The sequence below is a fragment of the Cupressus sempervirens genome, chromosome 1 (assembly GCF_028749045.1).
Source record: "Cupressus sempervirens isolate cs-2001-9-10 chromosome 1, ASM2874904v1, whole genome shotgun sequence".
Taxonomy (NCBI): Eukaryota; Viridiplantae; Streptophyta; class Pinopsida; order Cupressales; family Cupressaceae; genus Cupressus; species Cupressus sempervirens.
The window spans coordinates 700,741,970-700,814,058 of NC_143118.1; the positions used below are offsets into that span (position 1 = coordinate 700,741,970).

General features: G+C 32.4%; 3 protein-coding genes across 3 annotated transcripts; all 3 read right to left on the reverse strand.

Annotated features, from left to right (window-relative positions):
* Nucleotides 1-4,551: 4,551 nt before the first annotated feature.
* On the reverse strand, nt 4,552-5,220 carry LOC149579873 (alpha-amylase type B isozyme-like). Its single transcript, XM_089802662.1, has 3 exons — nt 5,094-5,220; nt 4,893-4,969; nt 4,552-4,794 (listed from the first exon to the last, which is right to left on the reverse strand). Exons 1-3 carry the CDS (start codon nt 5,218-5,220, stop codon nt 4,552-4,554), a joined length of 447 nt encoding a protein of 148 aa, XP_089658788.1.
* Nucleotides 5,221-7,742: 2,522 nt separating this feature from the next.
* LOC149579874 (alpha-amylase-like) lies at nt 7,743-9,569 on the reverse strand. The gene is made up of 4 exons (XM_089787532.1): nt 9,393-9,569; nt 9,175-9,304; nt 8,258-9,054; nt 7,743-8,150 (listed from the first exon to the last, which is right to left on the reverse strand). The coding sequence occupies exons 1-4, from the start codon at nt 9,504-9,506 to the stop codon at nt 7,893-7,895; spliced, it is 1,299 nt and encodes a 432-aa protein (XP_089643658.1). The 5' UTR covers nt 9,507-9,569; the 3' UTR covers nt 7,743-7,892.
* A 23,878-nt stretch (nt 9,570-33,447) lies between these two features.
* Nucleotides 33,448-35,519, reverse strand: LOC149579875 (alpha-amylase-like). The gene is made up of 4 exons (XM_089787545.1): nt 35,361-35,519; nt 35,133-35,271; nt 34,132-34,943; nt 33,448-33,958 (listed from the first exon to the last, which is right to left on the reverse strand). The coding sequence occupies exons 1-4, from the start codon at nt 35,469-35,471 to the stop codon at nt 33,713-33,715; spliced, it is 1,308 nt and encodes a 435-aa protein (XP_089643671.1). The 5' UTR covers nt 35,472-35,519; the 3' UTR covers nt 33,448-33,712.
* Nucleotides 35,520-72,089: the final 36,570 nt, after the last annotated feature.

Below are 72,089 nucleotides of genomic sequence, written 5' to 3' on the forward strand. Positions count from 1 at the left end.
AGCCTTGAGGCTTTCCCAATTAATTAACATAAGATAATTATTAATTCACAATTGTAACTTCACATGTGAGATATCATGTCTTGCGCGCACACTAGCGTCACCACACAAATGTCCTCTATTACTATGTGACTACACATCTCTTCATCATATCTCAGATCAAAGATAGTGATAGATCATTAGAACACTATTTTCCAGTACTTTGTTTCTGCACCGCTTCTAATAAACAAGTATAACTTTTGTACATCATCGACTCAGACTGAGTCCTCTTAACCATGTCATCATGAAAACCTCAGGAACACATCCTTAACTACGCATCATCTAAACCTTCCTTAGCTTCTACACATCATAAGATCTCTGACTGCTATTCTTCCAGTCTTTACAAAATTACCATAATGTTGACATCAATGACAAATATAGTCATGAATGCAACATATCAATACCCTCCAATGCTTAGGATACTCCCCCAATGTAGTATCATAAGCATTTATGCTAACAAACCCTGTAGCATTTGAAGACTAAAGTGCTCAACCCACTCAAATCATGTTGCTCCACTAATCGTTGAGCAGGAGAAACGCCAAGCATATCACTTGGTGCCTACAATTTCTTCATCAAACTGATTTCAATGGAGGAGCTTTGTAAAATTTGGTAGCATGCTGTTCTAAGGAGGCAATGACAATAGTACAAACAATAATGTAAGTTAAATACTTGTGAGTTGGATGACAATATTTTATTAGAGAGAAGAAAGGAATATGCTACTGTTGCTCAAATAACAAAAGATAAAAATAACATCAATGAAGACATCATCGATCTCAAGAAGGCTTGTGTGCATTGGAATGTTCAACTTCATCAACATCTCATCAGCGTCATGAACCATTTGCAAATTGACAAGGTGGTTCCTAAGAAGATATTATAAATCATGAAAGTTAGAAGTAAGAATGTAAGTTGAAAAAAGATCTTAACTATGATCTAATTTGTTGATGCATATTAATTTTTGTACATTGAGGAACAAAAGAGATTTAGCGGTGTCTACAAAAATCACATCAAACTTTGGATCTAATTACTATTTTTTAGAGCTCCTGAGAGTAGATTAGTCCCTAATCATAAATTCTATAATTTTGAAATATATATAAATTGTATACATCACAATTTAGTTTCATCCTTATTCTCCTTGTTATTATATTTGCAATCCATTTTTCATTTTACTTTCATTGCATGTGAAATTATTGATGTTTTTAGATAACAACAATAAATATTTTCTTTGTTTCTCCATCAAAATATATGTCATGACGATAATTGAAATAGATATTTTTAATGGCTTTATGGTAGGCTCACCCAAGAAACTGTAGAATCACAAATTAAATAGAACAAATCTCTTTAAATATAAGACTCCTATTTACTTTAAGGACTCTTATGGACTTTAGGTCACTAATTTCATTTTCTTTACCATTGAGAAGGCCTTATGAATAGCAACATACACTTTTAATGTTTTCTCTTTCACATTTAGGTATTTAATAATGAGATCATTTTTTACACCTTTCCTTTCATTTGACAAAAATCAATTGTTGTAACAACTATTTATTAAGTCTATTCTTGTAATAAACAAACGGAATCCTAATCTTTCAAATTTGATGTATTTATTTATTTTCCTATCATTGCTGCAAATAAATATAGGTGAAACATAACATTTTATTATTAAAAAAATTATATCAATTTTTAAAAATAGTTTTAAGCATTTAATTGTATTCATTTGCATTTAAATTATGAATCTTGCAAATGAGGAAATTAATTTGTTATTGTGTTAGTGATCAAGCATAGGAAATTAATTTGTTATTGTGTTAGTGATGATGTATTTTTCATGAATTACAATAAAAAATTAGTTAAGTTGTTTATTGATCTTATGATTTATGATTACTATGAATTAAGTCATAGCATGGAAAGGAAGTTCTTTTGAGACTTGTTTAGATCTATTTCTTTAAACCTATAATTTGAAGAGAACTTATTTTGAGTAAAAAGTGCCATGCATCTTCCTCTATCTTATATAAGAAGCTCAAATATAAGCTCTCAAAGGACGGTTTTCTTGTGTGAGCAATGTAAATTATTATTTAGTTACTTTTTTTTTTTTTTTTAATCTACTTAAAATGATAGATGTCATAACATAGAAACAAATTTAGCAATAATTATTGTAAAGATTATAAATTATTTTTTAATGAAATAAGAAAGTGTGAGCAAAATGTTATTTTGAAAAGAATTTGATATTATATTTCTATTTCTTTTATAGAATTATTAGTTTTAACATGCAATTGAATAGAAGTTTATAGTGTTTTATTTTATTTCTTTAATTAACAAATATGTGATATTAGAATGTAGCTTAATAGTGATAATAAAATCTTCTATGTTTTATGTATGATTTTTTAAAGGTAAGATATAATGAAAGTTTAGTTTAAATTTGAGTCTATAAATAGTTAGCATGAAACATTCATTCCTCCTTTCCCATCATACCTCCTATAAAAGTGAAGTTTGAAGTTTATTCTTTCTTTCTTGTTTTTCTTTTAAACAAGTGGAGTTGACAATTATATATTGACAGAAGATATAGAAGTGAAAATATGTTTCTATTAATCTCTCGTTTATTAGAATGTATAAGTAAATTTTTAGTTCTACATTTTTTTGAAATTATTAAAGGAAAAATTAGTTCTACCATATGTAGGTGTTGATCTAATAACATTGAGGCCCACCAAGAGTCTACATTTTTCATAATTAATTAGATATAATATATTATATTTTCTTTAAATTTTTGTGGAATTTATCTTGAATATAAGATCTTTTGATCCATGTTTAATGAGAAGTGGTTTACATAACCCATCTCTCATGAGAATGAATTGAACAATCACAATCATTGGATCTAGGTAATGTTCACATAGGTGAAGCACCAAGACTTTTTGGGAGGTTACCCATCTCATTACTACCCCACCTCTAACTACAGAGTTTTCCCCATGGTTAAACTCACTTCATACTTGAAACCTAATTTGTAAAACCTTCATGAAGTGCTGTTCCTTGTGAATTGCCATTCATTATTTAGTCCCTTAGGCTCATCAAATGATAGGTATGAGATATTCTTCAAAAGTCAAATTGTGATACATGATTTCATACATTACTATTGTCTACATGAATCACTTATACAATTTAACATAGTCATATATTATCAAATTTATATGCTTCCCTCAATTATTATATCTGTATTTATTCTTTCCAATAAAAAACCTATTCGTGTACTCCTTGGTGCTAGTTATAATACATATAGATTGTATTCATAACTGTAGAGTTTGAACTGTAAATGTCTAGTATGGATGATAAGGTTATCATGAAAATCTAATAAATGATTAAAGATTATTACTTGTCCAGGCACTTGATCACATGTTTTAAATCCTTTAGTCATATTCATTTTGCACATGCCACATTCAATTCCATGCAATCATAATTTGCTGTTTCTTTTGGATCAAATGACATTTCACATTGGAGAAACTTTACTTTGTGTGACATTTCCCGACATAGAAGAGGTTCAACAGAGTATAAATTACAAAGGGTTTTCCATTCAATCTTTATATATAATAAAAGTACAAATCTAAACTTCCAAATTTTGTTATTTCTCCTTTTCCTTGCTTAAATTAGGTAGATGTTTCCTATTTTAAATTTTTGAATCACATTGTCTACTTTCAAAAAGCACATTAAAAAATGAAATCAACTTCATATCGACAAGATAGATCCCCTGATCATCAGAACCCCTTTAACTTAGCTTCTTACCTATAATTAATTTCTTTCATAATAAGCAAAAGAGTTTTCAACTTGTCAAGTATGAAAGGAGAACATGTTTCCTCTATTACAGGTTCAACACAATGCCAAATTATATAATTTTTGACAATTGTATGCATCAAAAAACATTGATTGATGCGATAAAAATAGTAAATTATTAAAATTTAAAGTGGAGGGCAATAGGAATATAGATAAGATAGAATTGATGAGAGAATTACAATAATCAACTTTTTCAATTGTTTACCCGATCTGTTAAAGATGTAGAACACATGATTTAGAACCTTGGAGCAATGAGACGTGTGATTCCATTTGAATTTCTTCTTCTACTATTAAAAAAATGTTCTAACTAAAATTCAGCAAGAACAATAGAGAATATAACAGATTATCGATGGAATACAAAGTAAAATTGGCCAACGATTAAAACTTCCAAGATTAAAAAAAATCAAGATATAAATAAATTATCTTCATGGGAAAACTTTAAAACATTCACATAGTAGTTCAAGAGAAATACGATCATGACAACTTCTGTCATGTTCAGCCAATGTAGTGAAGGGATGGTCATATAGGTCTATGGACATGTAGTGGTACTGTGCAAATATTCAACTATTTAGTTAGTACCACATGTACGTGGCACTCGCTATAACAGTGTAAATATTCGGCCATTAGCCAGTGCCATGAAGCAAATAGATTCATTCATTTGTTTAACTAATTAGAGAAAGTAGGTAGAAGTTAAGCCTTCTTTTCCTAGACAACATAGTTGTTTCCTGATGTGGCAAATTGGAAATACGAAGATGGGAGGAAGTTTCCCAATTCAAACCTAGCTCCAATTTTCACAACCGCCCTTTCGTCAATGTTGGCCATGTACAGGTCTGACTTTGCCACTATGATGTTGCAAGCATTGTTGGTCTTTATCTTGTTCCTCTTTCGTATCTCAATCATCTTCTTTATGCCCTCCTTCAAATTGGCATCCTCGAAGTGGTCATAACACTGCACATAGATAGTCACTGAATAGACTTATAAATTTTATTACAACATAGACCAGTTAAGTAACAATGGAAGTAGAAAAAATACAAAGAAGTAATTACAACGGTGGGGACTTCGGGGTGAGTGAGAATGTAGGCATATCCTTGCATGAGTTTATCGTCGTGATCGTACAGTTTCCCTAGCAGATAACCCACAATATGCTCAATCAAATGTTTCTTTACTTATGTTATACCTACACTTTTTATCTTCTAACATAGATGAGTATGGATATTGTAAGTGACTGGTCTCTTTCTTATTCTTACCTTGTGGAGATATGAACTGCGGAGGTGGGGGAAACCAAACATCTGTTATATCGGCCTTTGTAATATCCTTTGTGGCTCCTTTCTGTATGTTATACCATGAACTACTCTTCGATCTTTCTCTATGCATATTCTTGATTAAGAACTGTGTGTCCATAAGGTGGGTACTTAATGTTATGTGGGAAGTACCTTTCATATGTTCATAAGTTTGGAGACTAAGTTTGTTGAACGCAGCTCTAATGTTTTTGATTAAGGGTTAAAATATAGTTTTTGCAAGGGATCCTAAACTCCAACATTCTTTACAAAATAATACTTAAACTATATTAGCTTAAATAGTGTTGGAAAAGAGAAACAACACACCTAGACAACCAACATCCCACCAAGGACTACTGGAAAATAGAAACAAGGACCAACACAAAAACCACATGGCAGGACTAAGCTAAAAGCACAATTGTTTCTACCATCTCTATTGTTTCTCCAACAACTCAATTCTTGCATCATGCAATGGGACACTTTTTTCTAAGGATTGCACAAAATAATCCAAATTCCATGAGTAAGGTTCACAGGCATGGACTTACAATTTGACATGAATTGAAGAGTTCCAGAATGAGGAAAATATTTGAAAAAATCAAAGAACCTGACTAAGTACATTGAAAAGGGACAACAAGGTAAAACATAGTTAGAAATATCAACCCACTATATAATTTTATTTTACCAGATAAACAAGGATTGGTAAAGATAATACAATATTGTTAGCATTGAAAAAAATACTCATTTGTGTTCTACACAAAAGTGTTGTCTGTATTAAGCATGATAACACATTAATGAATATAGTCTTCTCATTCTTTACCGCAATATTTGTCCATATATTGTCTCTACACACTATCTTTTCATGCAAGGGCTTTCACAACTATCAACTTCATCTTCAAGTTGAATTAATCATTATCAACATTGCGGGTTTTGAGAGCAAAAGAAAAAGGTATGGGTGGACAATAGAGATTGGTGTAGCAAGAGTAGCAAGAGTAGTGGTACAGACTATCGTTAGAATGCATAGGTTGAAAGCCCCAAGAACTTAGTGTGGTTTTCCTCTACAATAGCCCTCAATGGTACCGCAAAATATGCACCAACTATTTTGTCAGATAACTGTCATGGATCATCACACCTTCTCTTGCATTGTAATATTTAAATTAAACCTTTGACTATTTGTGAGCAGAGAGATATCCAATCAAAATGTATAAACAACTATTTAATTAATATAATAAATATACTACTTAAAATGCATGGAACTTGACAAACTATATTTTGAAGGAGAAAGCGATTTTTAATTTTTAAAAAATTATTATTGGTTGTTGAGGTTGCGTTCCGAAACCACAGTTCTCTACATGAAAGAACTAAAAATACAATAGGACACTAATGTAACTTTATTTCTTTCAAAATAAATGATTTATTTACAAGAATGACTTTTATTCTAATAGAGGTTTGGAGAACAACACTTTTATATTCTCAAATTTACTTTATCTAAAACTTCATATATGCTTTCAAATCAAACATCTATGGATGTACCCATTGCACTTCATTTGGGTAAAGTACTAATTATAATATATACCATTGCATTCATAACTGTAGAGACCGACCTTACATGTTCAATCTTGATGAAAAGGTTATCATGAAAACCTTCAATAGATCAATGAATATTATTACTTGCCCAGGGGCTTGATCACATGTTCTAAACCTTTTAGGCATATTTATTTTTCTCATGTTCCATTCAATTCCATCCAATCATAAATCTAAAGTGCCCGTTTGGTTGAAGGCATAGGAATGGAGAATAGGATTGCATATTGGGAATATGAATGGCTATTCCAATAACAAATATTTTTTGGAATGCATATAAGCACATTTTAGAGGCAAAAAGGGAATATGTATTCCTATTCCCTATTCCAATTGACAAACCAAATGGAAAATAGAAAACATATTCCAAATTTTCTATTCCTATTTCAACAACCAAACAGGCCCTAAATGTCATAATTTTTCTATTTCTCTTGGATCAAACAATATTTCATGGCGGAGATACTTTACTCTGTACTGCATTTCCCGACTTAGAAGAGGTTTCGTAGAGTATGCTCATACTAACTCACAAAGGGTTGGATTTTCCATTCAATCTTGGATATAGTAGGAGTACAAATCTTAACTTTTAAAGTAAGTTATTTCCTTTTTTCTTCTTGCTTAAATTGAGTAGATGCTTCCTCTTTCAAATCTTTGAATCGCATTGTCTACTTTCCAAAAGCATGCCGAGAAAGGAAAAATTTGAAAATTAAAATCTAATTTGTTTAATCTTTCGTTCTTATCCACGGGCCGTATCCACAAGATAGATTAGCTCGTCAAGTATGAAAGGAATAAACGTTTCCTCCATCACAGATTCACACAACGCCAAAAATGTCATTTTCGACAGCTGTGTGTTTGCATTGCAAAATGTTAATTGATGCGATAAATATAGTAAACAATTAAAAACTTTTCTGATTTTTTAACTGATCTATTAAAGTAGAACTCGTGATTCTCTAATTCGGATCGAATTTCTTCTTGTACTTTTAAAAAAACGCTTTAACTGAATTTCAGCAAGAACAGTAGAGAATATAACAGATTATCAATGGAATATAACAAAGTAATAATTAGCTTCATTGGTATATATAATTAATAACTAGAGCAATAAGCAAGAAAAATGGAGAAAATAGCATATTATCGATGGGATATAGAGTAGCTAGATTCAATGAATTATTTAACTAATTAGAGAAAGTGGGTAGAAGTTTAAGCCTTCTTTTCCCAGACGGCATAATCGTTTCCGGATGTGGCGAGTTGGAAAGCTGATGACGGGAGGAAGTTTCCCAAATCAAACCTGGCCCCGATTTTGACAACGACCCTTTCCTCTATCTTGGCCATGTACAAGTCGAACTCTGCCGCTACGATGCTGCACGCGCTGTTGGCCTTTATCTTGTTCCTCTTTCGTATCTCAATCAGCTTCTTTATGCCCTCCTTCAAATTGGCATCCTCGAAGTGGTCATAGAACTGCACGCACGCAGAGACAATCAAGCAATAGAATCATTATCAGAGCGTACAGCACATACCATTTAAGTAACAATACAAGGTTAAGAAAAACAAAAGGAAGCAATTACAATGGTGGGGATTCCGGGGTGAGTGAGAATGTAGGCATATCCTTGCATGAGTTTATCAGAAGGAAACGGCCACAATTTCTGCGTAGACCCCGTGTCGTGGTTGTCAATGAACGTAACGGCCTTTTCCGGCAAGAGGCCGATCATGCCGGAGGGTTTTCCGTCGGAGTCCTTCAAACGCCAGAGTTCGTTGTTCTGCACAGCAAGCTGCAGAATTCCCTTCGTAGTGAAGTCGAAAGCAGCAGAGCGATCACCGGTGGAGTGAACCCAATCGACGAGTCTCTGCCGGTGAGCATTCTCACCTCCGTTTCCAAAACTGAGAGTGTCCCACACCTCTCCGACGGCAAAAGCGGGGTTAGTGTTTTGAACGTACATACCCAGCGAACTCCCGGCGTATCCTCTGGCGAAGTCGAACCTCCAGCCGTCGAAGCCGAGGTCGGAGATGAGCCAGTTCATCCAGTCCGTCAACTCTTGCTGCACGCGTGGGTTTGTGTGGTCGAGGTCGGGGGCAGCCTCGTAGTCGTTTCCAGTGTCCGCCTTGCCGGAGCCGCAGGAGGAGTACGGCTTGTCGTTCACCGGAATCGCCCACGCGCCCCAGTCCAGCTTTTCGTCAGCCGTTCCTCCTTCGAAAATGCACCAGTCTCCTTTCTCGTCCTGCTTTGAGCCCGTCCGGTGATTAATGACTATGTCGCACACAGTCCGCACTCCGTTCTGGTGAAACGCCTGCACCGCCTGACGCAGCTCAGAGGAGGTTCCGTACTTTGATTCGTCCAGATCGTACAGTTTCCCCGGCAGATAACCTGCAATATGCTCAATCAAATGTTTCTTTACTTTAGTTATACCTACAGGTTTCATCTTCTAACACAGACGACTAGTTATACCTACAGGTTTCATAAGTAAGGATTGTTTCTTAGTCTTACCTTGTGGAGATACGGACTGCGAAGGTGGGGGAAACCAGACATCTGTTATACCGGCCTCTGCAATCTCCTTTGCGGCTCCTTTCAGTACGTTGTACCATGAACTGCTCTTCGATGACTCCCAATTGAAGCCCTGCCAATTCACCTCATACATTAGTATTATAATTATTAAATCCATTACATTTCTCAGCTTTAGCTTTTGTGCTAGTATTCATGTTTACCTGAAAAAAGACTATATCGAGAGGATCGGATTTGTTGCTGCTCTGGGTGGAGACGTGAATGATCAAACCTAATATTACGACCGCGACTACCAACGTACCTCCAAGCTTGTTCATGGCTTAACGGAAATAAACAACAGCAAACAAATTACACAGGTCGTTACACTCGAATGTTTCGTTGGGAAGAACAATACACTGGACTAGACCTTTTATTCTGTCGAGGATAACAACAACCCGCTCAAGCTTTCTTAATCTGAAGTTAATTAACAACGGATAAGGTGCCAAAGAAAACTGCTGTGTGCAAAAGGTTATCGTGAGTCACGGCTGAATCAAATGTGGGTACTGACTCGACAAATACAACCAAAATGAGCAGATGTATTCACAAGTACCTATGTTGAAGGATTTAGTAGTGTGGAAACATGTTTTTGGATTTAGTAGTCGTGCACGGCATGGAATGTTCACACTCTACACGAGAAAACTCAATCTCCTCAGCATTATCAGATGATATTTAAATTTAAATTTATGGTCCTACTGACTGGTTGTCAACATAATCTGATTGTTCGGAAGACTTTTTTCCTCCACTCGTTGCCTATAGGTTGTTTTAATTAATCATAACCTTAATTTGGCAGTATGAAAAGTATGATGTAGTTCCTCCATCACGTCAATTGAAAGGGACAATACTCATGGTGGAATTTCTTTTTTAATAAAACTAGTACTTGTATCAGTGAGAGGTTCAACGGATAAGTCGATAGTGTAATTTAAGAAAATTATCATTGTATGAAATTGCATACAATAGGAAAGGGTTAAACATAATTTTTTGATGATATATAGTATTATTTGTCAAGAAAGTATGATGTTTTGGGTGGTCCAATAGTACATTAAAAATGAAAAGTTTAATTACGCACCATGCAAAGCAGAGGAGTAAAAAAAATGTCTCTTATGCTGCGAAACACAAGGTGGAAATTGTATAGTTTTCATAAATATCAATGCAATTGAGCATAATTGTAAATGACTAAAATGTGCACTTTGCTAAAAATACGGCGGTTTTCAGAGGTATAAACTTATTTTTGAAAGGATAGTTACCCGGGTTGGAAAAGATAAAGTAAATCTAGGAAGATTGAGCAGATGAGTAGAGGCCGGAGTAAGACCAGCTGTAAACTGCATGTAAACTATTTCCCACAAATTTAATGACACTTCGTTGAATTCCATATCATGGAACTCAAACAACTATTTTATCATCTTGTCCGGCCTTAGCTAGCATTTGGGAGCCTTTGTGAGAATCTCGTCAAACACTCTCTAAAAATCAATGTTCGACGTTTATAACCAAATACAATCTCGTCAAACACACTCTAAAAATCAACGTTCAACATTTATAACCAAATACATCACAAATGTTTAGAAATAGTCAGCTGCAATGGTGGGCTAATCAATTAACGTGATGAAATGGGTATCCCCCCTAGAAAGGGTAAAGAGGAGAGCCGCTTGTTTCAAAGACCTACTATCCTCTGTCTCTGCTTTACGCCATCATATCCTAATTAGAATAGAGATCTGGTTGAAGATTTCTCCATTTAGACAAATAGGAAAAAAAATTGAAACTGAAAAAACAAATAAAAATTAAGTATTTTATGATTTTTGAAAATAAATTCCATCATTAACAATCAACATCACATTCATTGTTTGAACTAGAGTGGCTATAATTATGAGCGAGAGACGTTCAAACACCCAGTGCATGTGAAGGAGTCCGCATATGACTGAGTGTTACAGGCAGGGGTTAAATTCAACAGTCAACTAGGTCCTTAGTATCAAAATAAATCTAGAACAAGCCTTCACACTTCAACAAATGGATTAATTGGATTTGGAATAGGTATAAATACCACTGGGCGAGGTGCTTTTGTTTTCATCGCTGAAACTGTGCTACCATTAGTGGCGAGGAGGTGCTTTTGAAAAGTGATGGTTCAACTAGTGTGAGATCCGGATCTATAATTCATAAGTGCCATAGAATTTTAGGCCAGCAATAGTGCGTGTTCCTAGAGATGGGGGAGCTTACCCTGGGTTCCATTGGGGGGGCTTGGGCTCTATATTTAAGGAGCTGGAGGTCCCATGATAATATTTTGGGGGGGGGGGTAAAGCTTAATTTGGAATCTTTTCCTATTAACTAGGAGCCCCTACTTTTTAGTTGAGTAGATGCAAAAGGGGTGGGAGGGGGCTGGAAATTGCCCCTACTATTTAGGGAAGAATTCTGCCACTTGGCAAGAACTTACCCTTCATTTTCCCTCCAAATTGAAATCATTCTACCAAAAATTCTAAAAACAACAATTTATATTTTTAATATTTCCTTCAATTTAGGAGCTAATTTTTCAAAGCAGATTTATATGTAATGCCCATGAGACCACTTCCCTTTAAATGTTCCTAAAAAAGCTCAGTGGTACCCACTCTATTTTTAAGCAAGCGAGTGCCCATGGGACCCTAGCCTTAGACAACTTACCGAGCCCTAATATTCTAAGGGCATTTGACCGAGCGAGTCTTACCATTAATGGTTAAAGCACAGGCGGCCGCTTCAAGTGATAAAGGTAGGATAACAAGGAGGATGAGGCAACTTACTGTGCATGAGACACTGAGTGCATTTATTTTGAGCCTTTGCTCCATAGGAGAAGCCTATCGGCTTAATTATTAGTCATGGCTTTCTAAGGGAAGGACAAAAATATTTCCCACGAATTTAATGACACTTCGTTGAATTCCATATCATGGAACTCAAACAACGGTTTTATCATCTTGTCCAGCCTCAGCTAGCATTTGGGAGCCTTTGTGAGAATCTTGTCAAACACTCTCTAAAAATCAATGTTCGATGTTTATAACCAAATACAATCTCGTCAAACACACTCTAAAAATCAACGTTCAACATTTATAACCAAATACATCACAAATGTTTAGAAATAGTTAGCTGCAATGGTGGGCTGATTAATTAACATGATGAAATGGGTATCCCCCCTAGAAAGGGTAAAGAGGAGAGCCGCTTGTTTCAAAGACCTACTATCCTCTGTCTCTGCTTTACGCCATCATATCCTGATTAGAATAGAGATCTGGTTGAAGATTTCTCCATTTAGAAAAATAGGAAAAAAAATTGAAACTGAAAAAACAAATAAAAATTAAGTATTTTATGATTTTTGAAAATAAATTCCATCATTAACAATCAACATCACATTCATTGTTCGAACTAGAGTGGCTATAATTATGAACGAGAGACGTTCAAACACCCAGTGCATGTGAAGGAGTCCGCATATGACTGAGTGTTACAGGCAGGGGTTAAATTCAACAGTCAATTGGGTCCTTAGTATCAAAATCAATCTAGAACAAGCCTTTGCACTTCAACAAATGGATTAATTGGATTTGGAATAGGTATAAATACCACTGGGCGAGGTGCTTTTGTTTTCATTGCTGAAACTGTGCTACCATTAGTGGTGGGGAGGTGCTTTGGAAAAGTGATGGTTCAACTAGCGTGAGATCTGGATCTATAATTCATAAGTGCCATAGAATTTTAGGCCAGCAATAGGGCGTGTTCCTAGAGATTGGGGAGCTTACCCTGGGTTCCATTGGGGGGGCTTGGGCTCTATATTTAAGGAGTTGGAGGTCCCATGATAATATTTTGGGGGGGCTAAAGCTTAATTTGGAATCTTTTCCTATTAACTAGGAGCCCCTACTTTTTAGTTGAGCAGATGCAAAAGGGGTTGGGGGGGGGGGCTGGAAATAGCCCCTACTATTTAGGGAAGAATTCTGCCACTTGGCAAGAACTTACCCTTCATTTTCCCTCCAAATTGAAATCATTCTGCCAAAAATTCTAAAAACAACAATTTATATTTTTAATATTTCCTTCAATTTAGGAGCTAATTTTTCAAAGTAGATTTATATGTAATGCCCATGAGACCGCTTCCCTTTAAATGTTCCTAAAAAAGCTCAGCGGTACCCACTCTATTTTTAAGCAAGCGAGTGCCCATGGGACCCCAGCCTTAGACAACTTACCGAGCCCTAATATTCTAAGGGCATTTGACCGAGCGAGTCTTACCATTAATGGTTAAAGCATAGGCGGCCGCTTCAAGTGATAAAGGTAGGATAACAAGGAGGCATGAGGCAACTTACTGTGCATGAGACACTGAGTGCATTTATTTTGGAGCCTTCGCTCCATAGGAGAAGCCTATCGGCTTAATTATTAGTCATGGCTTTCTAAGGGAAGGACAAAACTATTTTTGTGTGTATTTAAAAATTGTGGAAAATAAAAATTATTCTTGATTCATTATTGTCTATCTAAATAAATTTCTATATTTAAAATTTGTGTTTTTTTTTATTGATGTAGGACTATCTTTTTATTTACTATTAAAAAATATTGGGAGAAAATTCATAATATCCTAGACAGGGTGTGGTCTTTGCTTGTTACTTCTTTGAGAACATTATCTTGTATTTCTTTATTATTATTTTCCCTTAACAAAGGTGCCATTGCAACAAATGGAACACGATCTTTGCTTTCACTTTCTATATTTCATGTTTCATTTGCTAAAAATAGTAGAGGGTAGGAGGTTGCCAAATCACTTGAGTTTTGCAGTTGGGATAATGGATATTGAATTTCTATGATGTTCACTCGAACCACTTGCACTCTAGTATTGTACCATTGCCATTATCTTCTCAACTCTAGATACCCACCCCTCTTTCTACCACAACATTATGACAGGTACAGATTTTTGTCCCATTTTTCTGGTTTTTATTATGTTTAGTTTTCCTCTAAATCCTGACCCTTGTCATATATGTTTTGGAGGGCATATTTTTCTTGATAGAGTTGTCCAATGAGTCTTTCCTATAATTGTTATCTCAGAGAAGCAGATGTCACAGGTTCAAACCACGCCTAATAAAATATCATTGCCTTACATTAAATGCACAAATTTTCCTATAGTAGAGTCTTCTCCTAATTTTGTTGCTAGAAAATTCCTTCCTCACCGCCCCCCGCCCAACCCCAACCCCAAAAAAAAAAGAAAAAAAAAAAGAAAAAAGGAAAAAAGAGAGTTCTTGGTTAATTAATGAACATTCAGATAATTGAATAGTGATACTTAATTAGAAATTTGAGATCACAAATCAAGATCAAATAGTTAATAGATATTCATAGATAGATAAATAGAGGAAGATGTGGAGAGAGGGGAGATATGTAAGATATTAATGTATACATAAAGAAGAGAGAATGAAAGAGGGAGATATAGATAGAAAGAGAGAGAAAATATATAGATGGCAAGATAGATTGATAGAGAGAAAATGATGTAGATAGAGGATGAGAAGGGGATAAGGTGACATTTCATATCTATCTAGCATACCCATTGCACACTAAGATGTGATTGTTAGTTATGTTAAAATCTGGTTAATAGAATTGAATGGTCACTCACACTTCATGCTAACTGATGGTGGTTGTGATGGTGTTTGTTGTTGCTGGCATCTAAAAAATAGATCCAAATGGGTAGTTGATGCAGAGCTATGACACAACAAAAAAATGTTGTACTGATCTGTTACTTTGGTGGTTTTTCTTTATATTTTTTTAAAACCTTCTATTGTTACTTAAATGGTATGTATTTTAGCTCGATAATGATTCTATTGGTTGATTGTCTCTGCATGCAGTTCTATGATCATTTCCAGGACTCAAATTTGAAGAAGGGAGTAACAAAGTTGATTGAAATATGAAAGGGGAATGTAAAATCAACACTAATGCTTTGATATTAATTAATAGAAAGTGTGTCGATAATGCTACCTCCTATAAGAATAGATAAGATACCAAAGAAAACTAGGTGTACTGCGATGTGGAAGGGGGTTATCATGAGTCGCGATTGAATCAATGCACCTCTTAAGAGTATAAATATAGAACTGCAGGAGTAAATAAGTTGCCCAATCAAATGTGGGGATTGAATAGACTCAGAAAATAAAACTAAAATGATCAGATGTACTCAACAAATATGTTGAAGAATTTAATAGTTAAGTGGAAAAAATAAGAACATCAGTATGAGGGGATGTTTTTGGATATACATGGGAAGAATTAGTACGTTTAGAGGAAAAATAGTCATGCACAACATCAAATGTTCATACTCTATAGGAGAAACTCAATCTCCTCCGCATTATTAGATGATATTTTATTAGTCCTTGTCTTTTAGATAGGAGACTATAGTTTTCATGTTGCTCTCAAACAATGAGTTTGTTTTTTGGAAATTGTGCAAACAATTTTAACCTAAGATCTTATGTAAATTTTTCATCAAAGTTAATTTTGATTTTTTATTACTATTTTTCTATTGGCACCATTTATTTTTCCTAGTAGTCTTTTTATTTTCTCATTAGAAAATAACAATAAATGAAGAACTTAGGCCACATGTCATTTTTCATGCTTCTTTACATGCCTTGCTACATGTCAATTTGCATGCTTGTTTATGGAAGTTAGCACTCACAAAATTCTAATTTTTATTGATTAAATTGATTGCATTGTAGAACCATGATGAAAGCATTCTTGTCTAGAGTGATTGTTTTTTGACTCTGAACAGGGAAGGAAAACGAACATAGGAATTGAATTAAAGGAGAAGTAAAGCTCATCTCATCCACTGTAAGAATTATGAAAAAGTGGCATTGTTTGGAAGGAGTCTTCTTGAAACTTAGCGCTACCATCACTAGAGATTGGCAAAAATTCCAAATTCCCAATTACTCTTTATTACTTACCACTTGGAATTTAAACAATATGTTTTATCAGTAGCAAATAATTTGATAGATTGAATTTAATTTGGTTGTTATTATCAAAATGTTCTTGTTGAGTAGAATATTTAAATTGTCATATGTTAGAGCTCTAGAAAGTTTGATTGTTTAAGAAATGTTGACTGCATTTTGCTCCAACATAGTGCTCTTAAACATTTCATAGGATCATTTCCACCAGCTACTACCATTCAAGAATTTAAAACTCCACTTTTATCAAAATCTAAAATTGATATGGCACTTAATTATTGTTTAGGTTTTTCCTCTTTCTAAAAATTCTTCAAACATATTCATAGCCTTAGATAACAATATACCCAATTTGAGTTTCCTTGAGTTATGCCGAGGGTACTTTTATAATTAATTTTTCACTCATTAAATTATATATCCTTATTTTAAACATAATATATATTCCCCCAGATTGGCATGTGCATGATTCCTCATGTTAAGCTTGGCCCAATAAATGGATAAAGCTAAGGAAAATTTGATGAATATATTGTTGAATTATTAATATAGGGAGCATATGAATTTCTATCATTACTCTAAAGCTAGACTTCATATTAACCATTCATAGTTGTACTAAAATTTGGAAAGAAGTTTTTCTGTAGGTTTTATTTGCCACTAACTTTTTGTCGCTTACTCTAGAGTTCACACTTTTGCTTAAACTCTATAAAGGAGCCTTAAACCTTCTTAAACTTTTCCTATTCCATTTTCTTGATGATTTAAGAGAGCCATGCCGTATAGGAAACTGGGACGACCCACCAACCATTAGCTCTCTATGCTGATATGTTGTTTCTGTTGTTCCCCATTTTTAATAATTCTAAAAGAAAAATATTATACTGAAGTATTAATTCTTATTTCAAGACAATGGTTTATGAGCTGGTTAGACATGAGAGGATTGAAACTATTGTAGCCAAGGTTAGCATTAATATGATTGCATTTTCCTTTCATTGCTACATCATTAATAAAGAATGAATGGAAGAACACCATTGTGGAGTCCCCCATGGTATGACTACATAAATACAAGTAATGACATTATGTGGTTGTAGTGCATGCCCTACACCAAGTGTTACAAGCAAAAATATCCAATCTTGAACCTACAAGACTGTAGCGGGTGTACCAACAATAAACGGTAATGTGAATAACAAGTCTCATAGGAAGATTGGTCCTTCACACTATGGAAGACTTGATGAAGGAGATGATGACATTTAGGGGCATGTGCCAAGGTGGGGAATGCGCCAAAAGAAATTTGTTCAAGACTACTCACCAGAAATGCTCCATGTTATATTATAACATTACTAAGAATAAAGTAACATATTTGATATGCCCTAGCAATTGTTGAATAATTTTGTGGTTTAATTATAATTTTACTATATCAAATAATCTTTCTAGAGTTGTATACTATATTCAATTGCAAGCTAAATAATTTTTAAAAAAAAAAAATCTATTTAAAAAAAAAAAAAAAAAAAGTTGGAACTTATAGAATGTTAATAGTTTTAGTAAAAGTTGATAGATCAAAGAAATTTTTACAACAATATCTTAGAAAATAAATAAAGCACCAAATATACACGATTATAAATCTTTTGTTTGTATAATCTAAAATTTTTACTTATTAAAAAAACATACATATAAGTTTTAGAATTCTAGTAGTCCTTATGAAAAATATATAGACCAAACAAAGAAAGGTGAATATGCAATTTCAATTTTTTATTTACATATGAAAATATAAAATTAATTAATAAAAAAATAGTTAATTTATGAAATTACATAAAATTTATTAGATTTAATATAATAATAATATGTATAATTCTAATAAATATTTACAAAGTTCTTCATTTTTTAAACTAACAAGATCACGTGTGTCCATTAAGAATAAAATTACATTTTGGAATACATTATTCTTATTCTTCTAGTTATAAAATTTTATTATATTTTAAAATAGATTTATGTCAAATTGAAATAAAATATTTTCTATTAAATTTAATATTTAAGTTTAGATTATGCTTGTAGGGTATTATTCTATGAAATATAAGAGATAATTGGAAAACATGGATATAAATATTTATAAATATTCTAAATCAAATCAATCATGAGGACCAAGCTCACTTTCCAATTTTCTTTCTTTAACATTTTTTTAAAGATAAATCATTTTAAATAAGTTGTTTATTTCATCTATTGCATGGTAAAATCCATTACATAGAATTTAAACTAAATATTGTATATAATTTATTTTAGTTTAATATATTTAATCAAATATTCATTATTCAATCAAAATTATTAAATTCTAACTGTTAAAACTATCAAATTTAATCCACACCTTACACATATTGTTAGTTATTAAAAGATAAACATTTGTTTAATATCATAAGCATACAATCAATATTTGACCCTTTCAAACTTTTTCCTATTTAGTTTTTAGAGTTGTAACCAAATCAATGTATCATTTTTGACAAAAGACAAGGACTCGTGCTCTATCAAAGATTTTGTTTAATTTATGTTCCTACCGACTGCTTGTCAACATAATTTGATAGTGTGACAAACTTTTTATCTCCCTTATTGACGATAGGTGGTTTTAATTAATCATGAACATAATTTGGTATTGTGAAAAGTATGATGTATTTAATATTTTTTATTATTATAGAAAATTGTAAAATGTTTAAAGAATAATATAAAAAGGACAATAAAAAAGATCTGTCAATGTAATTGTGATTTAGAAGCAATTTTTCTAGAGCTTACATCAGAGGACCAAATGCAAATCCTATGCAAGAATATAACATTATTTAATGTAACTCTATTTATTATTTCAACTAAAAAGAGGAATGCTCATGCTAGATTTTTAATTTTTTTATAAATTTATTAATCATAGCTTTCTAAGCGAAGAATTAATATTTTTGGGTGTATTTGAAAATTGTGGAAAATGAAAAATATTCCCTCTATATCATAGTTGTTTCATTATTATCTATTAAAATGAATTTCTAGATTTAAAATTTGTTTTTATTTATTGGCATAACCTTTCTTATGTATTTACTATTATAAAATATTGGGAGAAAACTCATAATATCCTAGGCAGAGTACTAGTCATGGTCTTTTCTCAGAGTACTAGTCATGGTCTTTTCTTGTTAATTCATTGAGAACATCAACTTGTATCTCTTTATTATCATTTTTCCTTACCCATTGCAGCAGATGAAACATGATCTTGTCTTTCAATTTCTATAATTCATCATTGATTTCCTAAAAATAGTACAGCATGGGAGGTTGTCAAATCACTTGAGTTTTGTACTTTATATAATGAATATTAAACTTCTCTATTGTTCACTCAAACCGCTTGGGCTTTAGTATTGTACCATTTCCATTATCTTCTCAACTCTAGATGCCCACCTGTCTTTTTTGCCACAACATTCTAATAGGTATGTATTTTTGTTCCTTTTTTTTTATTGTTGTTATTTTTAGTTTTCCTCTAAAATTTTGCCTTATCATATGACCATTTTTGTTTTGGAGGGAAAATTTCCTTGATAGAGTTGTTCAACGTGACTTTCCTATAATTATTATCTCAGACAACTAGATGTCGCAGGTTCAAACCATGCCTAATAAAATATTATTGTTGTCAGGCTTAACCAAGACACTTGAAGTGTTGACACTTTGAGTGGCTGTTGTGTGTCCCCTAATAGTTTTTGTTCCATTTTATTTTCTGTCAATGTTCTGACTCCTCTCTCACTCACGGTGCTAGTGACAATGATAGACTCAACTATGGTTTAATTTTAATTTGAATTTGATTTACAAAAAATCTCTCACCCAATCCTCTACCTGCCCAATAATCTCCTATTATCTTCTTGTACAGGTTGCCAAGTCACCTTTTGGTAGCAAGAGGAATCTGAAATGGTAATGGTAAAAGTAAAGATAGATGAAGTTTCTTTCATACATGGTATTGCCAGTTTGACATAATATATGTTTTGAATTTTTAATTATTATTTTTAAATAAATATTTGCTTCTAATAGTCTATTTTTATTTTATCCTATTTTTTTTTGTGTAACTGTACAGTGGAAATTGTATATAAATATGATTATTAGAATATTAAATTGAAGATATTAATGAAAATTAGTAGAAGTGAGATACAAATACTAAACAAGTGCCACATAGTGCCTAGTACTTGCTGTAAATAGTAGTTGAATTAATAGATTGTAATAGATAGTTAAACTATTAACATATTAAGTTAAAAATATTAAAAAATAATTGATTGATAAGATTGATTAAAAATATAAATATATGTAAGTGATTATTTTTTAAATGTGTAATATATTTAATAATATTATTAGTTTTAGTATATCTTTTCTATTAATATAATATAGTTTCTTAATCCATCTCCTAAAATCGTGCCGAAGAAAATGAATTATGGAACTACCTTTGAGAAAATGGGTTCTATAAGACAAAATGGAATCAACCAATCAAATTGGTGAAAAATAATTTTTACAATATATAAATTCATAAATAAATTAAGAAACTTCATAAATATGTCAACTATGAAAAAATAGTTGTTGGTGATTGGTAAAAATCAAATCAATTTTCGAAGAAAGTGAATGCAATAGTACATGTTGCCCACAACAAGTACAATATTTCAGAATGTATTGATATTTTTGCACTCTTTATTTTCACATATACTTCTCAAAGTGACAAAGATGTAGAATTCAAGTGAGAACTTAGTTTGATATATATTTTAGTTCATGAGTATTTTGACACAACATATGATTTTTGTGTCAAGATACCTTTGTATCTAATATATCTAAAACTATAGTAAATATGCAAGTTAAGGTAACATAATATAACATTTTTTTATGGAAGAAATCACCCCACCACTTATATTTAAAATATCTCAAGCACATCATCCTTCACACATAACCTTATTTTAAAAATCATCTTTTTTATATACACCTCTTAATAATAAAATATAAATATGGTCCTAACAAAGATTTAATTATATCATAGTATAATTAAATACAAAATCATTTCGCATGCCCTAATATAACTAATTAATGGATGTGTGTCACATGCTAAAATTTGCACCCATCCAAATACATTATAATGCATATCTCTAGACACATAACATGTCATCCATCCTAAAAATGGTTCATCTCAAAACATGAGAAGAAGCTAAACAATATGATTACACAAATGATTATGTCTTGACCAATCATCCACAGTTGATACTCACCGCAGATTTTCCTCAAACACACACAATCCTATTCTTGGTTCATAATGTTGTACCTATTTGATTCCATTCTTTATCATAGTGCATCCTTTTTTTTCATGAGTAGTTATTACTTATTTGCTACAACTAATTTTTGTAATCATATCTTTTATTTTAGATATGTTCATAGTGATGATTTTTTTGGTATATCAATTTAAAAATATAATTTAAAAAATTAGAAATATAGTTATGATTTATTTGGTAGATCTATTTAAAAACAAAAATTCACTTCCCTAACACAACTTGAACAAAACATGCGCACACACACACACGCTCGCGAAATCCATTAGACTTAAAACTAGAAAAATTCAAGTATGATATTTCTATTAAATTTAAAGGCTTGATTAAATGGTTTAAATTTTATATGGTATTCTTCATTCTTGAGGGGTTAATTAAAAAAAATGTTGATTGAAAATATATATATTTTTTTCAAATTGGATGATTGAACATATATTATATTTTAAAAATCTTACTATTATTTAAATATCATTTACATGTTGTCTAATTTGTATAAAATAATGTAGCAAGATTAAGACAAAGTTGTGAAAACCATGTAATTCTAATTCATCATTTGCATGGAAAATTCATAGGTTTGGAATTCCTAAGATCTTCCTTTCTTATGTGGGGGATTAGAAGAAATTTCAAGGTGTTGGACCATTCTAATTGAAGTGTAACCTCTAATTATAGAGGTACTTCTTTGGTTGACACAACTTTGTAGAGCTATGACTGAAAACAACTCTACTAAACATTACTAAGATAAAATGGATATAATGGTAACTAGAATTTGAACTAAAGATACAATGATATGCAAAAACCAAACTGGTGAGTTGTACACTCTCTAGTATGATGAATTTGATTTTTACTCTCTATAAATTTAGAAATGTTATATGTAAGCACTAACGATTCAGTCAACAAATAAATTCTTAGTAGAAAAAATAAATTTAGAAAATAAAAATTCTCTTATATATTCAACCAACTAATATGAAGATCTATCATTATCTTATTGAATGACCTTATAAGGTAAAAATATTGAAAGATCAATTTGAACTAAAATACTAGAAAAAGGAATTTTGACCAAAGTCTTTGGTCATAGAATCCACCTTCACTTGAATATGTATTAAGTATTGCCAATATCCTCATAAGATTTATCACACCATAAATAAAGCCAAAGATAAGGTATTTTATTAACAAGAGTAAAAAGTTAGTAGAATACTTCAAAGAATTAATAGAAAAGTCCTATGGTAATATTGAGAGGGAATGCAAATCCTACCTCCAAGTAGCACCAGTAGGATGTGCTGGACTAACCTCCAACATTCTCCTTTGAGATTTGTGACATGGTTTAACAACCTCCCGTGTTCTATAAGTCTAGTGGTTGTATTGGGCATTGACAAGTTGATCTTTTGGTGCAATGACAACCCTAGTTTGTAACAAGTGGTATCAAAGCTTGGTCAATGGTTCAAATCTCCTCGGGTAACGCTAAGGGGGAGATTGTTGGACTAACCACCAATTTTCCCTTGAATATTTGTGACATGGTTTAACCACCTCTTGTGTTCTATAAGTCTAGTGGTCTATCGGGCATTGACAAGTTGATCTTTTAGTGCAACAACAACCCTAGTTTGTAACAAGATGAGTTTGATTACATATCCCTCACCCCTTAGGTTATCTTGGTGGTCTCTTTGGATCCCAACCTCCAAGGAGGACTCATGTGAATCCAAACAATATTTCATGAGGTCAAGGCAATTTAGTCATATCTATCTCATCAAACGTTTCTCCCACTCCCATCCCTAGTCTATACAAGAGCTATTTAGGAAGCAATATTATCTTTCCAAAGTGTACACCAACCTTCTTTTTTATTTATTAGGTTATTTATTGATTAATAAGCTTGTTAATAGGTTATCCTAGCAACCACTTAGTTCCTTAACCCCTATTTAGGGCTACTTGCCTATATTACACATAGGTTATATAACCCTTAAGATCAAAACCATTAAATATATGTAATGATAAATTATATAAAAGGATAATACTCTAAAGGGAATTCCAAACAATATGTATATTCACAACACTCCAATTTAGGAACATCCATATTATCCCTATACATGGAACAACCTAAACCCTAATTAAAAACCCAATATTAAGACAAACTTTATCAAATCCACTTCATGGAATATTAAAAACATTTAATTTTTAAAAAAAAATCAAGAATATATCTTTCTCAAAGAGTATCCTAAACCGAGAAAAGATGATAAATATTATCATTATAGCCTTAGGTATAAATCCAAAGATTAACTATGAATTTTTTTGAAAAAAAACAAATCATTTGCACTTAGGCATTATTTGTGCATACTTGATCTTAAGGTTTGCATACAAGTTTTTCATGTTCTGCACTTGGGCTTTATAGATGGACAATTAGCTGAAAGATAAGAGATTTTGGATGGATTTCACAAAATTACCTTAATAGGAAATTAGTTGAGTCATGGAAGAAAAATATGAAATATACACATTTAATATCTCTAAGTTTCCCTTCCCAAAAGTGACCTATTTGAAACAATATACTTCAATTTGAACATACAAAAAAAACAGGATTTTCAAAATAGGTTGTTTACAATTGAGGAAATACAACACATTTTAACTCAATTTGCAAATATTATGAAATGAAAAAAATTTGAAAAAAAAAAACGATTTTGCGTACTCTTTACCTGGAAAAAGAATTCGAAGAAAATTAGTCCAGTTTCCTGTCAATGTACGTAACTCATGAGTCGTGACAGAATTGACTGGGTAGATTGACTTCAAGCAAAACAAATGCAGTTCCATGTCAAACTATGTAACTCGTGAATCACGACAGAATCGACTGTGTAGATTGACTGAAGAGATAAGCCCCACAAACGGAGAAATGTATCCAATTGGAAAAACCTATTTCAATTCTATTTGAATGATACACTTATTAGTTTATAATCATTCAATCTAATTCTACAATTAAATCAATCAATTATATTAAAGAATTAAAGTAATTTCTAGAGTTCATATTCTATTTTTATTTTTCATAAATATATAATTCTTATTTACTTTTCATTTGATCGGTCAATCCCATTTTTTGTAAGGATAAAATTCAATTTTCTCTAAAAAAATTCAGTTTTTTACAAAGTGTAGTGATTGATGAGATAATAGTATTACTAACCTATCAAATGTAAAAGAAATAATTTTTTTTTGGCACCTTTCCAAATTAGGTAGATTTGTTGGCTTTAATTGTGGATGTGAAATGATTATGAATCATTTTTATTTTTAGTAAAGAAGGATTTCTTATAAAATTATTTTTCAATATTAAATATTTTATGTTATAAAAAAAAATTACTATTATTTAAATAGTTAATAATAATTGAATGTTTAACATTCATTGTATTATTTTTTTTTTAAAATTTTAATTACACTGAGAGGCGTAACACTACAATGGCATAATACCCCTATAGGAAGTAAAAAAAAAACCGCTGTAAGAAAAAAGAAACCTTTAGTATTCTAGATTAATAGATATCTAATTTTTTCAACTGTTTTTTCCAAATCAATGGAAAGATTCTATTTGACAAAAATAGGCCACATTCTCACGATTGTATGTGTCAAAAGCTAAAAATAATGGAAGTCAATTGCATATAATAAAGAATATAGATGGCTGGCTTAAGAAAGAAGTCAAATAAACTTAAAATAGAATCATATATGCTTACACTGTAGCACTATATAGTTAATTAATACTAATGACTCAGTCACCTAATTTCTATTTAAGAAAGATTAAGGAGTGTCTGCACAATCACTGATTTCTATTCTGATGAATAACATAGTGAATGTAACAGTCCACATAGATGGGAATTGAATGGAATGCTCAACGCTCAATCGGGCCGTCCACGTGCTTGTTCACGCAAGGTAGTGGAACAACAGGAGAGTGGAGACATCAGGACATTTGCAAGATTTTATATCAAGCAGTGCCTATAGTTTTCATTCAATTTGATTATTCCATTTGCAAGCCACATTTTATTTGCAGACATCTTTTGGAAATGTGTAAGTGATTTTATTGTTTTTATTGATGCAAGTTTTTCATATCCTTATCTTAATATTTGCACACAGTAATAAATTTTAAATTGATTTCCTCTTATTCTAATTCTTTTCAACATCCATACTTTTACTAACAAGTTTTGTTTTCTCATCTTATATAGGAAATCTAACACACAGATTCACAGCTGCTCGATATTGCATTATTGTTGCAAATTATGAGTTATTCTACCTCCATTTTCGAATTTTTTAAAACTATTACGATGATCTTTCTTTTTAATTTTAATATGGTCATAAGTTGATTGGAGCAATGGCAAGAGGTAGATGCAATCTAATTATGTTGCATGATTGCATTTACCATATATTTGAGCTCTTGAACATCAACCATAGATTCAATAGAATAACGATATATATTAGAAGTTTGATTAGTTTTTATTTGAGACACTTGTAGGGTAAATGTGTGTGGGATTTTTTTTTTCTTTGTTGTTAAAACTATGTTGCATTCTTCTTAATAGGCGATCGATGAGGGGAAATCGCTTTGATGGAGTACCCCTCCCAGCCCAAATGGATGCATGCTCCATGGTGCAACATTCAGGCATATATAAGAAGGGAACAACAAGAATCGAGGAGGTCCCCTCCCTCTTTCATAGACCCCCTTGAATAAGCTGACACAACCTCGCTCCCTACGGGCCCTACCCATTCCATCAACTACTTAATCAAGAATTATCTTTCCTTTTGTGCATTTGGAAAGACTATATTTTAACATTCATGAAGCATGAACTATTTTCATTTATTTAGATAAATGAAAATCATTTCTAGATTTGATTTGTATATTTATTCAATTTACTTTTAATAAGCTAATGGAATGGTTCCATTCTAGATTAATAGATATCTAATTTTTTCAATTGTTTTTTCCAAATCAATGGAGAGATTCTATTTATCATGCACTAAAAATGGAAAGTATGATAGCTTCGAAAATATAAATAATTTTATACAATATATGTGATTCAAAATCACACAAAATCAAAATATTTGTGGCTAGGAACAGAGATGAATAGAGTAAGGAAATGGCTACTCTTGGAAATCTGGAGGATTTGATCAATGGAGATTTTTCATGCCTAAATTCTTATTTCTCCTTGAAAGAGTTTATAATTGATTTTATGACATGAATTTGATGTATGCATCAACTGTAAAAGGTATGTGAAGTTTGAGGTTTGTATGAAGGAATCTTGATCCATTGGTTATTGGCTCCTTCATGCTAGGGATTTGTTATGGGTGTTTTTTTCTCCTTATATTTTGAATGGGATATATTTGTATGAACATATTTTCAAATCTAGATATTTCTCTTTATTTTGGAATGAAGTTACAGTCGTTGTTAGTACTGATTTTGAGTGACAAATTTTTACTTAAGTTTGGATTTCTAAGTAATTACAGTAAGTTTCTTTGACTCCACAAATATTGAGTTTTGATATTTGGCCTTTTTAATTACTATACCAACAACCATAGATTTAGAAGCATAATAGGTGAGTATATATATATATATATATATATATATATATATATATATATATATATATATATATATCTTTTTATGTGCAATTGGTTGAATCTTTGTTTAGTGCACACACTTCAATTACATTAATTCCTTTCATTATGTCCACTAAGCAATTTGATGAAATTATTATACAAAGAGACCAAGAGTTGTAAAAATTCTTTGTGATTTGACTTAAATTAGGGCAAGTTAATTTAAGAGACTTTTAATCAATTTAAAAATAAATTAGATATCTTAAATATTATATTAATATTTATATGTTATAAGTTTAAATTGATTTGTAGATAGTAGATAAAATTCTTTTAATTTATAAATATTTAAAAATCTACACTTTATATGATTCTAAATTATATGTATGTAACAAAGTTAGAAAGGTTCTATCAAGGTAAGTTAACTTTTTAATAATTTTAAAATGATTTGCATGTAATAAAGCTTTAAGTATTCTACAGTTCATTAAACAAAACCTTAGGTTTATCAAGTTTCAATTTCAGTTTGATTTTAGTTTCATTCTATTGTAAATGTTCCATATGAATTGTATTATGGAGCCACAATTATTGATGTTTTTTTATTTAAATCAAATTGTAATGTATTATTATCATAACACTATGCAAGAATTTATTTCTTTGGATGATGATTTCATGTTGAGGCATATTCTTAAAATTGGTGCTTTATATTAAGATGAAATAATTTGTGTGAATATTACCTACAAGGAAAATATAAACAACTTGATTAAAATAATAGAAAAATATAACTTTAAAACATGCAAAATTATTTTTAAAATTTGATTTTTATTTAGATTCTTTCTATTTTATTTTTTTACTTTTCTAATAATTTGAAATAATTTTGTTCTAAATTTAAAATATCAAAGTATAGAAATTAGATCTTTCTAAAGTAGTGAGAAGTAGACATTTTTTTTTCTTAATTTAAAATGTTAAAATATAGAAAGTAGATGTTTCTAAAATATTCAAAAACAATATCTCTACATCTTATTTTGGATAAGTCTATAAAAGATTTAGAAAAGTATACAAAAAATTAAAATGTTTCTATATTTCTTTAGACTTAAAAGTTCTTAAATAAATTAATATTATTAATATTTCATAGTTTTAATCATAATATTATTATTCTTTAAAAAAAATATTATTCTTAAAAGAATTAGTTAACAAAATTATTAGTTTAACAATTTTTTTAAAAATTCATTTTCTATTGTTGATAATCTTTTATGAGCTATTTGAATGTAAATCTATATGGTTAGCAAATAAAGAGGAAAATATATCTATATCCTTACATTATATAAATAAAATTTAGAGATAAATAAATCATTATTAAAGAATTAAATTTCTTGATTATTCTTAGACTAATTATTTAATATAAGCCTATGATTAAAAAAATGAATCATACTTTATTTTTTTGCAAATATTAATTCATAACCCCAAGTATAATTAGAACCTACTAATAATCAATCCTTACCATAATTTAAGATTGTCCTATAATCAAACTCCAGCCTAACTTGACCTTAATTTTATGGCTAATTATGCTTTAACCATAATACTAAGTGAATTACAACTTTATCCCTATTTGAACCCTAGCCGTAATTTAACCACAACTATAACCATATTATAACCCTAGCCCCAATATTCCCCCAACAAAAGTTCAATTTGAAGTCTAACCAAAGTGTATGAGAACCCTAACCTTAGTCTTAACCTTAATCATAATTCTAACCCTGTAAATAACACTAAATCTAACATGACCCTAACCCAAAGTAAAATTCACACTAAACCCTTAAAAATCCTTAATTAAAATATTAACCTTGATTATACTTCTAACCAAAACCCTAACCTTATTAATAATTATTAACCTTTCACTCAAGATATCACAAACCCTATCTCTAACTATTACACATACCCTACAACCCAAATCATAATCCCTAACCAAAAATATGATCCTTTGTCAACCTAAATTTAGGGTTAGGACAAGGGATCAAAATTTACAATTTAGGTTTATAATATTATGTTAGTGTTAGGTTTTATATAAGGGTATGATAGATTTTACACTATTCCTAACTTTGACACTAACATTAAGCATCTTTCCACTCCCAAATAAGATAATAGATTCAATATTAACACTAAACCTTATCCCTAATTATAATAACAAATATAGATTAAGAGACCCTGATACTAAACCTAACCATGATATAAAATGTAAAGCTATATTTTAAACATAATCAAATTAATTATTTAATGTGTTATGCATGTCGCGACTGCTACTAGCTAATATATATACTCTATATGTAAAATACATCGAGATGCATCGAGGCATTGGATTTTTGAACATTATTCACTTTTAATATGCATTAAAAAAAATTCATGCTTCGATGCATCTCGACGTATTTTACATATTGAGTATATATTAACTAGTTTATATTGATGAGTGATATTAGGTATTATTATTTTTAATTTTTTTAAAAATATAAGTTATCGATATTATGTTAATCTTACATAAATAATTTTAAAAGAAAATCTTGATAGAGTTAGTTTTTAGTTTTTTTTTTTTCTATCATAGATAAAAAAAAGTTTGAAGAAAGAAAAGATCTAACTTGTGAGCCTCTCATGTGGGAGGTTGGGGTTTGAGTCTACTCAAGCTTAAAGCATAAACTTTTCTTTTGTCATGTTATTTTTGTGACAAAAATACATGCAATCAAATCGAAAAGAACAATGATTGCAATACATCTATCTCTTTATCTAATATAATCATCTATCTTCCTCACCCCCTTTCTCCCTCTCTATCACCACTTTTTCTCCCTATCATCATCTTCCTAGATAGGTATAACATTGAACAATTAAAATATGTTATAGTTTTAATTTAGTTTATAAAACATTTAGAATATAAAAAATAATAAACATTTAATATAATAGGTATTAGATTTAGAAATATTATTATCAAATTATTAATAAAAATGAAGGAAAAATTAGAGGCTAAATGATTTGGTTAATTATTATCTTATAAGGGTAACAAAGCTAAGAATAAATAGATTTTTTAAAGGTTATTGTTATTGTTTTGAGCTCTCATAAAGCTTCAATGGCTGCTATTACAATCTAAGGTAGGAAATATTATATTGGTCCACCTTTGATAGTGAAAATTTTGAAGTTGTTCCACCATGAAAGGAAAATAGGATGAGGGTGAATTGGGGACCAAGAACTTTTTGATGGAAGAGTGTACTTCGTAATGAAGCAAAGCTCCTCCACATGAAATTTGTGATGTTTCTTGTTTTAAGTAATTTGTGTACAACTTACACTTTGTATGGATCATTTGATGGGAAATAAGGAGCTAACATGCATTTATCTCCACATTTTCTTCTTTGAATCTTGCAGTTTGCATAAGGGTTAACAATACAAAACATCACTTCTAATTTTTGGACAAGGTGAATTAGATTTACATTATGAAATAAACTTTATAGAGTTGTGATTGTAAAGCTAGCATGTCAATTGAATCCAAGATAAGGAGATAAGATAGAGTTGAGGAATAAATTGATGGAATATAAAGATGGTGGTCATAAAATATTTCTAAAGTTTTAATTTTAATAATATATTTAAGTGATGTATTTAATATACACACTTTAAGACATAGATATATGTCAATATATTTTCCATGAGTGTATTTAAGATATATACTAAATTACCATATGTAAGTAAAATATTCTAACTCCTGAGGAAGACAAACTATCTTCATTTTCCTCTTCTTATTTCTCTGTTGCTGTGGAAGATATCACATGAGTATTGATCCGTGAAATTGATCTGTTGCTGATTAATGAAGACCTCATTTTAGTGGACATTATAGTGGTAAAATAAACATGTTTTTTCAAACTGCCATTTGACGTGGTAAAAGCGCTACGCAAGGAATTGTTTATGCGATAATCATTGTTGAGTTGGTTCCGAATTGTTTCCCGACGCCATTCCTTCTTTCTCGATGTCTGATTGCCGAACAGTCCGGAAAAATTTACCAAATTTTTCAAGGAAGGAAGTCTATCAGCTTAAATTAACTCAAAAGGGTTTTCTCATTTAAACAAAAGTGGAAACATGTGTGAAATAAAATAGAAGTTCTTAGAAAAATTTAAATAAGATTTAAATTTGAAAAATAAATTTACTTTTTTTAATGGAATGATTTAATTACATTCATTTATAATTTTCCCACATGATGTCTGCAAATGTCAAATACACCGATGAGGATAATTACTTTATATAACGTCTGAATTCTATCATTTTCACATTTCCTTTTGATTTAATCCCATTACATGTTTTTTGATTGAATTCTCCTCAATCACATTGACTATTTTCAAAAACCATGCAAAAAGAAAAAGAAAAAAGAAAAAAGAGAGGAAAGTAACTACAAAGCATCGTTTGATCAAAATCTTTTAAAGATACCCATCCAATAGATCACCTTGCCAGCACCTCTTTTAATATCACAACTTTGTTTTACAAGTCGAGATCCATATAAAGTGTCTTATTGTACAAACTTAATGTGTGAAACTTTGTTGCATAAATGTAGCTTAGTGATGCTCTTGACATTTCACATTGGAGAAACTTTATTTTGTATTGCATTATCTGACTTAAGAGGAGGTTTCGTAGAGTTTGTTCATACTAACTTACAAAGGTTTTTTCTTCAAGCATAGAATAAAACAAAAGTAGACATAAGATCAAATAAAACAAAAGTTTTGAGATGAATTAAATTATTTTCAATAAAAAAAATTTGAAATGTTAATTTCAAGTTTTAAAATAGAGTCAATTAATTAAAATTATAAATAATTGTTTTATATGGTATCTAGCAAATGAATGATTAACTTCGAATATGATTCACAAAGAGCCCACCAGGGATCAAGTCTTGCTGAGTGCAAGGCTTGAAGACAACATAAGGGATGAGGCTGGGACCATGCCCAGAGCGAATTTGGTAGCATGGATGCTCCTTAGTCCTGGGCTCTTAACCGAAGAGATTTCAGGAATGCGTGGGCTTGTATCGGATAGCTAAAACTTGTTTGTGGATGACCTTCATCAAATATATATATATTTCATCAAATTACCAATATGAATAATTTATTTTGTATACCATCTCAATTCTGTTTTTTTTTTTTTTCTCTTTTCTGTTAAATGGTTCAGGGCTCAAATATCTTTAATCACATGGTCTACTTTCAACCAGCAAGTGAGAATTTTTTTAATATTTTCAGAAAGCATGTTAGAAGAGTGAATACAGTGATTATCTCTCGACTAGACCCCCTTCATCAACACCTCTTTTTGACTTGGCTACTTTGCTATATTTCTTCATTGAATTGAATTATGTTTCACAAAGAGGAAGATTCATTGTGTTCTACATCTGACTTGGGAAGAGGTTTTGTTCACATTAAATCATTTTGTTTTCCTATTTCTCAAATGATAAGAGAAACAAAGGCTTCCTTTTTGAGGGTGAAATAATTCCAAAATGCATATCTGGAAAACTCTTTGTTTGCCTTCATAGAAGACTGCCAGGAAAACTACTCAGAAGCAAAAGTTATAATGATAGATATTCACGTACCATGTTTATTCTATTCTTGGAAAAAAGAATAGAAGAAAATATTTGTGTCGAAGGGATGTTAATTTAATAGTTATTCTAGGTGTTTTATTCTAAACAATTATATAAGTATTTAATTGAAATAATTTATAAAGGCGTTATTAAATGGTCTACAGAAAACATTATACCTCCTTTAGACTTGTAGTTTTCAAAACATCATTGTCTAACGTTAATGCTAAGTTGATAGAATTATACATATATTTATTTATGTTTATTGATCATTCAATCATATTAACTTTATTATGTCATTTTTATTGTTCTAAAAAAAGACAACTTGAAGAATATAAATATTAGTGATTACACATACTTCTGGAGGCTGCACTTGGATAACATACATGTTTTCAATCAAACCTTTAGTAGGTTTAGCAATGAGATTAAAAGAAGACCTCACAATGCTTCTAGTAAGATGGTTTACATGCAGAATCAAATTCAAGATCCGAAAAGCATTGTGTGGATAGATGGCCCCTTGGGCTGGGTAGCTTGGGTGGATACCTAGGCTGATGAGCTTTACTTGGTGTCATGGTCTATGATTTTGTTCTGTTGTTTCGTTGTATATACTTCATTTTGATGGTGTGAGGCTTGGCCTCTGAACTTTGATACTCTGTGGTCTCTTGTAATTTTGATCTCCTTATTTCTAATATAAAAAAGACCAATTTAAAAAATACAAATTTCATTTATTTATCTTTTCAATAAGATATTAAAATTATTTTAAAATAATATGTAATATTGATAATAGAAATTAAAATAAGTTAAAAGGATTTTATCAGATTTTACAAGTACTGAAAATATAATATCTATCATAATTCCATGTTCTACTTTAAATAAAGAGTTATATAGTGTACAAAACATCACCTATATTATTCAAAATCACACTCTCTTCTTGTTACAATAGACTTTTAATATTTATTTAATAATGAGAAGCATGATAAATCAAGATCTCCATAAAGAAACTTGATATTATTATAACTTATTTAAGTAAATAAAATTAATAAAAATTCTGCAGATTCTTTTTTTAATCAATTTGTGGGATCACATTTTCTCATCTATCATCATTATTTTGTTAAAGATGATGATAAATTAGAAAACTTAATCAAAACAATTTGAATAAAAGATATCCACAAAATTATTGAAGAAAACTATTATTAAGCCTTCCTTTCCCAGACAGCGTAGTCCTCTCCATTAGCGGCAAGCTGGAAATCATTTGATGGCTGAAATCCTTTTGGTCCAATTTTCATGATAACCTTTTCATCGATATTGGCTGCGTACAGGTCACTCTCCGCGGTCAATATGGTGCAGACGCTGTTCGCCTTTATTTTGTTTCTCTTTCGTATTTCAACAAACTTCTTTATGTTCTCTTTGAAATTGTTGTCCTGGAAATGATCATAAAACTGCATGCAAACAAATCGTCCAACAGAATTACAAATGTGTACTTACTAATTTGAAAAAACACTTGTAGACATCTAGAAAAGCAATTGAAATACGTTTACGACCACTATCACAACAGAAATGATTCAATAATTAAAAAAACAATAAATAAGACAAAGAAAATGAAATGCATTACAATGGTGGGGATGCCAGGGTGAGTAAGTATGTAGAGGTATCCTTGCGTAATTTTATCATAAGGAAAGGGCCACGTGTTCTGCTGTGAGGATCCCGTGTCGTGGTTGTCAATGAAAGTAACGGCCTTTTCAGGCAAGAGACCGATCATACCGGAAGGTTTGCCGTTCGAATCCCGTAAGCGCCAGAGCTCTTTTTCCTTGAGAGCGTACTGCAGAAGTCCTTTGGTAGTAAAGTCGAAAACAGTGGTTCGATCGCTGGCAGAGTGAACCCAATCGACGAGCCCCTGTCTCTGAGTAGGAGCGTTCTCCAGGTGCTCCCCTCCATTTCCAAAACTCCCTATTTCCCACACCTCGCTAACAGAGAAAGCGGGGTTTGTGTTTTGCACATACTGAACCAGCGAATTCACAGGGTAACCGAGGGCAAAGTCGAATCTCCAGCCATTGAAGCCAATGTCAGACATGAGCCATTTCATCCACTCAGACAACTCGCTCTGCACGCGCGAATTTGTGTGATCGATGTCGGGAGCACCTGTGAAATCGTCTTTAGGGTTTTCCTCCTTCCCCGTGCCGCATGAATAGGGTTTGTCGTTCGTCGGAACGGCCCAGGCGCCCCAATCCAGCTTTTCATCAGCCGTTCCTCCCTCGAATATACAAGGAAATCCTTTGTCGTCCTGCTTTGATCCCATCCTGTGATTTATCACAATGTCCGCTACGCACCGCACGCCGTTCTGATGAAACGCCTGCACCGCCTGTCGCAGCTCATCTGATGTCCCGTACTTGGAATCCATATCGTAAAGCTTCTCCGGCAAATAACCTGTACACAATAAAATGTCTCGATTACAAACCCTAGGATCGGTGACCGCTTAAATCCGAGCCTTTGCGGCTATTAATGGCTGCCTTTATTGCAACTCTTTAAATATGAAACCCTAACATTACGTTTTTATTTTCTTTGCAACTGCTTAAATATGAAACCCTAACAGAAAGCTTTAGCTTCTTCGAATACCTTGCGGACCGTCGGCCGCGGATTGAGAGGACGGAGGGAACCAGACGTCTGTAACGCCGGCATCTGCGATCTCCTTTGCAGCCCCTTTGAGGACATTGTACCATGAATTATTGCTCATCCATGACTGCCAAACGAAACCCTGTGATTCACCAGATGTTTTAGGAGTGTTATTGAATCAAGATTTGTGCAGCTTTAACTGAAAAAATATAATATTTTGCGTTCTCTTACCTGGAAAAAGATTATCTCCAGGGGATCAACCGGGGTTGTTTGGGCCCAGGAGTACGTAAAGAACCCTACTAATATGAGCAGGCTCAGTAGTTTACCCCCATTCTTGCCCATGGCGGTACTGAATGTAAAGAATAACCAGCAAATTGTTCAGATCGTTTCAGTCCATGTTTGCAATGAGGATCTTTTATACACTCTGGACAAAATCGTGTCCGCACATTCAATCCATGGAAATAAATGCACAACAATGTCAAATCTCAGATCTTCATAGGCTACACAGTCAAATCGAAACATTTAAGATTGCTCGATCTTTACAGACTTGCAACAAAACAAGTGTTGTTTCGTGTCAAAGTGTGTAACTCACTAATTATGACGGATTGACTGGGGAGATTGTCTCAAAAGATAACGCACTGCTAGAAATTATCCGATTGAGAAAAAAATGTCTCATTTTTGACTCTCAAATTGTATAGTGAAGTTCCAAGCTCACTATAAACTCTCTTTGGCTGAAATTAAGATTTTTTTCCTTTGTTTTTGTCTAAACAGATTTTTAATTTTATTATATTCTTGACTTCTAATTTATATATACTGAAATTTAACATTGCTACGACTCCATTCTTGTCCATGGCGGTGCCAAATGTAGATAAAAACCAGCAAATTATTCAAATCGTTGCAGTCAATGTTTGCAATGCGGACATTTTATGCACTCTGGTCAAAATCATGTCGGCCATTTATTTTTTAATCCATCGAAATAAACACCAAAATCAATGTACAAAAATGTCTTATTTCATTATTTCAGATCTTAAACAAACAAAATAAGTCGTCAGTCAAACTGAAACAGTTTCAATTGCTCGATCCTTCTACACTTCAAACGAATTAAGTGTAATTCCGAGTCAAATTATGCAACTCGTGAGTCATGGCAGAATCGACTGGGTAGATTGACTCGAGATAAGCCACACAAACGGAAAAAAAGCGCTGCACACTAGTATTCAATTGGAAAAAATTATTTCATTATTGACTTTTAAAGTGTATGAAACTACAAACTCAATAAATACTCTTGTCTCTTTGGATGAGATTTTAGATTTTTTTTTTCTTTTATTTTTTTCGTAAATCTATCTAGGCTTAAATTTTGGCTCTACAATATTTCTATGATAATTCAATTTATTAATCTTCAAATTGTCACTAGAATCTATATATCTAAGCATGCTATGTGTTCTTGAATTTTTTTTTTCTCGTATTTAATTATTAAATAGTTTATACAATAGACTATATTTTAAGCATTTTTCACTTCTAGAAAGTTGTCTCACAAACAAATGACATCCAATTAACTAGCACATATGAAATTTCAAGATTCAAAAAGTTTGATTAACTCAAGAATATAGAATCACATATGGAGAGATAAAAGTAGGACACGTGTAGAGGGGGTCAACTAATTTGCAATTGTCCTAGACGAGTGCAAAGGTTTTGAGATATATTCAATGGATGATGCTTCTATGTAAATGAAAGAAACCTTGACTATTTCTCTAATTTGTGAGAGGGGTGTAATGTCCTTATCTAGAATAGGATTAAATTGCAATATTAAAATTGAAAGTTAGTGAAATTGATGAAGAAGGCAAAATTGCATGCCCTATGGCAGACTGTGAAAGTTAACGAAGTTGATGAACAAGTTGTGGATGGTGGTGTCTTGATCCTTCTTTATGGGGATTCTCTGGCAAATGCATAGGGTAGGTCAGCTCATGACACTTCTTTATGTTCCTTTAGGAATGAAGTTGGAAACATAAATGTGCAAATTGTAAGTGATGCTCCTCACATCAATATCTCTAATTATTACTTGAATTTGGAGGTCGGGAAGCTCTAAAAATATGTCATTATTTCCAAATTCATGGGATTCGGTCATCTATGGAGTGAATTAAGGGTCAAGTAGATTCCAAATTGAGGGCATGTTTCTCAGAGGTCAGCTTTTTGTGGTAGAGTTTTTGCACATTTTCTCCCTTAGAGTTTGAAAGAGACATCATCCCATAGAGCGGGCCTTGATTTATGGGGAGCACTAGGTTATTCTTGTGTGCCTAGTCTCCTACTTTTTATACACATAGAGATGTTATTAGAAATATGCCTATGTGGATATGCCTATCCAAACCTCTAGTTAAAGTTTGGATAAAGGAAAGCTTGTGTATCATCTATGATTTGATTTGAACTTACATTCATAGCTCTTTATCTCTTAGGGGAGGAAGATCTCCACCTACTAAGATATGTGCTATCATGGATATCAGGAAAACCCTTGTGCACTTTCTTAATTCAAAGTTTTTTGTAACGCCCCGCTCGAGAACCCAAGAGAATTAAACCTAACATGTTACAATGTTTACTGAACTATTTTTTTTTTTAAAGTTTAAACAACATCAAGATAACATTAATGCGAAAGCAATAAGAACATACATATCAAATACACATTTGCAATTACCGATACAATTTCAATTCCTCAAGGATTCCTTTACGTTGAGTCACATTTAATAATTTTAAATTAATTAGTTTAAGTTTTCAAGTACAATGTCTCGTGATCATAAGGAAATGACAGATACATAATCGCATAAGCAAAGCATAAGTATAGCTAATACAATGAAAGTACATCCAATTAATAACATCCACTGCACATGTCGCAGGGTATGTGAAAATAGATATAATAAATCAGAATACATGATAACATATATACATCATCTGAAAAGAAGTCTCTAAGATAAGAAATAAGAATGATAAAGGTACATCTTCTGCAATGAACATCCAACAGCTAGCAAGGTGAAGGGGACCCAAATGGCAAGAAGGCACTACCTCCCGACCGCGTGGTTACCTAGTCAGGCTTCCACTCCCACCGTGCAGGGAAGATAATGAACGATCCACATACGGCTATCAAACATAAAACATTCCTAGGCAAGGTACCCCTAATAGCCAAAACTACCTCAAAGGTAACACATACTACTCAAGAAGATAAAATAATTCAAAAATAATAACACTCAATCCAATACCGACACCACATAACCAACATCATAATGAACCAAGTATAAACCAAATACCAAGGTCATAAGATAAAGTCAACAAAAGACAATCACCTCAAGTCAAAAGCCACATGTCAAAAGTACATCATCCATGAATCACCAATCATCCTCAATGAAAGTAAATATCCACAATAAACACCTCCAACAATAAGTACACCACCAGAGATACACAAAAACTACAGAGGAGACTCAGCTACATACTAGGGAGTGTCATCACATGGCTGCTTGAGTTACCCTGGACTGATCTCTTAAGAGACCTCGGACCCTCAAGTGTTGAGTTACCCTGGACTGGTTACTCTGAACCCCGGACCCTCAACATCACACATATGGAAACTAGAAAGCCCTCTCATGAAGACGAGGCACTCATCTCATTCCCATCCTTAGTCTATACAAGCACTAAAGGCATGGGTAGATCAAAAATCTCTAACTTATCTTTTTAGTGTGTTTCCCCACATAAATTTTAATTACTAGATTATCACTTATTACATAACTTGCATTAGGTTACCCTGGTACTGACCACTTTGGGTCCCGGACCCCTATGCAAGCCACTCCCAAGTCATGTCCCTAGACAACCTCTCCTAAGCACATAAAAACATACTTGTGTCCCATACCACAACACTCATAATGATCAAACTCAGTTCTTTAACAGGCAACCTAATAATAAGATGGTTCTCTCATCCAAGAACACATAAAAGCTCCACAAGATAAACCTCATAAATATAATCTCAATTTGAATCACAAAACTCATCATAACAACTAGCCACATAAATAGTATCAAATAAATCCGACAAAGCCTCTGGTGTACATCCTAGACTGGTCAAGATCTAAACAACCCCAAAATCCAAAATCATAGATAGTACAAGCAAACAGTATAATTTCATAGTTTGGGTTTGATTTGAAAGGACACAATAAGTAAAGTTTTAGTTTTTCAATGTTTGTGTTCACGTAACTAGTCTCATAGTTCAATTGATTGATAATATACTTTTGAGTTAATCTGAGGTTTCCATTTCTAGTTGAGCATATGTTTTAATCAGATAAAACCCATAGTTCACCCTTGCAAAAATATCTTGTTCCTATATCCAAATGAAACACACAATTACCCATAATTGATTTCAAGTTAAGTTCTCAAAACAACCCAAAGGTAATAATTAAATTGTCAATAATACTACGATTTTATTACAAATTAATATTACAATAATTAAGTAAAACTTATAACTTAGTTAAACAACTTTCATTATTAACTAATTCTAATTAAATTATATTTAATTAGGTTAATAATATCCATATCAAATTTTAATCTCATGATTATAAATCACTTTGATAATAATTTAATTAAGATTTAAATTAAACATTATCATAATTTAAATCAATTAATTATATTAATAATAATAATTTATTACAACATAATTTAAATGATTAATAATAATAAATAATTAACATTTTATAAATGAAAAACTAATTAATAGTTAACACATATTAAATAACATTTAAAATTTAATAAAAACATATACTAATACTAATTAACAAATATATATATCATAAAAACTATGATTAAAACTTTATTTAAAACTTTCTAAATGCCAAACAATCAGCAAGCAATTTTAAATCACTATAGGGCTTAATAAAGCCACTGGCCAAGATGCCATGCGGCCACTTTATTGCCCCCCCCCCGATCGCAGTACCCTGCGACTTCACCGTGCAGGTACACGTGAATGCCGCCGGTCAAATAGGTAAGTGGGGGTAAGTTAGTTTAATTTAATTATTTATTTATCTATTTTATTTTTGTATTAAGTTTTCCTTTTTGCCTTTCCCCCCATAGAATAACTCACATCATTTTATTTTTAGATTTATATAAACTTTAATCATAATTTATATATTAACACTTTTTTTTTTAATATATGTATTTTAAAATTTTAATTTATTTAAATTGTGAAAAAATAACCATCTAAATATATAATCTAAAATTTTATTTTATTTTTAATAAAATTTTAATCCAAAACAATGCCCCCATCAATTATATAATTTATTTATTTATTTATTTTTTTTTTAATTTTTTTATTTTTTTAAATAAATGATTGCCATTTAAATTTGGTAGGAGAAATTAAGTTGAACCAATCTAATTTTCAATCTACGATCAAATCCTTTCCAAGTTTAAATTTCTCAATCAAGAACAAATATTCTCATACCAGAAAAACAACACATGCAAAAGACACGGAGCAGATAGAAACTTGAAAAGCGAAAAACTACTATACAATTAAACCACGAGATCCTACCTGGATCTGATGCTAAATAGTGGCAGCTATATAAAGATTCCTACTGCAAGTGAAACCCTTCAAGCTACGAAAAACTTCCCTTCTTTTCCAAACCCTCTGATTTTCTCTTCAAACTTGTGTGTGTCCTGAAATCTGTGTCCAAAAATCATAGACTAGGTATGATATCAAAGGGTGCTCAAATTCAAGTCTCGCATGTCTTTCTATGGGTAATTAAATAAATTTCATTATTCTAAATATCTAAATTCTTTGCTACAATTTGTTGGAGCTATGGAATGAAAGGAAAATATAAAGTATGAGAAGAAGGTATATATAATTTCCAAGCATCTAGATGAGAAGGTAGTTGCTTTATATTTGACCAAGTTTGGTTTCATACTTACAAAGCTTTCTCTAGAGTAGGATACATACATTAATATTCTAATGAATGGTCCTTACAAGCCTACTCCCTACCAATATTGAGCTAAGGATGATTTTATCATGGCTTGTTCTTGAAGAGTTTTTTTTATTATAGAAATTCATGGGGCACAAAACTATACTACCATGTTGCACCTTTACACTGAAGGCATATTCTCTCTGGAATTGTAAAATTTCATTTCTCAAATCAAGGGTTCAAAGCATCTGAGAGGCATGTTTGATGATTGAAAAAATTCATAGCTATTTGATTTCGATCAGTGCTTTTCATTTGTAGCATTATTTCTTTGCATTGTATTTTCCTTAGTAGCTTATGTATTTTTGGACATGCATGTATATATATGTGATTACTTTCATTTAATTTATATCTTTCTCATTTAATATAGTGAATCAAAAAAATAACAATATGTTGTAAATGAAGGAATGAAAATTTGATAATTAGGATGGTTTTAACTAGTTTAGATATTTTTTTGGAAGCATGGATTATTGATTTCTTTTTTCCATTAATAGTCTTCCTAGCCATGACATAGACACAACGAAGCTAAAACTAGTGTGTTGTTGGTGCACCAAGCATATTGTAAGCCATCGTTGCACAACACTCAATTGAAAAGAGCATCAACCCAAAATGCAAGCTATGAACTCGAGTACCAACTGATGTTGCAAAGTTCAAGGAAATGTCAATTCATATAGTTCTTGTTCCTTGATCCTAGTGAAGTCTATTGTATGATATATAGTTGGAGCAATAAGCATTCTTGGGTCAAAAGCATCCACTATAGGCTGAGAAAATTATCCATTAAAAGGAGATCCATGCAATGGTATCAAGTAAACACTATTGTAGGTTTGATGTTGGGTTCTGATATTAATGTATCAACTTTCTTTGGCAGCTCAAGCTCCTCAACTTTACCCTTTATCAATGTTATCCACTGACCCAATGATAGATTTCTTGCCATAATATATCAGACTATTCTATACTCCAACAAATAGAAAACATCTAATTGTACTTCCAATACAAAGCATACATAGTCTACCCCACAAGATTCAATCCATACTTCAACAAATTGGTTGCAAATATTTCTCAAAGATAAAGATTACTAAAACTCTGTATGTACTCCAGGAAAACATCTTCTATTGTAAAATCATCAAAACATTATCTAAGGGGATATTTTGAATCTTTTTCAAAAAAAGACTACCAAAACTCTTGCTATATTACAGGTTAATGTCATCTTTTTCATGTCAAGAAACCCTAGTTTTTTTTGTCTTCTAAATTTCATTCAAGTCTACAATCAAACAAGTATCAACATACTAAAATTCAGTCCATACATTCACACTCCCCATGCAAAGTGAGGAATGAAACAAAGCTCTATGCATCAAAGTCCTCTGAGTTCTCATAATGCCTCAAGCCCAAATGGGGAAGATGCTCTAAAAAACCTTTATATTTATGGCATTTGATAGCACTTGGGCCTTCTTTTATGTATTCTATTCCTCATAATTAGCCATGACAAGGTCAGGATCATAGGAGCAAGGGAAATTGAAGTGTTCCCCTACTCATATCTTGGGCCTCTTTGTCTTTTCTTATAATGGCAATAACCATAGATTTTAAATTAAGTTGCTAATTTAATTATTTCAAAATCACAAATTAGTTATTAGTTATTGAAATACATTTTTCTATTCTCATTTTAGAATTACTCAAATAGGGAAGCATATCTTTATAGCATAGAAAAATATTTTTAATAGTTTGACCATTAAGGGGAAGATTATACACTACCCAAAAATGCAACTTTAAGATGAACTCGTGATAGTTTCAGCAACCTAGATGTTTAGATATGTTGTATGGAGTTTGGTAGCTTGGGAAAAAATAATGGAAAATGATAAGGGGAAGGAGGGACACTCACTTATTCAAGGCCTTATTCTTTATGAAATGTGCAATGACTTTTATTTTAGTGGACAATGGTCATGTTTATTAAGTTGTTATTTTAATGGTGGTCTAACTATGTTTTGACAAGAAAGAGCATTTGCTACTTTAAAGGACATAACATTGTGCTTTCATTTATTCCATGCAAAAAAAAATTGTATAAAAATTGTAAATATATTAATAAATTTATGTTTATGTTTATATTGAGTTTCGAGGAATTCATCATATAGATGTAATATGAGTTAATAATTTTAAATATACAAAGAACACTTAAATGTGATAAAATTTAACATATCTTTTATTAAATCAATTAAAATAAAGAAAAAAAATGATAAATTTTATAATATAATTTTATATTTATATAATTAAATAGAATTTACAAATTTTAATTGGATGATTTATATTTTAATTTATATTAAAAATATAAATTAATTATTAGATATTTAAAATATAATATAAAAATTAAATATAAATTATATATAAATATATTTTTTATTCAATATTTTTGAAGATTATTTGTATATATTATCATATTAAAATATATCCATTGGTTAGTTTATGTATTACAAATTTCAAAGCATAATAAATTATTCCTAATATTATATACATCAATAAAAGGAAATTTTAAAAAATTATTCCAAAAAAATTATGAAATTATTTTAACTTTTGTAATAAAAAATATAATGAATCTTCAGGAAATTCAAATTTGAAGTAATAAAAAATAATAATAAATCTAATTTTAAAAAACAATAAAAATTAATATATAAAGTGAATTTATTTTAAGAATACAAATATATATAAGAATGCAATCTATAACATCTAAGAGAAACTTAGTTCTTCTACAAATCCATTCCTTACACCTTAGGATACACACTCTCTACCCAGAGAGGAATGAATGAGTATAATAAGTACTCCTATTTTTTGTACTAAAACTAAATATCTTCTGGAGATGTAATTGTTGTTCCAACCACAAGTTGATATACTAAGAGAGGGGTGAATTAGTACATCCTAGTAGTGTCAACTTTTCTTCTCATACTCTACTTAGTCTTAGACAACAGGTTAGTGCAAGCTATAAATCATCCACTCAAAGTCAAGAAAAAAAATCACATCAATAGAAACACATAACACAATATTTATCTGATGGAAATCCAAGTAGGGTAAAAAACCATGGTATGCATGAGTCGATCCTCATGAAGCTTGCACTCTCCTAAAATATACCCTGTCAAGAGCTTGTCTCTATTAAAAGATTACAAAGACACTATTAGGTGCCACCTAGTCAAGGGATTTCGATGACACCCATGGAAGTCTTTCCATGTTAGGAGTTGCTTAGTTAGAGAACTTCTGGATACAAGTTAATGTGTCACCTTATTAGTAGATTTAATACAAAGAAATTATTAGGGTCCACCCTTGATGGGATTTACTATCATGGAGATTAGTTAACAACAAGAAATGATTTAACAAAGTAGCTACTATGCTTAGCTTGGAAATACATCCTTATTCAACTCTTCTGACATGTTTGAAACTATGTTATTCATTCTCTTTGCTCTGCAACTTTAGGCATGATCATGTGTACACTTGGATCTGCTCACTGTAGCACACTATCACACCTTATGTTGTTCTAGCTCACTAACTTCTCCTTAGCACATTCACTAACTGTTAGTGTAAATAATTAATTATTATTACACTTTACTTAAGTTTACTTAGGTTAATGCATTAGCATATTAGTTGTCATGTAGACACCTAGGAGTATGCATAGTCATATGAATTGTCTTGTTGACAACATAAGACAATAGTACATTTGAGGTCATTTTTTGACCAAAATTGGTCAAAATTTTGACCCAATTTTCGACCAAATTTGACCTACCATTGGTCAAATTTTTTCTCGTCAAAATTTTGACCAACCTACTAGTTGGTGGAAATTTTGACCAATACATTGGTCGAAAACTATCAAACATGTCGGCCCAAGTTCTGCCAAGCATTGGTCAAAATTTTGACCAATGCTTGGTAGTTCTCGACCAAACATTGTTCAAAATTTTGACCAATACTTGGTAGTTCTTGAACAAACATTGGTAAAAAACTATCAAACATGTTGGCCCAAATTCTACCAAGCATTGGTCAAAATTTTGACCAATGTTTGGTCGAGACCTCCCAAGAGTTGGTCAAAATTTTTTTTAGGCTCACACTTGTTGAGGTCCACTTTAGCAATGACCCTTCCTATGAAATTGTTGTCTAAAACCTTTCTAATGAGATAATGCGTTATGATCTCTTCATCAGTGGGATGGAACATGAATCCAGGAGGCAGTTGTACATCACCCATATTCATTTCCTTTGCTATGGGAAATAAGGAAGAGAATTCAATAATAAAGGCTCTTAACTTTAGTTACAGTCATGATATGGGTGATGCACAACTGCCTCTTGGATTCACGTTCCATCCCACTAATGAAGATCTCATAACACATTATCTCATCAGAAAGGTTTTAGAAAACAATTTCATAGGAAGGGCCATTGCTGAAGTGGACCTCCACAAGTGTGAGCTTCAGGGAGGGTTCAATTCCCTCCTTTATTATTCACTATGTGTATAATCCCACACACCCATTTGATCTCGAATGATGATGTACTAAATGTTGAGTGTCTGTGTTGAGTGCTCCAAAACCATCCATTTCATGCCTTCATCTATACACAGTGTCTTTCTAGTTTCTTTCTACTCGCACACCCATTTCATTTCATATGATCATCTGAGAATTGTGTCACTCTAAGCTCTCAACTGTTTCCTCTTGATTGATCATCTCATAACTGTTGAATGAGAGCTTTGGGATAAGCTATAGGCATTCATCAAAGCATAAAGGATTTTGTTAAATGGTGTAGATGAAGTAGTAGCATTTTCCTTGGGAGACATGCTTGCAAAATGGAAGCATAGATAAGTCATGTGAACTATTTGACAGGATGCCTAAACGTAATGTGGTCATCAAAAGCCATGGTTGCTAGATATACACAAAATAGATATATTGAGAGAATATATTTGTTTAAGTTGCAACTACCCTAGTAGACATGCATGCAAAATGTGGAATCCTAGATGAATAGTTCAATTGAATCCTCCTCCTGGAGGAAGGCTATAACAAATACATAGTTCAATTGAATGGTCTATAGATACCATTAGGATAAATCACAACTATTATTAAATCATCATATTAGAGAATCACAACTATGGATAAATCGTCATTTAGAACTATTTTCACTAGTAGCTAAGATATCAATTTGCATCATACATGGAAGAAGTTGAAGAGCAGTCAATACACATCAACATCATGAGAAGAAGTGATTTGGTTAATGAACTAATTACTAAATCAATATGGAGTGATATAGAATAGCAAATGAGGAATCCATAATGGGTATTCTAGTTCCCAAGTGTTGATAAGTATGATAGCTACTATGAAGACCAAAAACCAAGTGATAATTGATCAATGATCATATGTATATCCAATGATGGTCCATGATTACTATGTAATAGGATGATACATAAATAAAGAGAAGTTGTATCAATAAACATAAATAATCAAGAGGACATCAATCAACATATGACTGAGCAATAATAAGCATACAACACTCATAACTAATACCGATATGGAGGAACAACAATATGTTATGATAATGATTAAGTGAAAAAATGACAAACTTTGAGATTTATTGAACCAATGAACCATATTATTATACTAGCTCATGCACACTGATTAGTGAGATTATTACTATTGGTACCCAATAAGGAGAATATTATAATCAATAAATAAAGGCTAATTAATTATTGAATGAAAGGATGCAAATCTAACAAGGAAAAGGTGCATCTAGAAATGATCATGAAGGGATACAATCTTCATTATTAAAAAATGTTATACTAACTAATCTTATTGTTAGAAGACTTGTAATGGAAAGGTGCGATTGGTAAAGGAAATGAAGGGACACGAGACGTGTCCCATACAATGGCACTCCTCACTCAAGGATGAAGATATAAGAAAGATTTCCCATTAATCATTTAGAAATACAATACAAATTATTCAAAACACAAAAAAATTTAACACAAATGTCTTATATTCATTTAAAGAGGTTCTTCAAAATCTATTTCTTCTTTCAATCATTTTATCTTTATTATTCCTAGCTAAAAGAAATGAATATTTCTAAGTTTTGAATCTACATGAATAGTGCACAACTTTTATTCAATAGAGGTATGAAGAATACTCATGATAGATAGTCATTGTTAGTACACTCCAGAATACTATTAGCTGGCTTGTTCTCATATGTTTTGATTGTCTCCAAGTAACAAGCATCTTCTTCCACACTGCAATCTCCAAACAACGATCCTAATTAAAGACAAAAAAAATCTCCCATTTAAAAGAAAATAAAATACTTTTTCATGCATGTTTGACCCTATGTTCTGAGTGTTCCTTGGTGGGGTAGTACAAAGGATCCATGGTGTTTTTCTAGGCAAGTTTGCAAGAGGTTGGAACACAGTAAATTAGAAGAAAATCCCAATAAAAAATGTATAATGTATAGTAATATTAAAACCTGGAAGGATTGCTACCGAAGAGGCAAAACTGATGCTAAAGATAACAATCTAATTTTGGAAGGTAAAGTAAAAGCAATTGCAATAGATGATTTAGTACTCAATTATGAAGTATTTGCCAAGACTTCAAAAATTGTGGCAAAACATTCATGTGAGCCAGTATTTTAAGAAAGAAGCCCCATTTTATTCATTTGTGAAGTTTTATATTAAAAGTGTTACTTAGCATTTTGACTTTTACTAGCTTTGAGGATGAGTCTCTTTAAGGAAAAGGGCATGTTGTGTGCCTAGACACAAAATAACATTATACTTGTTTTCTAGCCTATAGCCCTAGTTCCCAAAAATACATCTCTTCTTTTCAAAATGCAATAGATAGAACCACCATTGTTTGAGTACTCTTTCTTTACAATTAGGAATTTGTAGCTACAGTTTATCTTAGGAGAGCATGCACTTCCCATATTTTGCAAATATGGTGTTGTTTGATATTTTCCCTATGGGATGTTTCCAGGAGTTGGGGACTTGGGGTAGACATCACCTTACATACCACCACCTCTACAACATCCACTAGAAACTTCAGCAACAAGCCTACTATTTAGCACATGCCATTACATTCTAATTGCAACCATATATTCATAGTTTTCCTTTCAAGTGGTACATCTAGAGATGTTATATTATAGAATTTGACTTGAAAATTTCAATTCACATCAATTTGTATATCAGCTCCACCTACCAACCACTACTCCACCATCCCCAAGTTTATGCCCCTGGTCCCCACATCCCCCATTGGGAAACTCCATGGAATAATGGTTTTCTTAACAATTTCCCATATGCCCAAACTTCTCTTCCCGATTCTTTTCAACATAAAACTTGGCTATAATACCAATGTTAGTATGAACAAAAAAATGAGATGCAAGAAGAGACGTGATTTTTTAAGAGATCTTAACCTTGTGTTATAGAAGAATGTCTAAGAATAGATTGCAATTTATAATGTCATCAGTTACAAATTAAAGAAGGTAAATACAAAAAACTACAAAGAATTATTCTAATATACTAATAATTATTTGGGTTTGAATTATTTCCTAGTTTTTTGATGGGGTGTCCAATATTTTGAAAAACAACCTGAGTGGAACCTTGACCAAATAGGCACATCAGAGATTGCTATTATATGCAGAAAAATTGAATCTAGACCTATATATGAAGCCCTAGTTGAAGCCATTCACAATTTGTTTCTTTGCTGGAAGAAACCTTTTAAATAGCTCTCCTAATGTTACCTAAACAAAATAAATTACAAGAGAGGACAGTATATTTTGATGGACCAAGTTGAAATATCATAAAAAGATGTAGGTTTTGAAATTGATGCTTCGGGTTCAAAAATCGAAGTAAGGTTTTTATCTTGGGATAAGGGTAAGCCAAAATATTTAAGTGTAATGATGGAGGGCATCAAGGAGTTTTTCTCAACACAAGAAAAGTACATCTTCTTGACTCGATGATATTCATTGTGCAAGGAGAGTATAGATAGATGGTAAGTTTATAGAAAATGGACCCTACAAAGAATGGACTTCAGTCTCAGTCATACCAAGAAAAAGATCAGTTCCACATAAACTCAATATGGATCAATGAGGTAAAATCAGCATCAAGATTCTATGGTCAAGGAGGTTTTAAATTTTAATAACAAATAAGCATGAAACAAAAATGATAGTAGTCATTTATTTATCTTTCTTGTAAAGAAGATATGTCATCCCAGAGGCCTACTAGTTACAACAATATTTTGAGCAAGCAAATACATTCCAGTAATAAACACACATTTAGGAACCCAACAATTCCTAAATTTCTACCCAGACTTAACCATCTAACCTACTGACTATATTATTAATACCCTTCCACCCCCTATAACCTCATGACCATTCTTTCCTACTCTTATCAGAAATAGTTCCATCAACATAGCTCAAGTCCATACTAAATGTCTTAATGATTGAGTTTCTATATATAGTTATCTTATTTAGACTACCTGACTTTGACTTTTAGTAAATTTGCTAAATCTTAGAGATAAATTATAAGATAAGCACAAGAATTGAATATGGATCCATCTTGTTGAATTGGTTTCAAAATAAACAGCATGGAATCAAGTTTGTAAATCTACTCCTCAAAATAAGAATGAAAAGAAGTACCTATAACCTTGTTCTTCTCTCTTCTTTGCACTAAGCCAGTGCAACATAGAGTGGCTTGCTGACTACTATTTTCCCATTCATTTTTACAACCTACATATAGAAACTTACAATCTTAAGACAAGAGATATCAATGATATAGAAAAAACTAAAGACTAGATTTTAATGCATGATGTTTGAGCAGAGCTAAAATGATATAGATCCATACCTGTGTTACCAATGGTGCTCAAGTCTTTGTAGATACGAGAAAAGTCTTGTGATGGCATCCTCACAATGGATTGATACTCTGACTCAAGAATACCCAAATGTTCAGTGTCAATATCCATTAACTTCATTTCAAAGTCAGAGATCTTATCCTAGTCTGATTCAAACATATGAATAATTTGTAAGAAAGTAGTCACATTTATTGCTCATTTAATTTCTAGAAATATAAATTTAGAAACAACAAAAATTATAAAATAAACTTTGCACTATATCATTAGATATATTAGGGAACAACAAATAACATGAACACTTTATTTTTCACAAGGAGACGCAAATCCAATTCTAGTTTTGCAGCATAATACATGAAGAAAAGGCATGACATGTAAAACTCATGCAAAAACACAAATCTTACATAACACAAAGAGAGGTATAGTCCCTATCCTAGTTGACAGTCTTCTCTCCATGCATACAAATGACTGATCATAATCAAGAACATGAACAAGGAGACACATTAAGAAAAATAATAGGATAGCAAACAACTTCACACTTACCCAGTCACACTCGTAGTGGATCTTATGGCTCACTTTGCCTCTCTAGAAAGGGATCATGATGCAGCTAAGCCCAACAAAATAGATATTTTGCATTAGTTCCTAATCATAACATTTTGATTGAACAAAAGAGATGGTATCAAGGTTACCACACAATAGATTTAGATGTTGTTGACATTCCAACACTTATTCAATATTTGTCAAACCAATGGAGGATGTTACAACATAGCCTATGGTAGGTTCAAAAGATGGAGTTGTTCACTGGTGCACTATCTTCAACCCACAGAGATTGCTCTATTCATCAAAAATGCTACCACTAGGAGGAAAATGTTGAGAGATGGAAACAATACTATTGACTACCCAAAGTCACTTGTAATATTAAAAATGAAAATAGATTAATTATGCAGGAGACATGTGCTACCAATAAAAATTTAAAACCATTAAAATCTAATCCTCCACAGGTGAAACTAGAGACAGAAAGTAAATCAAGATCCTTTACCTCTAATTGGTTTTCACTATCTTTGATCACCTTCAACATGGATCACAATGGGACTCAAAGAACATTCATGGAAAAAAATATACACTTGAGACAATAGTCACATAGACCCTTACAAGAAATGAAGAACTAGAACATAGAAAAGAATTAGATTTAAACAGTTGTTGTAAAAAAAGTGTTTTGCCAAGTTTACAATATCACTTTTATTGTTGGTCAATAGCATATGTCAACACTCCATATACAATTGAGGATGGTAATGAGCATTTAGGACATCAATTACATAGTTCTTAGAAGTTACAAGTATGCAACCACTAAAAGCCCAAAACAACATCTGTCTCCTTTGTGTCAATTGCATAAAAGTAATTTGTAATGGTGTAATTACCCAAAGACAAGCTTAACTATGGAACAAGAGTTGCATAGTACCATGTTCTAATTGTTGTCCTCACACAGAAACCTTCATGCTCCTCAATTTTTAAACCTCACTTCTTTATATTGGATGCATCAATGAAGTTGTAGGCTGCCCCACTATCAATCAATATAGGAACTCATTGTCCCTACACAACACCCTTAACTATTGAAGCACTATAAGTAGTTAAGAGTTGCAATTATACCTTCCATTTTTGCCAAATCATCTTGATGCTAATATGTGCCTAAACCTCCATCCATTTGCTAATGTTGTGCATCTTGAAACTGTCTCTTCCAAATCATCATCACTAGATTCTTCAAAAACCTTAATCCAATGGGATTTTCCCCTACTCTTACACCTATGTCCATGTGTCCAAGTCTCCCCACAACCAAAACTGATGTAGGAGCATCCTAGGTTTCTTTGTAATCCTCCACATTAGTTCATTCTGCCTAGTTCCCAATTGGGCCGACTTTGCTCACATTTAATTTTGGTATAGTTAATTATATTTGATGAGGGCCGACTTGTGGTTTCTCTATGTTCTAGAATTATTCGTAAGCCATTTTGGCAAGTATAAGTAGGGTGTTTAGGTTTAGGGTTAGGGCAGATTGGTGGGAGAGTTCAAAAGAAAAGAGATATGTGGATTTAAAAAGTTGATTTGGAGATCTGGAAGTTGTACATTTGTAATTGGCCGTAACCTAGAAGGCCTTACAGCTGGGCATGTATGCTGAATATTTGATGAATCAATAAATATATCCTTGTTCTCTCTTTCCTTAGTGTTGTTCCTCGTGTTTTCTTCCATTGTGTTAACTCTTGTAGGGTGGTTTGGATAGCTGGGTGTGCCTGTGGCCTAGTTATTCAACCCTTGCTTGCATAAAAAACAAAGCCTCTTCCCTCTCAACTCATCCTTTGTATCACAAGTTGCCCTACCAGTTGCTTAGATATTATTATGTTGGTTTGGTATATCTAGGTTTCTTGTCCTTTTGTTGTGGCCAATTTTGTGGTGAGGATCTTATGGAAACTTGTTAAGAAACCTAGACTATGGTTTAGATAACTCCATATTCCTTGTACACTTAATAGCATCTTGAGAGGGGATGGTGGATCAAAATCTTTGACCCAGCCTTTAAGAGACTCAATGAAACCCTCCACAAACCAAAAATTCAATCTCCTTTTAGACGCATTAGTAACCTCATTGATAATCGATGAAATTCTGAAATATATGCATCAAGTGTGCCAACGTATTTCAATTGAGCTAACCATCTAGAATGTGCCTTTGAATCCTTCTAGCCAAATCTCTCCATTGGTGTAGTGTAAAATTGGTCATAAGAGACTTTGATACCATGTCCTTGTGTTACTAAATTGTGATACCAATATTCATGTGCAACCACTTCAAGCAAATTGTATGGCATCACTCTCTACATTTGGTTCAAGACAAATAGGTGTCCAAACTCTAAACTGAGGCTCTTGTTCTACATCTAGTTGATCCATAAAAACTAGGTCTTGACAAATTTCTAAACTTTTTATACAAGCCATAATTTTGTTCTCCTTGATTGTTCTGGTTTTCTCTAGGCCTTGTGCATTTGGTGACACCCAAGTAGTTCTTGAAAGATATGGCTGATTAGAAATTTGGTCCCAAGACTCCCATATTTAGCCAATAGTTTAGCGTGCTCATTTTCCTCCACCAATTTTGATTGTACATTTTCATCTTCTTGTATAAAGTGGGCATAGACAATGAGGATTGACCAGCAAAATGTACCTTATTGTATATAGTTTTGTTGCTTTCTTCTCTATGCACCAATGTCCTATCATTAGATGTGTTATGAGCCATTTAACTCAAATAGAGATCATTATCACTCAACAATCTTATCATGTTTGAAAACATATATTTTGTTTCTTCTTCAATTGATAATGAAGATTGATCTAACCCTATGATTGTTCTTTTAAATTTCTACAAGCATTGACCACCTTTTCTTTGCATGTAATAAAACCTAGTAGGCTACCAAGTCTTGCAACTTTGATACCACTATAATATCCTCAAATGGGATGCTGAAAATTATTTTTGAGCTAGATCAGGTTGGTCCCTGCCTTTCATAATTGATAAAATCTTGCACAAAATATTCGTCTAATGGATTGTTGATGATTAAAGAACTCTTTGTCATCTATGCATTAGTAGCAAAGTTTTTGACGTGGATAGTGCAGTATGGTGACACCCTACAACAATGCAGCGATGAACTAGCGATATCCTCACTTATAATTTAGGAATATCCATTTACCCTTCAATAAGTACCTTTTAAAGTAAGAAAAGTTTGGAATTTACCTGGTGCTTGGTGGCCCCTTCAACAAAATCTTTTCCTACGAGCTTCGTAATATACCTACATCACTTTGTCTTTTTGAAAAAAGAATACCTTCTTTAGCCTTGAAATAGTTATCTCTCTACAAAAAGTGAACTGTCTCACAATGAAGTGAATTAGTTGAGAGGGCTTCATGTCACAGTGAACACTACTATAGAGAGCCTTGAGAAAATGAGTATAGGAACTAACCCTATCTTATAGTAGAGTATAACTCATAGCAACACAAAACCACTAAGAACAACTCTGGCCATCTTGATGTATCATCAATCATCTTTATCATATGCAGTTGATGTCTCTTAAACAATGTTGTATGATGAATTTCAAAATCATATCCAATATGACGAACCCTACTCCACGATGCTCCTGATTTTCCAATTTGAATATTGCTAGTTTTTTAAACACAAGGCAACTACCATTCAATCACCTTTGATTATATATCATCCATATTAAAAGCATCACCTTTATCATACGTTGTTAGTGTTGATCAATGTGAATGTTAAATAAAAATTGCAACACTACCGTCTCTTAAACAATGTTGTATGGTAAATTTCAAAATGATATCCAATATGACCAAGCCTCCTTCATGATGCTCCTGATTTTCCTATTTGAATATTGCCAATTTTTTAAATGCAAGGTAAATACCATTCAATCACCTTTGATTACTATATTATCCATATTAAAATCTCTAATCATTTGGCGGAAAAGAAGTGAAGCTTCAACACCTATTTGTCTAGGATGAAGTACCAATGGTGCTTAATTCTTAATTTCATAATTAAGAGAATGTTGAACAAAAAGACATAACTAATATATATATATATATATATATATATATATATATATAGATATAAAGTTATATAATAATAAGCTAATACAACTATTCTGAAAAGACTAGATAAAATTTTGTATTAAGAGAAATTACAAAAAGTTTACCCATAGATTGGTTTGCATAAAATGTCGCATGGCTTGGTTCCCTTGATCTCTTGTGGGCTCCATTTTGAGAGGAATCTGATTTTCCTTTATTAGTTGTGGCTACACTCCTGTCTTGTGAACCGGTTAAGGATCTTTTAGAAGTTGATTTAAATGCTGCCACAACCATCACTAGTTTGAGCACATGCCAACCTAATTGAAAAGAAAAAACACATATAATATCAGCTTACACGTAAAATTTGGTAATTCCCTGAAAAGGCATTAGAGGATGTAAAAGGCACTAAAAGTGAAATATTGCAAGTTTCTTCTAACAGATCTATTTGAAGTTCTTTGCTATCACAGAAAACATGACAACCTGTCACTGTTCTGAAGAAATTTAAGGAAATATGCCTCTCCCACTTTTTGTGATTAAAATGTAACTTGTGGGAGAGGTACTTAAGCCTATAAATATGATGTTTTTACTATGATTTAGATGTAGGTGATAGTGAACAGAGAAAGGAATAGTGGATGATTGATGAACAAATAGTGAGGGTGCACTTAGAAAGCACCACATGGTGAATATAGTGATCTAAGGGTTGGAGTGGATAAATGAGTGTTGGAAACAATTGAGGGAGTGTATTGTAAGGTGTCTAAACCATTAGAAAGGTTTTTTGAAACTATTAAAAGGGTCTTTTCTAGAGAGCCCTAGGCTAGAAACCCTTAAAATGAGGGTTTGATAAAAGAATGCTTAGATGTGAGTGGAAGTTCAAAAAATTTAGGAATCTTTCTATGTAATAGATTCCTTAAGACTATGTCAAGGTTTAGAATGTTGGAAGTAAGAGAAAAAAGGAGTTGCTTTGTAAATGGAGGGCTAATTAGGCCTAATTACATGTAGGAGCAGTCATAGAAAGGTTCATTAGTCATAGGATGAAAGGAATAATATTCATAGGGTTTGAAGAACTCAATAAAGGGTATTTAAAAAGGTGAAGAGGTTACTAGGTTGTTTGAGAAGTTTGCAAGTAAAGTGTAGATTACTTGTAGGATAGGGCTAATAGGACAGGCCTATTGAAGGCAATTTTAAGTTTGAGACAAAACTAATGTTTGGTAGGAGTTGGAACTCCTTAGTTATGTTATTTGAAGGGTATTGAAGCATTGTAAGGATCATGGGAGTCTTTGAGTATAGAGATCAAGAGTTGGTATTGAAGCATTGTGATCCTTAAGATTTCTAAAATTACAAGAAAAGGTGTTAAACAAGGCTTTTGGAATATGGAAACATTTTTTTTAGGGCATTGTATTGAAAGCTTGAGCTGACTCCTTGTGATGTCAGTCATCATAAGTATGATGCTCAAATGGCTTAAGGTATTGAGTGTTCTAGCATTGGTCATTAACCTCATTTTCTTTGAAATTGTTTGGTGAAGATTTTCACATGAAATTGAATTTAACCCTAGCTTACCTAGATGCTAGGGTTCTAATTTTTGCAAACCTAGAAAAAGTTTTATTCTTCCAATTGGACATAGGGTTATTCAGTGTAAATTAATTCAATTGGGAAACACCTTTTTTCTTTGTAAAAATGTAATGGCCTAACCTTAGAATTCTTATACATTCTAAAGTCTTAGTTTTTTGTCAAGAATAGGATAAAATGCAGGCAAGGTAAGCACATACTTTAGAGAATTGTAGCTTCTGTTGAGCAGCCTAAACAAAATCATATTATATTAATGGGGAGTCTAAAAGACAAACACCTACCTTAGAAAAACATACTTTTAAGAGGAATCCAAGAATAAAACAAGTTGCATGAAATGTGATGATAATGAATACAATTAGAAGAATAATAAACTCATAGAGATAAAAGAGGAAACCCTCTAAATCTAACATCATAACCTAGAATTTGGTCAAATAGTTAGAGGGAAAAATAGCAAGTTACTTTGAAACAATACATATGGATGCCAAATCCTCTCCTCTTCTGCCCCATAAATGAAGATAAATTCTATTTGTTGAAATTTCGAAGGCCTTGGTCGATTGTTACTCATTTAAACATTTTTCAACTCAAGAGACAATTTGTGTTTAATATGCTTTAGCAAGCAAAACTTGCTAGCTTTTCTTTGGAGTGTACTCTAGAATTTATTTTGAAAAATGTCATCTTTTGTAAATATGTATTATACAAAGAAAAGGGGGTCTGCTATTTTGTTGTCTTGGTTTGTTGACATTGGCTGCTCCCCATGTAACAGAGCCATGTGGGTCATTAGTGAGTGTCAAGGTTATAAATTTGGGATCTGTTCTTTATATTTTGCCATTTTGGTAATGGTTATTATAGAGAATGGATAGAGGAGATGAGTCAATTAGCCTCTAGCCTTCCTAAAGTTCCTTGGATTCTTGATGGGCCAGAGACGTGGAATTTGTTAACCTATAAACTTCCTAAAGTTCCTTGGATTCTTGATGGGCCAAAGACGTGAAATTTTTTAACGTATAAACTTCCTAAAGTTCCTTGGATTCTGGTGAGGACATCAATATGATAGGAAAATAAAGATACATCTTGTTGTAACAGAATACACTTACTTTTTAGACTAAAATGAAAAGGGTCCTTAGCTTGTCTTACCCTCTTGAACATAATTAAAAAGGCTATAGGTATATCAAGATTACTTGGTGTAGTAATAAAAAAGGGATATAAAAGGTTGTAATCCAGATTAGATAGGTCCTTTTAGGAGCTTCTTTTATGCTTGATCATATGTTGATAACACTTAGTAAGAGTGTCACCATGCACAATATAAATAACAGCTTACTAAAAAAAAATGGAGATATGGGAGGATGAAAAATGCATCCCGAAGAAGATATTGAGTAATTTAGACTGAATTGTCAGTCTTATAAAGGAATTTGAAAAAATAGTAATTGTAATTTGAACATTATTAATTTATTTGTGCCATGAAATCCTTTTGTTGGTGTCTAAGAAAATTTTCTTGAGTATATTTGGTAAAAAAAAGCCTAAGAAGTAAGATGTAGAATATTTGAGGAATAAATGGTGAGATTCAAACAGAAATTACAAAAAAATCCAATTATAGCTTACTCTAAGGTTTCCTAGCCTTTGCTAAACATATGTAAAGATGCCATAAGAACTATATTTCTCAAAGAGAAAAAATAGATCCAAACTTCATCTGGATCAAATGTGGTGCTAAAAGGACTGAAGGATTTTTCAGCTTGCCAACACCTAAATTTATCTAGGATCATATAAGGCCAACTGATATTGCAGGGAACTCAACTAATAAAATTGATGAAATGAGAACAATTATAAAGTTGTGACAATTATAAAGCTGAAAAACCTAGACTTATTTGCAAAAAAATTATTTCCATGAACCTAAACAAATCTAGTGCCTCTAATCTTGAAAGAGGCATTTCTTTAGGAAGAAATTTGGTCTATTGTGCAATCCCTCAAGTATGGTAAATCCCCACATATTGATGGTCTTCCTATAGATTTTTAAAAAGACAAACTTAACTAGATATATGCTAAACTTCTAGGTTTCTATATGGAAGCCATTCAAGTACGTTCCCTCGGTAAAGAATTCAATAGAGAAGTTATCAAATTCTTCCCCAAAGATGGAGATGAATCTTTGATCAACCATTGGAAACCTAGAACTTTTCTGAATAAGTCTTATTATATTTAAGCTAAGGAATTAGCAATAAGACTAACACATTATTCCTAAGATAATCTGCCCTGAATAGACAATTTTTGTCAAAGGCAAATATATATATATATATATATATATATATATATATATATATATATATATATATATATATATATATATATCTCTGTGTGTGTGTGTGTATCTATTAGAATGATATTGTAATATTTACCTACTGTATATGGTCACTTAATGTATCTAATTAATTAGATGCTTTAGTATATTCTTATTTTGGTTCTCAATTACTGATTGTTTCTTTCAGAAACATTGTTTTTGTATTTTCTTATTTAAGGAGCCTTCATCCTTTGCAAATATATAAAGGGAACAAAATGATCAAATATCAAACATTGTAGGGAGCCACACATAAATCCCATACCACATTTGCATTCTATGTTATGGGCAGTAGTACTTGTGGATCATTTTAGACCTACGACATGCAAAGTGTCCATTTTATGTTAGTTTGAGCTTCACTTGGTTTCAAGAATACTATAATATTCTCTACTTAACAAGGCCCACCACATGAAGGTGGAAGCTCATCTGGCCTCACCCCCCTCCCCCTAACATCAATCTAAAGTACCCATTATCATCTAATTACATACTTCATTCATTCATTCATCCATTTATGAACTATAACATTCAATCAATATAATCACATAACATTCATTAATATGATATAAAATTCATTAATACACAATACTAATCAAGACTTCATTAACAAATGACAATATTCATTAACATAAAATAAAAATTTGTATCAATACGCATCATTCATACATAATTACTTAAAACAAAATTCTTTCATTATCCAACAAGGTTTATCAAAGAAGATTTTTAAAACATCATTTTTTTTTTTTTTTTTTCTGAGCTCTCTTAAGAAAAGTGCTCATAGGAGCATCCATATCTACATCATTCTCCTCCTCTTCTGGCATGTGTAATGTTAAATTATGATGGCTCCTTCTCTTTGGAGGAGTAGGAGGCTGCTGCACTAAAGGGGGCTTTGTTGCAAGAACACTGAATGGGATAAATTGGCACTATTTTTCTTTTTCTAATTGTTACAAGTATGTAATTAAGAATGAATACAACATAACATGCATTTTTCTTACCTGACAATGCCACATCATGTACATTAACATTTTGATCCACCACCGCGTCAACATGTTGAACACTTGGAACATGGTCCACTCCTTCAACATGCTTTGAAATATTCAAAAAAAGGATACACGTCAAATTGCAATTGAAGATGTTAAATTGTATTCATAATTGCATAATTAATTTCCAATAGAAAATTAATACCTCCACCACTATAATGTACATCATGGCCTTCGTCACGAGCAGGTTCTATGGTAGGATATGAAGGTTGCAGTAAAATGTTATGCACATTGTTATGTAGTCAATTTATGTTTAAAACTAATACCAAAAAAGAATCTTCTCAACTATTCAATTTCATTTACTTTTCATCTGATCAATTTACCTATGAGATATCATTTGGTGCACTAGATTCTTGGGCAAGACTTACAGATTCTTCGCGTAGGCATGCAACCACAATTTTATAGCCTTCCTTCAAGGCAACTTTTCTATCTTCATCTATGACCTCCACATTGAATTCTGTGCCCTATATTTTTTGCTTGATAATGTCAGTTTTCCATGTATGGTTTCATTAAACATAACTGTTTACAACATTATATTAAAAAGAAATGTAATTTCATTGCTCTACTTACAAGTCGAGACTGGAGATTCATATAGCCTCCAGAGCCAAGTTTGTGTTGGCCAACCTTTTCTACTCTCGCTTTTGTAGCCATAGATGTGTCCTGCAATCTATGAAAAATTTCAAACATCTTAGATTATATATTTACAAATATCAATAATTAGTGCATGATTGCAATGTACTCAATACTATAATGACATACCTCTTTTTTCCCTGTGCTGCTTCATTATCTCTATCTTCACATAGCCTTTTCTCCTTTGCATCTTCTATTATTTCATTCCACTCCATTAGTGGAATCATAGGAGGACAGTCATACTTTGGGTTATCCTAAAGAGCCCTTCTATATTGATCCCTCACAGTCTTTATATTCTTTGCTGCTCTTTTTAGAAGTAGGCCAGTGTCAAAAATGTTTTTCCCAAATTTCTCCTCAAAAGATGCAATCAACTGATTTTTTAATTCCATAGCTTGTACATTCCACCTTTTTAAAAACAAATAGATTGTTAGATCAATAAATTTAATATGTTATAATAAATGGAAGAAAAGAAAAATTATGTAGCAACGATATGAAACTACATACCTTTTACGTATGGTGGGTCCAAATAGTCTCAATGTCATATGAAAAAGATGTTCAAAGAAAGCATTATTACCTACAAAAACATAAAGGATTTATCAGTCCAAAATGAGTAATGTAAAAGTAAACTAAATTTACACTTCAAATAATAACAATTTTAAAGCACTTAGAAGCTTTCATTCTTTTAACCAAAACATAGTTTTCTTATTTAGCAACAATGTCCCTTCATACAAACTAGTACTAATCACATGAACTGCTCTAGGAAATGGATCAACTTCAGTAGTACTACTCTTTGTTGGTCTACCTCCTTGCCTATCTCCATGTCTCTCTATGTGTGGGTATATATATGTATGTATGTATGTATGTATTCGTGGTGTGTGTATGCATGTGTTTGTGTGTATGCAATGTTTTGTAGACATCATTTAAGCACTGATATGCTACTTTATCGTTCATCAACTTGTAGAAATACATTACAAATAGCACATTACGAAATATAGAAAAACAAGGTTTTACTAGTTCTAGTGGGCATAGACGAGGATGTTTACATGGTCCTTGTTGCTGACAATGCACCAAGCAATACTAGACCACCAACTTAAGGAGGAGTCTACACTTCATCATGAGCTGAAGAATAGAATATTGTTAGCAAAGACATTTGCAATGGATAAAGATCAAATGGGATACTAGCGAGAAATGTCCACAAAAAAAAAGGTAAGTGTTATAATGTTGATAAAAAAAAACAAAGTGTTACTTACACGAAGGTTGTGCGCAACAACCCTCACCATGTTCACTATGTGAAGTCACAACTAGCACATATGTCTATAAAAGAACACATAAAATTAGAGATCATGATCCATAAGATACTATAAAATATTAATATCTATTGAACTTCTATTACTACTTTAGTCAAATTACTGCTTACCTTCAAAGATTGGATTCTATGGTCCAATTCTATTCTTAGTGCCTCTTTCTCCTCACTTCTGTCACCCTCGATGATAATGTTAACAAGTTCATTAGTGTATCTTTGCTTAAATTTTTGGGTGATGAATATAGGGTCAATATTAAGGGCAATTTCATGTAGATATGACCCCTATATTTCAGATCACATTTGATCAGCGATCATTCTAACTTTTTCCTATCATTTGTGACATCAAATATCAATATAATTTCATCAAAATAACTCCAAAACCATAAAGAAAGGAACATAATAATATGACATGTGTTTCTATATTAACATTATAATTTACAATACTTAATGTTTACCTCTATTGAACGTGTCTGAGATGGTGCATCCATATCACCCTGTGAAAAAAATTAGTAAGTCTTAGTAAGAACATGTGAGCTCAAAAGATGGGTAAATCTCAAAAACTCATGAGCCTAAGATCATTACAATTTCAGCCATGAAATAATTGCAATTGAAATTTGTTGAAAAATAGGCCTAAGTGGGTTGGCCTAAGGGTCAAAAGAAGAAATCAAATTTCACTTAATTACAAATCAATTAGCTTATGCAAGTTTGGCCTCATGGTGGTTGTACAATTTGATGCAAGGGCATCATATGCTCATCATAGGTACCTTGAGGGTCCAGGTCATCACAGAGGACATGGAGAATCTCATGGTATTAATTGGTCCATTTTGCAAACAATCATGGCTTTTGAAAGCATAAAGAGTCATAATATTGTTTAATGTCTTGAAAGACTTTCATATTGAAAAGTTGTAATTGGGCATGGAATAGGATCTAGAGGTTGTCTAAGGTAGAGGAGTCATGTGATAGGGTCTAGTATGATGTCATAATAATCTTAAGTCCTTAAATAAGTTAAAACATTCAATAAGTCCCTTAAAAACATAGTTTATTGCTTTAGAAAATTCAAATCTTGAATGTAATGGCTAGATGGGCATTTTGGAGGGAAAATCCATAGTTTAAATTTTATAAAGGAATAGGAAGTGAAAATATTTGGAGTCATTTAAAGGGGTTGTTAACTATCTCCTAAAACTATAAATATATGATTGTACAGATTGTCTTAGAAAAAACTGAATAAAAGTGCTTGGTTTTAAGAGCAGGTTGAAGGATTTTTTAGTTTCTTGCACATCTTTTGAATTGGAATGCATTGTGTTATATTCTCAGACATTCATTGATGTCTTAAACCAAGATTTGAATCCAAATTTGTAAGTCATTTGGTCAAATTCATAAATTTCTAGCTGTAGCAGGTAGTTTGTTAACAATTTTGAAGTTTTTTTTCAAACAATCAAGGTAATTCCATGGAATGTTGTCTGATTCTTCATGGAATGGAAAATTTATAACTTTTATGAATGCTTCTAACTCTATAATGAACCACTAACTTAAGTATTTGGTGGCCACCATACATAAAAAGGGTGAAAATAAGGGTTATTTGGAGGGGACAGTCATATGGAGAGAGATTTTCCTTAAGGAGGGTAGGGTTTGAGAGTTGATTCATGTTTATGGTGATAAAACATAGATGTCTATAGTTTGAATTAGTCCAAGAAACCTTGGCATGTCGGAGATTGGTGATACCCTAGAAATAAGGGTTTTGAATAGATGAATTGAAGCTTTTGGTGTTAGGAAACCCATAGAGTATAATTGAGTGTGGATTTTTCTAATTAAGGACATTTTAGAAACATATACAAGTTTTGAAGTCCATACATTGAGTAATTCTATAAGTTGCTTTGTAAATGCACTATTGCTTCATTGTTGAAATAGGGTCATTGTGAAGAATCTTTGATACTTGCCAAAGGAAGCCCATCCAAGCTTTACATTTGTTTTGAATAAAGATAAAGGGTGTTTGAAACTGTTTCATTTTTGAAAACCAAAAAGATATCCATCATTTTGTCTTGCTGCTGTTACAGAAGTTACAATTTTGCATTGACAACATTTAGGTGAGTTATGCATTTTGGCTTGCAGGGTATGGAAACTGAAAGGTGTTGATGGGAACATGTTAGATAGACTATAACAACCCTATTGAGACCCTAAAACATCCTAGAGGTGACTGGTTGTGGAACTTGCCTATCAGGACCTAGAAGGGTCACTAGGAACACTCCTACAATCTTGCTCATTTTAGGTTTTTACTTGGGTCCATCACCCTATCCTCTGCATCACAAGGGTGCATGAGTTGTCATTACTTCATGTGCTTCTCAATTAGTTTCTATGGATAACAGGCAAAGTCTTCACATACCCTCATACATTTTAATATTGAAACACAATCAATATTTTATTGATAGGGAATGTTTAGTAAAATGAAGTAGAGAAAAAGAAACACAATTGCAGTAGAAAAAAAAGGTTAAATGTAGTAGTGATCATTGCAAAAATTCCAACAAGATCACCATGAACCATATGAGAATCAAAAAGATCAAACATAGAGCCAGCCCCGTGTGCCATCATGCTCTTACAATCTTATCCTAGTTTTCTTCCTATATCTAGATAACCACATTTTCTCACTGTGATGTTGACATTCTGATCTGATACAAGCCACAAGAAATTGGAATTTTTTTAGTGTTTTCATTTTGGAATATTATTAAGGCAAATATATGGTAAAGGTGATGATGAAGCTAGAATAATGAGAATTCCATTAGTTTCCTAATTTCCTTTCTTATTCATGTGCACTATGTTGTAATGTTATTATATTATCTAATCTACTATCCCCTAGTTCTTTGTTGTATTCATCTCTAGCTAGTCAAATCTCTTGGACTGTTATATCCATTACATACTTCCCTCTTTAAATTTTTATAAACCTTCATCCTGTATAAATGTAGCTATATTTTCTAGGTTTTTGTCACAAAACATCTAGCTGCTTTGTGGTGATTTGCTAGTTTACAAAAATTGGTTTTGCCAATATGGCAAAAAAATCCCAAAATCAGTCTGGTTGTGTTCGCTATACAATATAATATATAATTTGATATTCCTATATATATATATAACAATTTATATGTAAATACAATAATGAATAAACTAATAAGAAGATATATATTTCACATCCCTCCTATATATCTTTATAGGATTACAAGAATATTATATTAATTAATTAATTTACTGATTTATACATAAATTTGGTGTATAACATGATTTTGGGTTGTACATATTACACACATGTCATTGGTTGTCCAATGGGGAGTGTAGATTATCCAAAACATCGAATGCTATTGCTATCAACTCCATGAAAAATTCCTCTTCTTCGGGTCTGTCCTACCAAACTCTAGCCCACTTGAAGCATTCAAACATGGTTCTTAAGCCTTGGAGAACCTTCCATAAAATTTTAAACAATGGGCACCCAGAATTTTTTTATTAACAACATTTTGAGCTCCTAGACATACAACATTTTCTCCTTCACACTCTCCATGCTTTCTTTTTTGTAGATGCAAACAAATTTGTATTGGTCTTGCAACAACAACACCAAATAAATCTCAAATGCTTTGAATGTATGAGGATCACATGGATGCAATTAGTGCTAGGTGGACTATTTGTAATCACAAGAGATGAGCTCTTGTAAACCACTACTCTTGCAATTGTTTCAAGATCAATACTAATTAAACATCACATAATTTGACATGACAAAAATACCACCTAGTTGTTAATGAAGGAACTGAGTAGATCTATGATCAATGGTTCATAGGGAACATAACTTGTTGAAAGTTTTTCAAATGGTATGGTAAGCTAAGAAGGCTTAATCTTGGGCAAAACTTTATGGTCAAGGAAAGTTGGATCATCATGAAATTGAGTAGGTAGACCTTCTAGGAAGTTGCAATACTTCAACCTTGTAAGTGTCAACTCAATGCAATGGGTACTAAACAAACAATTTAAGTTGATGAGAAATGGTTGTTATGAATTCAACTTGTAAGCGTCACCTCAATGCATTGGGTATTAAAAAAATAATTCAAGTTGATGAGTATGAGTTTTTATGAACATGTATGTCAATTATAATTCAATTCAGTAACTTGGAACATGTATGTCATAGTCGATTTGTAGCAAGTTTGATTGACTAGTCAGAATAGATTGTATGCTCTAGAGGTAATGAAATTCCCCTCCAAATTTACTCATGTGTTAGGCCTGAAAGAGATTTTTTTTGCGGAAGCCATTACCCACACTTGAGCAGTTGAGTCTGGGCAATAATGCTTGGTAAAGGCATCCAAAATTGGCAAGATTAGAATCACCAAGGTTGGCATTGATTGTAGATGGAAAACACCCAGAAATGGCATCCACTCTCATAGCTACAAACACAACTTGCACACTCCAAATGTAGATTGGTCCACAGAAGATATTGCTGCCAAAAAGTCAATAATTGGAATCAGACTGGAAACAATTTTTTGGGCACCAAACTAACATGGATTTTTGACTCCAATAATGGAGCAATTATGATTCCAAGTGATGGTGATTCTCAATGTCTAAATGTAGATTGAAAGACACCCACATTAGATGGGATTGGGCAACAAACAAGCCTTAAATTTGCTATCAAAAATCCCTCCTCAATCATAGTAAGAAATAGAATGAGGAGACTCCCAACAAGAAACCTTCTTCCTAGTTAAAATGGGTATTAAACAAACATCTTCCACTTACCTCAGCATGACTGAATTTCTAGTTGGTTCGGAGAGCATAGATCTATCTTCACTCTTTAGGAGAGCTAGCTTTGGATCGATTCCATCAAATTTCAAAGTAAAATCTCCCACCCTCTACTTAAAAATTTACTTCCTGCCTTCCTCTCCACCATAACAATGAATTAAGGCACGTGAAATGAAAAACCTGCCTTCCTCTCTGCCATAACAATGAATTAGGGCACATGAAATGAAAAACCTGCCTTCCTCTCCCCCATAACAATGAATTAACTTTTTTCATTTTAATATAATGAACCTATGTTGGTTGAAATTTTGACCAACATGGGCATGGGTTCTTAAAAAAAGACATTTTTCCTTGCCTATTGCGACCAATTTGACCCCATTTTAATAAATGGTCAAAAAATTTGGTCTAAAAATGGGGTCAAATGTACTAGTGAGAGTTAGCAACTTATTTGAGCACATGATGTCTACAACATCTCTTTATGAGATACACCTATGTAAACTTATCCTCTCATCATCGTACAAACTCTTGTGCTCAATGGAGGATAATCCACTCTTGGTGGACATGTTCTTGGTTGTGATATTTATCTCTTTGTTAACTCCTAGTCATTCTAGATGCCTTTATATATAGGCACTTCTAGTGTGTATTCATTTGATTTCCATTACTATTTTAATCATTATTGAGATTCTCATTTGATCATCATTAGTCTCTCTTGTTCTATCTATTAAGCTTCTTGGTCTTGGTGTTGAATTATTACCTTGGGAAAATTCTTACATGGTATGAGAGCTGAGGGAGCTTCATTGCATAGCCATTGGAGTGCTTCATCTTGCTTCATCTTGGAGGGCCATTATTCAGATCTAGGTATTTATAGAAATTGGGAGAGTTTTAAGCAAGATCTGATCTCACCATTGCATCTAGGTGGCCGCTTCCATAAATTTTGACTATAAATTTGCCTATATTGGGAAAAAGTCAAATCTGAGGAAAAATCTTGGCAGTACGGATTTGAGTTTTTTAAATTAAAAAAATTGTTTTAATTTTTTTCTCAAATCTCTGTAATTTTATTCTGCAAAAATTGTGTCAATTTTTTTTTGCAAATCGGACTTGGAAGCCCAATTTGCAAATTTGAAGGAGTCATGAATTTGTAGGCAAAGGTCAACATCACTTGCCATCCAACACCTAAATTATCCATTTCTACATCCAGTTGTTGTCCAAATCCACAATCCCCTAGTCCAAATTCGCCGGCCAGAATCCATTTCCATGGGGCAGATAGTGTGATAGGGCTCAGGCAAGGCCCAATTTCATTCTCTTCTAAGACTACAAACATTCTCCTACTACCTTGTCAACCATCTCAACTCCCCCTCGACCAGCTCCAACTACCTTATCTTTGGCAACCATCTAGATTCGTCTAGAATTGTTTTGCAGCTAGTCTTCTCTTACAACTTGTTTGATCAAGAATTCTTTTTGGATCTTGTTGCTTCAAACCATTGTGATTTTGATTTAGGATTGAAAGAGTTTTGTGAGAAGTTTTGATTGTGAGGTTGTTGAAGAGGAGATTTTGGGCTTCATTGTCTGTTTGTTTGAGACAACTTTTTGCTTACACAGGGACATTTTTATTGATGCCTTCCATTGCAGTACACTCCCATTGGAAAAAAGCCACTAGCCAAACAAAGATTGTGTTCACCCTGCAAATCTTGCAAAGAAAATTCACTACCAATGTAGAATAGACATTGCAACTAGTATCCAATGTGGTAACACAACATGGGAATGTACATGGAGCAATTGTAGGTCACAAGAAGTCTCCCCCAGATCTATAACCACACTGATTTTTGACTCTTCTAGGTGTTCAAGAAGGTTGCTCAAGCCACCGTTGATGACCAAAGCCTCTACATAATTAGAGCTCTAAAGAAATTCTGATTTGTGTAACCCATCATAGAGCCTAGGTGAGGCCCCAATTGTGAAGCTAATTTAAAATCTATCAGGTCACAAGGTTGAGGTTGAGGACTCAGGGATTATTGTTGAATTGCCCGTAGTCGATCCACACAATCCATTCCATGATCCCATTGAAGATCCATTAGTAACTTGGGGCTTCACTCGCAAAAAGGTGGTATTTGGTGCAAGTATTGGGGGTAGTTTCAACATTGGATCACACATCCATTAGTTGCCACATTAGACAAATTGGTAACATTTATCAATTTTTTGCATTTCTGCCAATATTCATTACATATAATTTGACACACACTGGAATGTCATTGGTGCATTCTCTTCTTTGCTTTGACGAGACCCAAACTATCAAATTTAGCATTGTAATTTGATGACATTAGTAAGTGCTTGAAAATTGGACCCATCACCATATTGTTTTGCAGTTTGGTAGTCTAACTTTGTAGGGCCATATCTCAATCATTCAAAATCCAAATCAGGTACAATTTTTTTTTATTTGGGCTAGAATTACCTAATTTTTTCATTGGTGCTATTATTTTTTGGTTTTTGTAAATGGATTTATCAGAAGAATAAGTTTTTGGTGACTATACCTATCTAATCCTACATTTTCCAACTTCAAATACTTCGTGCAGTCTCATCTAGACATATATTTAGGTTCTATTGTTTTTGAAAGTGCGTAATTTTTCATCTACTTTCTAGATCTATAATCAAATTATAGGCTTGTGTGGAAAAAAAAATCACTTTAAAAAATAGATCCTCTTTTTGCATTGTATTGCTTTGATGAAACTTCAAAATTGTTGTATATCTGAGCAACAATGCTAAGTACTAGATTTGAACTCCAAGAGGAGGTTGTAAACAAAAAATTAGAAGTCCACCTAGGCCATAAATTGGCAAGTGGCTATTGTAATTGCACTAAGTATAAAGTTCCCAAAGCATTCATTTGGGGGGGAAGGGTTTGATTGCGTGAAAAGGGGGGATGTCTCTTGGTGTTGTGTTCCTTTCTTCTTGCTATTATCTTTCTTTCCTTGCATTATGGGAAACATTAAGATTCCAAAATTAACACCACATAATTATGCCACATGGTCAATTAAAAAATGGTGTGAATTAATGAATGAAGAAGTTTCTCAATATGTCAATGGATCTCTTCCCAAACCCATTGGTGATAATGTAACTCAAAGTGATATTCGTGCTTGGGAATTGGTAGATAGAAAAGCCCTAGGAATCATTAAGTTAGGGGTTGATGACAAGATCCTTTATTAGATCATAAAATATGATACCTCTAAAGAAACATGGGATGCCCTTAAAAAGCTATATGAAAAAGTGACTAAGGAGGATGTCTACAAGATTGAAGATGAACTTATCTCCCTAGATTCTAAGAATTTTGATTCTATATAGGATTTTATCATTAAGGTGAATGAGTTGAGAACAAAAATTAATGATTGTGGTAGTCCCATTAAGGATGAAAGGTTGATTTATCTAATTCAGAATAAGTTACCATTAGACTAATCCACATTTGTCTCTTCTTTCAACACCTCAAAGGCTACATTAGGGGCTTCTTATAAGAAACTCACTTTTGATGACTATGCCCAGTTATTAGAGGATGAACAAGCTAAGTTGATAACAATGGGGATTCTCAAGTCTTCAAAGTGTAAGGCACTGGTGGCTAACAATAAGAGCTCCAACAATCCAACTAGTGAAAGTTCAAACAAAGGCAAGGGAAAAATGAAGAAGAGGAAAGATAACAAACAATGGGACACAAAAAAGTCACCACATAAATCAAATTAACAACAAGGCAAGTCTTCTCCTAATACCAACAAAAAGGGGGAAAATAATTAGGAAAAGAAGAATTGTGCCTATTGTAAAAGAATTGGTCATGATTAAAATCAATGTTATCACAAGAAATTTGATGAATTGAAAAACATCATGAAGAAGCACAATGTTCCATTGCCTAATACTCATAGAGAAAAGGGGTCTTCATCTTCAGCTTCTAAGAGAAAAGGGAAAGCTTTACTCATAAACACTTTCAATCAAGGGGAATGGGTTATTGACTCAAATGCCATGCATCACATGGGGACTTCAAAGAGAGATTTTTCTTCAATGACACCTTCAGAGGTACCTCACATCTTTGTAGGGGATGATTCTAAAGTGGAAGTTCAAGGAAAAGGTGAAGTTGAGATGGAAAGTGGAGCATTCAAGGATGTTCTCTATGTTCCTAATCTTACCTCCAACATTTTTTTAGTCTACCAAATCACTCACTATGGAGGTGGAAACAAGGTTGAATTTCTTCAAGATTCAATTGTTGTGAAAAGTATTAAAGATAATTCTATGGTTGCAATAGGTGAAGCTAAACATGATTCAAGGCTTTACACTTTTTCTTCCTTTGTGCCTAAATCTAATGCACAAGCCTTGTTAACTCATTCAAATATAGAAAGAAAACTATGGCATGAGAGATTTGGACATCTCAACTACAGGTATCTTCAACAACTTAGCAGCAAGAACATGGTTCATGGTCTACCTCAAGTCCAATTCTCAAATGGTGTTTGTTCAATTTGTTCACTTGGGAAGCATCCAAAAAAAAATTTAAAAAGGGAAAGTCTTGGAGAGCAAAAATTTTTCTTGACCTAGTTCATAGTGATGTGGCAGGCCCATTTCTAGTGCCATCATTTGGAAAGTCTCACTATGCACTCACCTTTATTGATGACTATTCTCATTATACTTGGGTATTCTTCATGGCTCATAAGAGTGAAGTGTTTGAATAATTTCTTACCTTCAAGGCTCAAGTAGAAAAGTAGTCAAAGAAAGCCATTAAGATTCTTCAAACAGATAATGGAAGGTAGTATGTGAACTCAAAACTTATAGTTTTTGTACTGAAGAGGGAATTGACCTTCAGCATTTAGTACCATACACTCCATAGTAGAATGGTGTTGCATAAAGGAAGAATAGAACCCTCAAGGAGATGACCACTTGCATCCTACTACATAAGTCTCTTGATCAAGTTTTTTGGGCTAAAGCAATGAATTGTGCAAACTACATCCAGAATAGGATTCCTCATAAAGCTTTGGATGGTGTAACTCCTTTTGAAGCTTGGAATGGAAGGAAGTATAGTGTAAAGAAATTTAGATTCTTTGGTTGTCCAGCATGGGCACAAATACCTCCACAAAAATGCAAGGCATTGGAACCTCAAAGTAATCCTTGTATCTTTGTTGGTTATGTGGACTCTCATAAAGTTTACAGGTTGATGGATCTAGAAACACATGAAATTTTCTATGAGGGGAGTGTGCACTTTGAAGAAAGTTGTTCAAGCTTTACTTCTTCTTCTTCCTCCTTCATTGAAGAGAGTGACAGTGATAACAATGACTTGGAAGATGTTCATCCATGACCCAAATAGAGGCAGTAGATAGATGAGGTTGAGGAAATTCCTTCTACTTCTACATCTTCTTACACTAGACCTAAATTGGCTTAGAAGACATTGGATGCACTAGGACCATTGGTACGGAATCCTTTAGATACTAGGAGGACAAGAGCATAATACAACTCACTCCTCATGCTTATATTGTAGTTGCTTCTGATCCTCAATCATTCAAAGAAGCTTCAAGAATTCCAGAATGGGATAAAACAATGAAGAAAGAATACAATTATCTTATTAGAAATAACACATGGGAATTAGTCTCTCTTCATAAGAGAAGATTGGTACAGTGTAAGTGGATCTATCAGACCAAGTTTGTAGTGGATGGGAAAATTCTTAGACTAACTTTTTAGTTGTGACTTTACTTTGTTACTTTCCTTGCACTTTGAGATTACACTTAGCTTGAATCTCTTGGAAATGTGGATAATTACTCTATAATCTAACCTTTTCTCTTTTGATTATGTCTCTTTTATACTCATTTCTTTCTTGTCTTTAAAAACCTAGTCTATGAATTCAAAATTTTAATCCTTATCCCTACTTCTAGCTTGACATCTTGTTGTATTAGTGCATTTCTCTTGTTAGATGTAGTATGTTTGTTCAAGAGTCACTGGTTTCATAT

Bases quoted from the DNA above. Each gene is read 5' to 3' on its own strand.
- LOC149579875 (XM_089787545.1), bottom strand. From the start codon at position 35,471: ATGGGCAAGAATGGGGGTAAACTACTGAGCCTGCTCATATTAGTAGGG. The intron at 35,272-35,360 runs GTAAGAGAACGC...GGTGAATCACAG, and splicing joins TGGAGATAATCTTTTTCCAG to GGTTTCGTTTGGCAGTCATG. The intron at 33,959-34,131 runs GTAATGCATTTC...GTTTGCATGCAG, and splicing joins ACCCTGGCATCCCCACCATT to TTTTATGATCATTTCCAGGA.
- LOC149579873 (XM_089802662.1), bottom strand. From the start codon at position 5,220: ATGCATAGAGAAAGATCGAAGAGTAGTTCATGGTATAACATACAGAAA. The intron at 4,970-5,093 runs GTAAGAATAAGA...GTTATCTGCTAG, and splicing joins GCAGTTCATATCTCCACAAG to GGAAACTGTACGATCACGAC. The intron at 4,795-4,892 runs GTAATTACTTCT...ATCTATGTGCAG, and splicing joins ACCCCGAAGTCCCCACCGTT to TGTTATGACCACTTCGAGGA.
- LOC149579874 (XM_089787532.1), bottom strand. From the start codon at position 9,506: ATGAACAAGCTTGGAGGTACGTTGGTAGTCGCGGTCGTAATATTAGGT. The intron at 9,305-9,392 runs GTAAACATGAAT...GTGAATTGGCAG, and splicing joins TCGATATAGTCTTTTTTCAG to GGCTTCAATTGGGAGTCATC. The intron at 9,055-9,174 runs GTAAGACTAAGA...AGCATATTGCAG, and splicing joins GCAGTCCGTATCTCCACAAG to GTTATCTGCCGGGGAAACTG.